This window comes from Pecten maximus, chromosome 17 (genome assembly GCF_902652985.1).
Source record: "Pecten maximus chromosome 17, xPecMax1.1, whole genome shotgun sequence".
Lineage (NCBI taxonomy): Eukaryota > Metazoa > Mollusca > Bivalvia > Pectinida > Pectinidae > Pecten > Pecten maximus.
Genome location: NC_047031.1, coordinates 920,348 through 992,436, shown reverse-complemented (window position 1 = coordinate 992,436; position 72,089 = coordinate 920,348). Strand labels below are relative to the sequence as shown.

Here is a 72,089-nt window from a genome sequence, read left to right as displayed (position 1 = left end):
ATACGCCACATTGTTATAATCGGTAACTTACCATTAAAACCTAAAGTGTGGGTCATTATAAGTAGGTTTTTGAGTTACAATCTACTGAATATAAACAGTATTCGAATATTCCGGAATCCGGCACCGGTATAGGTTAATAATTTAGTATGCTCAATTTTAATTGTGACATAAATCATGGTTTTACGTCATTAAACGCACACGTTTGACAGTGGGGTGGGTGATATGAATAACAGACACTACGATTTTCACTACCTATAAACTACATTGTACCCCAACAACAGTATGTCGTGTTTTAATCAGTTCGTAAATAGACAGATACAAATGGTTTCGGTTTGTGTTGGACTCAATACAGCAGATGTTTATCGGGTTTATAATGCCTATTTACAAAAACCTAAAAACATCACTTAAGATTACATAGGGTAGTACAGTAAGCCAGACTATCAATATCAGTTTTGGTCAGAATACTCACACTACAACTTCCAAACTAGGAGAAAATCATAGATTGTTTACAGCCGACGAGTTGTTCATTTACTTCCTTTCGTGAGTAATATACATATCGCTTGCGGAAGGCGCTATCAAAATTCCGGATATGGCAACATTGGATTGGTTTGATTTATTTTAACAGCCAGGGTCATTTAAGGACGTGCCTGGTTTTGGAAGTTGACGAATGCCGGAGTACCAGAAGAAAAATTGCCGACCTACGGTCAGCACCAGACAACTACCCCACGTGGGCTTCGAATCCGCAACCAAGAGGTGGAGGGCAAGTGATAACATATCGGGAGACCTTATCCACTATTGTTTTTCAAATAAAAGATACCTAACAGTGTATTCAGTTATACCAAATAAGTTTCCCCATAATCTTTTGTAAGCAGTGCTTTGTTACCACTGAGTTATTGTCGTCGTGCAAAATTCAAGGAGACCACAAATATTGACCATTAGTGTGAATGTCTTTATTAGCGGAACAGAGATACAACATTGCATAAGATTAACGGCCAATTTGCATAAACATATTATTTAGACCGAACCCTATCAACATGCCTCTGACCTAAATATTAGATAGAAGTTACTGACATAAGTATGCAGTACAAACTATACTGTAACTCGTATAAACACAAACATCACGAAATAACAACATCAAAATAGTGTAAGATAGGATCAAGCCTATCATACACTGCAAATTTGCATAATTGTAATTCTTCGTTATTCCTTGTAAGTTTATGTAACTCTATGTTACTCTGTAATTCTATGCAATTATCTGTACTTTAAAGTGACAAAGTACAAATAAAAAAACCAACAATTCCACCGGTATCATTTATAGTTATATTAAGATTATGATAATAATAACTAAATGAGTAAATAATCTTAGGATTTTGATTCAGTCTATACATCTTCATATTTATAACTTCAGTAACATGGTTACTCAGAAACATTAGTTATGACCAGTTGAAATACAATTTGATAAAAAACGTGAAGAATCAAAGTCAAGCGTTCAAAGCAAGCCTTTAAGGGATATTCCTTATGTCGAACAGACACGCGTAAAGTTTATTCTGATAAAATCTATTCCCGCATTGGGATCATATGAGTTTGTATGCCTACCGGTAATAAAAGCAATGCTGAAATGTACAGAAAAATACGTTTTGTACACAAATACCGTCTGCCTTTTGGGTAATTAATGATACTTGGGGTCGAATTGAGATGTTTATATCATTTACTACTTTGGTTTACCTTGATAGTAGAACTGCTGTATTAATTGAAACATTATAGTTATTTCCTACTTGAGGAAAATACACATTTCCCATTAAGTTTTATTTGTGTGACATACACTTTATTTAAACGAAGGAATATCCCTTTAAATGAGACGAGTAAACTCAGTGATAATCATTGATACATAGTTCTTTTAAAGTAGAATAAAGAGTTATTTGAATAAATTATAAAATGCGATTAAAAAATAATAAAAAAAACAGTCTTGTCCTAATATTGCAGTTTCTGAAATAATTAATATTTCTGTGCAAAGTCATAAAATAACATCTTATAAAAATCGGCATTACTATCTAATGTACCACCTTCTTCTATAATACTATTTTCAGTATGATTAGATATAGAAATTATTCAGGTATCTTATTGAATTACTTCATCAAGATACACTTCCTGACTTGCCTGATTGATGTTAACATATTCCGAAAAATGCAAAACAACCGATTCATGACAAACGTTATCTAATGTTTGACCGAATTTCACTTTAGACTTCATGCATACACTTGCAACCAGTTCACCGCTAACAACCATTGGCGCATATTGGTTTGCCGAATCGTATGATTGGTAAACAGTTACTATTTATAGCATTATCTGTGAGTTTGTCATTAACTTATTAAAATATCCGCATATAGCAAAAATATGTTTCTTCTTATCGGAAAGTGTCAAACTTGAAACTCAACATCAACTCGGGCAGCGCGGGTAGGACACTGCCTGCTCCCAACTCGCTTGATTCCGATTTCCCTTAATATTTCGCCTTAACAAGTATTCTTACTTTGTAAGCTGATAACAAAATGATAACTCCTCATGAATATTGGTTACCCTGTTTTTCATTGTTACTTTATGCAATAAATAATTTCCGATATTTCACTGGTAAAATTGTATTAAATATATATATTTTGTTCGTTATATGTATATTGGAAAACAATTATTGATTTTGGAACAATCGTTTGTACAGGGAACCAGCAAACATTCGTGTGTCATTTATATAAATTTACATTCGTTCATAATTCTATCGGAAGATATTCGTACATATTTTTATCAGAAAACTTCGAAATATTAGTTGTTGGAAAAACATCGTACACATACTTAAATAGGACACATAAGTACATATTTTAAATCTCACTAGCTAAACACTATTGTTTATCGTATTTAATATCGGGAAATATTAATACATATTTCATATCGGAACATATTCGTACATATCTTATATCAGAAAACATTTGCACATATTTCATATCTGAAAATATTCGTATATATTTCATATAAGAAAACCTTCGCACATATTCTAATCGAAAAACATTCGAAAACGGATTTCGAACGAAAAAAAAAATCTGCAGCCAGCGTTACTTTTGTCGTTAAGTTGATAAGCAAGTCAGTAGGTATTTTTTTTTTTTTTTATTTCTTAATACTTTTAAAGGACGATGTCAGGTTATATGACACACGCTTTTTGTGGAGTCGGAACACGTTTACACATGAACCTACCCAGAGCCAAAACGTCAGGTACAACTATCACTCCGATAACCGTGACCAGGATCGCACCAGCTACACCACCCAGGGCTACACTGCTGGGCCGGGAGTCATACACGCTGATGAGTTTACGCATGTGGGCAGATAACACAGTTCTGTTAACAGCCAGTTGGACCCTTAACATGACAAGGTTTTCATCAAGTTCGTATTGGTTAAGTTTTCGTAAATTTACTTCCCGAGACGAGCAACATTTTCTGTATGTGTCGTTTTCTAATTCAGAAGTGATCAGAGCTGCTGTAGTTGATATCGCTGACGTTGAGGATGAATCCATAGATCTTGTAACATTTGCTTCAGGAGTGGATGCTGTAGTTGAAATGGTAGCGGATAGAGCGTTGTGTTCTGGTTTGCTGGAAGTGATTGATGACGTCACGGATTTGACTTCTACTAATTCTGTTGATGATGCAGCTGTCTTATTAGTATCTAAAAATAAACATCCGATAGTTTAGTGTCACAGTTTGTATACCCACGTCCATTGATAAGATTTGTGAAACAAATAGTATCTAGTGTTGATTTCAAAATTTTATTATAGAAACTGTCAAAGGCAATAGCATATCAACATTGTAAAGAACAATTGTATCAATTATTAACTACCCTGTTATACTTTTCCCGTATAGTTACCATTTTGACTATTAAATTTTAATACCGACATATCCCAATAACGTTCAATACCAAACTACAACAATAACGTTCCACACGTTGTTTCAACAAGTGATGATGTTAACAAGTTACCTCTTTCACATAGAGCTTTAAACTGTCGTGTACACCAAGTCGTACGCATCGTAATCAATCTCAATTGGACACACTGTTGACTAGGACACCAATTAGGCTCATTGTTTGTATTCGTCCATCTACCCCAGCCGGTATACAGCCATGGATTATAGTCCTTAGTCTGATCACACTTAATGGAGTCATTGAATCTCATACCAATCCAGTACGTTTCTTCATCCCTTAAAACATTGAAAATATAAACAGCAAAGTAATAATCTCAGTAGACAAGCTCAATGCCGAACATATTATATTGGCGGAAGTCTGTAATATCAAAGAACATGTAATCAGTTTCAGGATTTCAACTACAAAACAATAAAACCACGAGGAAATACAAACAACGTAAATATCTACATCCAGATCCTTAGAAAACACTTTTGCAAGATAATAATTGAATATGTAACGTAGCGTAACGTGTGGCAAGTACGTATTCCAACTTGGGTGGCCAGCAATCCGCAAACATCGTGCTGAAATGCTTCTCCCCCTCCTGTTGATATTTCATTATAGCGACTTTATCATATTAACTAGTTGTTGTTTCCTTGTCAGTCCTCTGTGATCTAAGCTTTTAAGATTCTCATGACACACGTTCTCATAAGAACTCATGGCCAGTTGATGTTTCCCTGAAAACAGTTATTATATGATCCTAGCTCAAGGTATAGCCTTGATATCCATTATGATAGGATCCCAACTCTTTGTGTTCCAATGGCACCCATTATAATATGAAATATTGTGCATATATTAATATTAAGTTTCTGGATGAATGATACTTACAGATGCTTTTCCTGATATTGATCGTGAGATGTAAAGTAGTCCAATTTTTCCTGACTATCTAGAACTATCAGACGGCCATTGTTTTCTATACAGTATTCCTCTGCCAGTGTCCAATTCATTCGTAATTGACTTATCAGCAGCTCCGTGAAGAGAGGCATTCCCTCTACAATTTATAAGGACAACAAAGCAAATAATTTAACATAAACATAATAATACTCCAAGTCGATGATATCTCTTTGAAAAATCGCTTTGCGACATAACATTGCCTGTCAATATCCAATAGTTTTGTCCACCTCTTTCTCTCTTAAACCCCTATCCAGAAGAAAAATCTATGTCATATTTTATTTAAATGTCATATGAACGATAACTTATAATATCCATTTGTCGTTGCTTCTTATACCCCCGTTTGTAAGTACATGTAGTTTGTGTACTTTCGTTATATGTCTGTCGCAATTTCTTGATATCTATATATTTAATACCCAAATAGTACGACCAGGTATTGTTCCCATTTCAGCTTGTTAAGTATAGTGTAGATCGTTCACCATTTTAAAATATATATCGATTTGCTTGAAATCAATCGCCTTACCTCGCAAGAGAAACGTCCATAAAGTCATTAACACCACAACAGCCATGATGGTTGACTATGACTATGGTTCTGAAGCTACAGTTTATGTCACAAACACAATACAAGTCACATGTACATGTAGTAACACCCCGGGTATGGCTGTTCAGAGCTGCGTTTTGTACACTTACGTAAATTGTTATGAATAGTCGATGTGCACATGTCTTATTCGTAAGCTTTTAAGTGCTTTAACGCAAATACATATATTTAATCTTTCTGTCCTTATAGTTTACAAAACAACTTAACATTCTGCACTTTGCATTTGGTTCCAGTGATGTCCTTATCGATTTCTAAATGTTTGGTCTCATAACTACTTAAAAGTCCGATAAACGACGCAGTGTTTATTCAATTCAATTATCTACATACTGTAAATTAACAAAAACAAAAAAACAAAAAAACAAAAAATGTATTCAGTCAATGTGGACATTTCATTCAATCTTCAACGTTTTGAAATAGAAAATTTTACCAGCTGTCCTATGTCATTATCAGTTAGAGAAGAAGATATTTGATCTTGTCGCGTCCCAACTATCGAAGATACTGTTCCTGCGTGATCTAGCAAGTTACGTTATGTTCCGTTGGATAAATAATCTCATAAAGTACACACAATTAATTGTTGATACAGTATATATTTAACAAAATCATTTCAAAACTCAGATACATGCAATGAGGTTTACAAACGAGAGGTTAATATTTTATTGTCGTTAGTTCGTTTTCCATGGCTAATAGCTATCTGGAATGAAAGACATGCCAGTTAAAAAATCCCTGTTGTAAGTGTAAGGATACTACCTTCAATAGAATGCTGATAATTCATATGGAAATTAGGCAATTTTGGTAATATGTAGAAATATTGGAATATATCAGAAAGCTTAGCAAATAATTAGATAGTTTATATATTTAACTATATTTAAATATCCTACAATAATCTTAATCATCAGTCACTTCAACCGATGAATGCATTACTGTTGTAAAGATGTCAAAAATCTGTGAAAACTGGTAACCATTAAATAAAGACCAACACGTGTTTGCTTGTCTATTGTATTACTTATCATTACCGATTTCGATTTCTCGCTATCAACATAGCTACATCTATGACGCAATAAAAACGCGCTCTGAATGTACTTCACATCACTTAAAGTGAATTGTCACGACAATTAAGATGTTATAGAGTAAAAACTTGAGGCGCCTCAAATGTACATATATGCTTTATAAACAATCAGAACTAATTGTCACCATTTAAATACTTCATTTTAAGTGTTGATCAGTTCAGCTTAAATGCAGTGTAGATAGTTTTAAAATCATATTTTAAAAGATATTGATTTGCTTGAAATCAATCGCCTTACCTCGCAAGAGAAACGTCCATAAAGTCATCAACACAACAACATCCATGATGGTTGACTATGACTTCGGTTCTGAAGCTGCAGTTTATGCCACAAACACAATAAAAGTCACATGTACATGTAGTAACACCCCGGGTATGACTGCTCAGAGCTGCGTTTTGTGCACTAATGTAAATTGTTATAAATATTCGATGTGCACATATCTTATTCGTAAAGAATGAAATGTAGTAAGGGGCGATAACTCGTTATCGTTCCTTACGGAACGTAATGATAGTATGAGCTAATTCGCGATTTTTGCCGGCTATTGTAGCGATTTGGGGGTGGAAAAATTGGCATATACAATTTTGAAGGGGTTTTGAACCATTGTAAAACTCGGCTCGATCTAGGTCTGGATGTATCTGGTATCCCTGTGGAAATTCGTATTTATGAGATATTTTGGGTCAAACATGCCAAAATCGTCATTTTGACTAAGAGGTTCTGTTTAAATCGCCCTCAAAATTCCGAAAAAAAATCCAGAAACATATATGATGCACATGTAAATAGATAAATGTTTCCTGAAGAAAACTATCTGTTTAGTTTTTCGATATCTTTAACAGAACGGTCACAAGATTGTTTTGAAAATGGCCTATTTTTTCGACCTTCTCAGTATTTTTCCACTCGACAGGGGTATTTTCCTATAAATAGGCTGCATGTTTTGATGACGTAAGACTGGGCGTTTCCATTCCGTTTAGCGGTTGAACAGATAGACCGGGTAGGCATATAAAGTTGTTAACATTAAAATAATTATGGATCAGCCGGTTTTATATTTGTTTAGGACGAATCATCTTGATGATGTCTTTCAAAGCCTGCAGAAACATAAACAGGTCCGTTAAGATTGATGTATGAAATTTATACGTAATATACTATTGACACAACTAGTTTGGTCGGCTTGTCCGCATATATAAAGGACAACTATAATAATGCCATCCTGAACTCATCGGGTATTGTCCCTGAAATGATTCCCCGAGGAGTTCCGGATGGAATAACACCGGGGACTTCACGCCGCTTACTCGTTCGACTCAAAGGCGTTTAGCTGCAGTCTAAGTAAGCTGTATTACATTTTCCCGTCAGGACCAGGATTTTTTAATATTATATCATATTAAAAGTGACATTTGAGGTTATAGCTGTTCTACTATGACCAAATGTGTTGCTTGACAGGGTCACCCAGTATTCATCGTCAACCAAGACCAGCGTTCCATTGTTTTCGATAACAAATCTGTTATCTGGTAAGATTCCAGTAGATTTTAGATCTACTGTCAATGTCATACGTGTTCATTAACGTTTTAGACACAGGCGACGTTTAAATATGTTACATGCATATTTATTTTCTAAATTGTTTGTTTGTTTAATGAAATTAAGCCTACTATTTCGTTACATTTAGTTGATGCATGTTTATGTTTTGAACTTTTGAAATCTTGACCAGCTGAAATTTTGTTTATGTCGAGGAGCAACGTTTCGAGAATCGTATCACATACATATTAGCTTACGAAGACACGAAATTTCAAGGAACTACTGACTGTACACGTACTTCAGTTCACACTAGCAGTATATTGAACAATTTGTTTTCTATAATAGTTTTTTTTTCTCAAATTTTGAATGAAATATTTATATTCAAATGCTTTAAATTTTGAAACAAAAGTCTCTGACCTGCCCTTTATTGAGATGGTTCTTAGGACAGGGTCAAATTATATCATCTTTTGCATTAATAGATAAATGAAGTAAATTTTCAAATATATTTGCCTCAAATACCATACAACATATTTAAACCTTTCACTTTTATACACCGCAGAAACTAATATGCATGAAAGCTGTTATGACAAATTTAAGCTAAAATACTGTCAATTATTATGTCGCATTAAGTAAAATTCAGTTACTTTGGGTGTAGAAAGATGTCATGTTTTATTTTTGTTTCTTCATCTGTTGAAATTAAATTAATTTCGACTTATATTAATACAAAAGGTATGAGATGGAAAATTATTTAACAAAATCGAAGAGTTTCCAAGTTTAAGCTATCTCAATTTAACAAAATAGTCTATGTAGACATTTCATAAATTAGTAAACTTTCAGATATCTATAAGTTGCGTTATTATAAATTCCATATCAACATATTTCAACCTTTTGTTAACATGTGCCAAAGAAAACATTGTGCGGGAAACCTGTTCTGACAAAATTTTACTAAAATTATGTCAATTGTTTCATTGCATTAAGTTAATTAACTAATTTAGGGTGTGGAACCATGTTGTATTTTTGTTTTATTTATCTTTTGAGGTTAAATAAGTTTCAGCTTATTACAAAAGGTATTATAGAAAACTACTTGACAAAATTATGGAATTACCAATATTTTATTATGCCTATTTTACAAAATAGTTTTTCTTCAAAATGTCATCTGCATACAAGTAGCAATAAGTAAATTTTGAAATATCTTCGCTTTAAATACCATACCAACATATTTCAACCTTTCGCTTACATATACCAAAAAAACAATATGCAAGAAACCAATTCTGACAGATTTATACTAAAAGTTTTTGAACTATTATGTATATGTGTCGCACGAAGTTAAATTCAATTATTTTGGGGTGGGGAATCATGTAGTTGAATTTTTTTTTATCTTTTGAATTTAAATTTATTTCAACTTATTGCTAAAGGTATTATAGAAAATTATGTGACAAATTCAAACAATAACCAGGATTTAATGATAGCAATTTTACAAAATAGTCTTCTTCGAAATGTTATCTGCACACAGGTAAAATACAGTAACACAGGGACTAGTGTAAATAGTTTATATGTTTCTATTTTTAGGCCAATGCCGCCATAGGCAAATATTTACATTAGGAAGCATGTTCTAAATTGCTGGCCAAAGACCATAGTTAATTTCCCTCTTTGTTCTATTGAAGAAACATATTCAGAATTCTGAAACTTTACAGAAAATCTGGCTTTATTTTCATATTGTAGAAAAATTCTCTCAATTTCAAAGTATTTTGATATTGGGATAACACAATTATCTTCAATATTCACATCTTTTTCAATTGCAACTGTGACAAATAAGAAGAATTAGAAAGTTTAGACAGTTATTGTAATTGCAGACCTCAGACTGCATGAAATTACCCTCCATGATCTACTATTCTCTCAATTTCGAGCCATTTAGATATAATTTATAAAGAAACACATTTTCCCATAATTTTCACTTCTTTGGTACTATTGCCACTATGAGATAGTTTAATAATTATTAATTATTGTGGGGCCGCAGTGGCCGAGTGGTTAAGGTGTCCCGATACTTTAGCACTAGCCCTCCACCTCTGGGTTGCTAGTTCGAAACCTATGGTGGGCAGTTGCCTGGTACTGAACGTAGACCGATGGATTTTCTCTGGGTACTTGACTTTCCTCTACCTCCAAAACCAGGCACATCCTTAAATGACCCGTCTGTTAATGGGACTTTAAACCAAATACACTGAACAGTTTGAACAGTTATCCTGCAAAAGAAAAGGAAAGCTGACAATCAGGCCAGTATGTGCTGTCATGGTTGTGTCTTTGGGCAAGATCACTTTACCCTTATTGCCCTGGATGGCATGCAATGGGCCTCTTGTATGTTGTTCAGTCAGGTAGTCACCAACTACTACAAGGAGACCCAGCCACAGACTAAGAGATGCTACTGATTTTTCAGAAACCAGGAAAACTGGCCTACATTGCTACCTTATAAGAAGTTTTAAACATTTATTTGAAAAGATAACATGATTTTTTTTTGCTTGGTAAACTTCATTTTCATAAATTATTGTTCCATTTCCTGGATGGCATGTGGACAGACAGGCTTCTGCATGTTGTTCAGAGGTAGTCACTAACTACAACAAGGAGACCCAGCCTCAAAGTGACTCTGGCTATTCACAGGGTGATAACCCAAGCTAACAAAGCAAATATATGTAAGAGTAAGAGATATATAATTGCCACTTAATTTTCAGAAACTGGGCAAACTGGTGTACACTGCCACCTGATAAAAGGAATTGATAAATAAAAACATGATTTATTATGCATGGTTAAGCTTACATAAATTATTGTTCAAATTCACATAAAACAATTTAAAACTTGCTAATGACCTTATTTTCATCTGTGATAGAAAAAGGGAGACAACTCGCTCACCTTTTCTTGATATTTGATTACCTAATTATAATGTACCATTCATATTAATTAAATGCTTTTCCAGATATTTCCCTTAAGTTCTATTCATGATTGATCAATTATCGATATGATAATGATCGATCATGAACTCAAAAGTGATTCCCAACACTACTGAAGAAGTTGCAAAATTTTCAAATAAAAAAAATATGTTATAAACAATTTCCGAATCTGCTCAACATGGACCACTGACATTGTCTGACAAAGACACTGATACTGACTTTGAACTATAGGGAAAGTCTCGAAATGCCATTTTAATGAAATGGCTATTTCAAACAAAGAAACAATTTTCCTTCTCTCATTTGAATACAAAAATGGGATTTTCCTCATGCAAGTGTGATTTATTAACAATTTTCTCCAAGATTAATATTTGGGCGAGCAAATTCCCCTCAAATCCTGGATATTCCTATCTGAATGAGTTAATCCCAATTTTTCGAGGATATTTGTGCAAATTTAGAAATTGTTCGATTGCAATAAATTTTGGTATGTAGGTACATCATTGGTCACCGGTTACTCCTGCAACGGGAGAGGAGAAAATGTAGCAGCCAGACTGGGCTTCGAACCCGGGACCCTCCGAACTCTAGACAGACACTCTACCACTGAGCTACCTGGTTGCCGATGATAGACCCAGTCCAGCTCCGCTACACTCTTATAACCTCACTTTAACTTTTGTAACAAAATGGTTGTCATTTCCTGGTCTTAAATTGGTCCAAATTAAGATATATTGTCTGTCTGATTTTAATGACATTTGATATGTATATATATAGATACATCATGGGGCACAAGTCTTTCTCTTAAACTCATATTCACATTTAAAGAAAATGGCCGCCAATTTGATAATGATACAGGTACATAATGGGACACTATTTACTCTCATCACCTCACCTCACTTAAACGTTTTAACAAAATGGCTGCCATTTATACTGACCACTGATTGGTCAACATTTAGATATTGTCTGATTTCAATGAGATTTGGTATGCAGGTACATCATGGGACAGCAGTTACTCTTGTAACCTCACTTTCACATTTAAACAATATGGCCGCCAATTGCTGGCGTCTAATTGGTCAAAATTAAGATATTGTTCGATTACGATTAAATTTGGTATGTAGGTGTATTAGGGGACTGCAAATTCGACTTTATGGGTTTCGTTGCCATGTGAACAACACAGTCTTTTATTGGTCGAAATGTATATATTAAGCGGTTTTGATGAAAACCGTGCTAAAAAGGAGTTATCGCCCCTCACTACACTTCATTCTTTCTGTGACACTCCTTTAGGTGTCACCCCACTAGTAAGCTTTTAAGTGCTTTAACAGAAATACATATACCTTGTTTTACTGTCAGAATAGTTTACAAACATACCCAACACTCTGCACTTTGCATTTGGCTCCAGTGATTTCATTATATATTTCTAAACTTTTCGTCCCATAACTACTTGAAAGTCCGAGAAGTGATGCAGTGTTTATCCAATACTAGATACTGTACATTTATATGTATATACATATTTATTCTGTTAATACGGACATTTAATTCAATCTTCATCTTTTTGAAATAGATCAGTGTACCTGCTGTCCTATGGCATTATAATTTAGAGGAGGGAGAAGGTATTTGATGCTGTCGCGTCCCTACATTCAAAAATGCTGTTCCTGCGTAAACAAACAATGTATTATCATAAAGCACACACAATTTATTGTTGATACAATGGTTTTTTAACAATATCATTTTGAACTCAGATCCATACAGCGTGTTTTTTTGTAAACGAGTGGTTTATATTCCACTCTCGTTCAAAAAAAAACAGTTGTAAGACATAGTGTTGGACATGTTTCTACTGTAATATAAAATTTCCTTGTATGAATTGACCTATTTTCTGCCAACGGTTTTTTTTTCTATTTTTAACAATAACCTGAGTGTAAGGATACTACCTTCAATAGAATGCTGATAACGTGTATGAACAAAAAACAAATTTGGTAACGTGAAGAAATATTATAACATATTAGAAATCCTAACACATAGTTATATAATTAGATGGTTTCTTTTTGTGTGTCATCATTTCTGCAAATGAAAATTCATACACGTATAACACGTTAGACAATGGTCAAATACAGATGTAACCCTGGCAGCCAATCAAAACGTGCTTAGAGTGTACTTTACTTGTGGTATCTACTGAATGAGAGGGGACCTGATTTACTATATAAAGTATACACTTTTCTGAATGGACCAACTTGTTTACTAGACAAAGTATACGCGTTACCGAGTGGGACCCCTGGGGTTTACTAGACAAAGTATACACGTTACTGAGTGGGACCCCTGGGGTTTACTAGACAAAGTATACACGTTACTGAGTTTGACCCCTTGTTAACTAGACAAGGTATACACGTTACGGAGTGGGACCCCCGGGGTTTACTAGACAAAGTATACACGTTACTGAGTTTGACCCCTTGTTTACTAGACAAGGTATACACGTTACTGAGTTTGACCCCTTGTTTACTAGACAAAGTATACACGTTACTGAGTTTGACCCCTTGTTTACTAGACAAAGTATACACGTTACTGAGTTTGACCCCTTGTTTACTAGACAAGGTATACACGTTACGGAGTGGGACCCCTCGGGTTTACTAGACAAAGTATGCACGTTACTGAGTTTGACCCCTTGTTTACTAGTCTTTAAATGACGTATGGAGATTAATGGTGTTTTATTTTAATCCACAAAAATCAGTTTTAATATACGGAAAAAGGTTGCTCTGTGTGTGTGTTTTTTTCTTCTTTTTCTTTTCAAGTGTGCATGCTGCTCATATATTAAGTCACTTGATCCCTCTAAGGTACCAATGAATGTACTGTGCACTGTAGACTAGTGTACAACCATCGAGTACCTGGACAAGATGTATATTAAGTCTGTATTTGGTGACTTGTATGAGAAAATTATTGTCTCATTGTCTCAAATGTATTTCAGTTGCACACCAATGATTTGGGAAATGAGCTAAAGAGAAATTCCTCACTTGTCGCTAAGAACCTGCTATATTTGAATTCCGGAGGTCCCATAAATGCTTCACTTCAGATGGTTTTACTTCAGATAGTTTTACTTCAGATAGTTTCACTTCAGATAGTTTCACTTCAGATGGTTTCACTTCAGATGGTTTTACTTCAGATGGTTTCACTTCAGATGGTTTCACTTCAGATGGTTTTACTTCAGATAGTTTTACTTCAGATGGTTTTACTTCAGATGGTTTCACTTCAGATGGTTTTACTTCAGATGGTTTCACTTCAGATGGTTTTACTTCAGATGGTTTCACTTCAGATGGTTTCACTTCAGATGGTTTTACTTCAGATGGTTTCACTTCAGATGGTTTAACTTCAGATGGTTTCACTTCAGATGGTTTTACTTCAGATAGTTTTACTTCATATGGTTTTACTGCAGATGGTTTCACTTCAGATGGTTTTACTTCAGATGGTTTCACTTCAGATGGTTTTACTTCAGATGGTTTCACTTCAGATGGTTTAACTTCAGATGGTTTCACTTCAGATAGTTTTACTTGTGATGGTTTTACTTCAGATGGTTTTACTTCAGATAGTTTTACTTCAGATGGTTTTACTTCAGATGGTTTCACTTCAGATGGTTTCAATTCAGATGGTTTCAATTCAGATGATTTCACTTCAGATGGTTTTACTTCAGATGGTTTCACTTCAGATGGTTTTACTTCAAATGGTTTTACTTCAGATGGTTTTACTTCAGATGGTTTCACTTCAGATGGTTTTACTTCAGATGGTTTCACTTCAGATGGTTTAACTTCAGATGGTTTCACTTCAGATAGTTTTACTTGTGATGGTTTTAATTCAGATGGTTTTACTTCAGATGGTTTTACTTCAGATGGTTTTACTTCAGATAGTTTTACTTCAGATGGTTTTACTTCAGATGGTTTCACTTCAGATGGTTTCAATTCAGATGGTTTCAATTCAGATGATTTTACTTCAGATGGTTTTACTTCAGATGGTTTCAATTCAGATGGTTTTATTTCAAATGGTTTTACTTCAGATGGTTTCACTTCAGATGGTTTCACTTCAGATGGTTTTACTTCAGACCTTTATTCTGGTTATTAGATATGCACCAATGCCGTCTCCTACCAAAACAAATGAAATAACGATAAGAGTTAAACACACGAGAAGCATGAAGTGCTTTAACAAATTACGACGTACCTTAAAGTTATCAGTCAGATGTCATTGCAGAATTAAAAATAGTACTACAGAGCTGTTTTAACTATTAATGCATCTCGGGGCACTTTGTTGAGCATTTATATTTGAAAGTAGAAAATGTATTTCAGGAAAAATCTGTAAAATTTTAATGCGACGTGTTAAACGTCATGCTACGATGATTCGTCAATGTTTCTAATAGTGTTTACCATCTTGCTGCTTGTTCAGCTTGATATGCATACACACTCATATCCTAGGATTTTATGACACAATATCAGAGTTCTAATCTATAACTCTAAATATAAAATGAAATTTGAAAACATGGAATGTATATTGTTTTGGATTAAATATTGTATAATAATCATCAGAATGATCTACAAAGTGTTTTGGTTGTTATATGAAACAGCTCTTGAACAAATAAAATGTAATTGTTTTCCCTTATACTAAGAAATAATGGATACAAATTGAGATTTGTTTTCCGTTTTTTTCCCTTCTTTTTTCGTCTTTTTTTTTCTATCTGTTTTTTGGTTTTTGTTTCTATTTGTCTTTGTTTTTATTTTTAATAATTTCGGCAGTAACAATGTTTGCTCAGTTACGCCGCTATCTTGTTCTGTTGACATTGTTATTTATTATTATTTCTGTTTAACCTTGTTTTCAAGCCGAACTGTCTGATGACGTCAGCTCACAAATTATGTTGAGCCAAAAGGGAACTCCATTAGACATGCATCAATGTTTAGTTGTGACACAGATGGTTAGAGTAGACTATTAACTCACTATGACCCGGATGTACTTGTCCTTTTCTTCACTAAAGATTAGAATATAGCCTTTAGTGACCACATAAATTTCTACCAATTTACACATATTGTCAAACAATTATTCATTCCGTCTGGTGTTTATACATTAACTAATTATCAGAATGGTAAACGTATAGCGAAACACATATTGTAATATTTATATTTCATTCGTGAGTTGGAAGGAACTGACACACATTGGAAGTTATTATTTAGATGTCGTAAATCAATGATCACTTCGTATTTTTAATTTAAAAGATTAGGGTTTTGAACACTTAACTTTTGTTTATAATACCACATTTACATCCTGTAAACCAGAGTGCGTGTTGTTGTGATCATCGGTCCATATTGTTTATACGCGGTATTCCCGTTGGGGAATCCCTTCCGGTTGTATTTGTCGACGTTTCTGATTTGCTAATGCTCGGGATATGTGTTTATTTATAATCACCTTACCTGTACATTACTCTACGCTCAGGTATCGGTCTATCTGTAGTCGTAGGACAAACTGCACGTGTATTTCGAGGCATACAATCAAATTTAGCTATATAGCTGGGAATTTTAGTATTATGCGACAGTCTGGCAGAGGCTTACATGTAGCTGGCCAGCTTGTCTTTCTCTTTCATAGAGTCAGGTATGTAGTATATTTCGGACGTAGACCTCTAAATTATCCAGGGATGGGTGGTATTTTTCTCTTAATTATAGGCATGATATAGTAAGTAATTCCGTTGTTATTTCGGGTGGTCTTTTCCCGTGGTAGGCATGTTATAGTCGTGGTATTTTTGGGTACATTTATCCCCAGGGAGGGAAATGGGTGGATATTTTTCATACGAGATATGGACCGGACGCACGGTTAGGTAATTACGTGAACATTGTGTATATATTCACTCATCATGTTTCATCACTTATACATTCTTCATATAATACAATGTTGAACTTTATAAACTGTGTTATCATTCAATTGATCTGTAGCCAGCCATAAAAGTCGAGACAGAACCACAGAGTTGACGAACTTGAAAATCACCATACGAGGATACACTGGTCTCAGGAGCCAGAACTTTTACATTGGTGCGTGGCTCCTGTGAACTTTTACACTTTTATCGGAATACTACTTGTTTTATTTCGTCAACCATTCGTAAAATTATTTATCAGGAAGCAATTGTATATGTTGTTTAACGGAAAACATCCGCATATGTTTTTTCTCGAACTCTTCGCACATAAGTATGTCGGCAATGTTTATGCATATTTCATATTGGAAAATATTTGCAGATGTTGTTATCCGAAAGCATGTGTATATATTTTATATAGAGAAACATTCGTACAAGTTATATATCGGTAAACAGTTGTTTTGTACATATCTCATAAAGGTAAAATTTCGTATGCATTTTATGTCGGAAAACATGTAAACATGTCATATACATGTACTGTAATTATCTAATGAATTGATTGTCTTCCTTTTTGATACTGTAGTATTCTAAAACGTTGTACATTTCGGTGATACTATCAAGTTGTCAGGCCGAGAAATGTTAAAATATGCAAAACAATAATACAGCATAGACGGAGTGCGTTCCTGTCGGTATGAACGTTAATATCTGGTACACACACAACAAAATAACAATTAAACAACCTCGCCCGACAAAATCGAAATACACAAAGAGGTCTTTAGTAGCGCATATTTTAAGACAACATTCACTACCTTTACAGATTTTCTCTCTCTTTAAATGACACAGATGTAATATATAAATAATAAGACACATGTACATCTTCCAGGACCATAGTTTGAATGAAATACATTTATATATGTGCCCGATATTAATAGTAAGCCTGGATGTAGTCACAATCACTTTCTTTTCCTGACTGTCTTGAACTATAAGACTACAATCGAATACCTCACAATATTCGTTTGCAACTTGTTTTTCAATATGTGCAATTTATATTTATTTCAATACCGAACCCATTTGTGCATGTTTTTTTCTGAATGCTTATTCGACCAATGCAACTCCGTCGAGTTCCTTTCCTCGAATGGGTGAATTATTTGATCAAAATATAATAACATGGTTATAACACCTTTGGTAACATCCGAGCATTCCCTTTATTTCAATTGAAGCTAAATGTATCCCCACGAAGGGAAAAAGGTCATAACTTCACCAACCCCGCAATATTCATTGTAGTATAGTTGCTATACTGCATTTGAAGACATATATTGGTAGTCCCGTCCATCTGTCTATGACTACGGTACGGAAGCTGTGTTCCATGTCATCAACACCACGACGTCAATGACTACGGTGTAGGATTTATGTTGTTTTCATCAACACCACCTAATGCGATGGTAGTCCTGATGCCATTTTTATAAGTTACAGTGTAGATTATATATAACATGGAACAGATTGTTGCTCTTTATGTAGATGTCTATATTGTTCATCACTAATTTCAAGTTTACCTTGATCAGTTTTAAGCTTTAATTTTCTTTGTAGAATTAAACAAGTCATATTCCTTACATAACTGGCGAGTCCCTCAAATTTCTTGTTGATCGATAATAATAGATTCAGTGTCCATTTATTTCAATCATGTCATGAGGCAAATCAATAAACAGAAAAGGGAGAGGTTCAATTTCGTTTAAGCTGAAAAAAAGTTGGTATGTCGCAACATTTATGTTGAATAAACAATTTTCCGCTATCATGATAGAGTAGACTGATTCTCCAGTTTATTATTTTGTTTTCGCAGCTCCCGAATTGCTGTTAATTTTGGAAGAATATTAAAGAATTCAATACAGTATGTCCCATATGTGATAGTAAAATATCGTCTGCTATACAGGATTTAATTTCGAGTGTAAGCTCACGATAATATTGCCTCATGCGTCTTGAACTGCGCTTACATGGTACATACATTATAAACGCATATTAGGACTAAATGGTTGTAAATTTCAATTAAAAGACTTTGCTAATTTCACAGATTCGTCAGGTTTGTATGCTTTGTTTATGATCCACTTTCTAACTACGTTCGTTCTTATTAATCAATATATATACACTGATAGACACATTTTTTTCTCGTTGCTAGTTAGGCTGACCACAGGTCTATTTATAAACCACCCATACGGACCTAACCAAGCCTATGATAATATATATACACACCAGCATCTGAGAGTGACCACCAAGGTACAATATATCATCCCCAGAAGGAACTGACAACTATTCATAACTAACATACTTAAAACTTAATAATTACACTACAGGCTTAGACAACCTCCACTGGTGTTAACTCTATCAATTACTACTTTAAACCCTATCTCTGATCTTCACAGTCGCCAAGGCTAATTAGAGGCCACTTCCCTACTACCACTAAACTGACCATCTACAATTAACCTCTTACTCACCTTAAAATAAGAAATCAAGAAAAATCCAAATAAATGAAAAAAGAGAACCTCACATTATCATTGAATACTGACCTCAATGAGTCGTGACGTTATCCTGATCGCATTGATATCGAACGGAACTTTTGTTTATCATAACACAGATCATAAAAGTTTGAAATGACAAAGGATTTTTTGTTTTGTTTTTGTTAATAGTTTCAAAATCAATACGTGAAATTGTCGATGTCCAGTTATATAGTCGACGTCTTGTGTGGAATCTGAAAACATCTGCACGTGAACATCAATAACTACAATTAAATCACCTAAATTTCATGTGTGAACTGACAAAGTAAGTTTGCTTATTTGTTTGTTTGTCAGATTATACGGTCAACGTCTTGTTCTGAGTATGTAAACGTTTCCACAGAGTCAAACCGTCCGGTACAACTATCACTCCGATAGACCAAAATCGCACACGCCACACCGCCAGTTACCACACTACTGAGTCGAGAGTCATATACGCTGATTAGTTTGCGCCTTTGGGAAGATAACTCGGTTTTGTTTACTGCCAACTGGGCCCTTAATATGAAAATGCTCTCTTTTAGTTCGAATTTGTCAAGTTTTCGTGAATGTACTTCCCGAGACGAGCAGCATTTACGGCATGCGTCGTTGTTTACTTCAGAAGTAATCAGAGCCGCTGTCGTTGATATTACTGACATCGAGGATGGAACCGTAGATCTGGTAACATCTACTTCAGGAGTGGACGACGTAGTTAAATGAGTAGGCGAGGCAGCATGTTGTTGTGGTTTGCTAAAAGTGTTAGATGACGTCATAAAATTGACTTCTACTAATTCTGTCGAGGGGGACGATGGCCGATTGTGCGTTACAGTAGTGTGGATCCTTTCTGTAATACATATACGTACGTATAAATATATAAGTAAATATCAAGTATTACATGTATTTTAGTATGTTTCCACTTTCATTTCAATTACATGTATGATTGTTGTCAATATTATAGCTTTTAATGTCAAAGGCGATAATTTTGACTATCGATTGGCAATCACGAGCGAAACGAAACGTTTAATACTATCATATACCAAGAATGGAAATACGATAAGAGTCAATTTCCTCAGAGGGCTTGCTATATAAGCGATATATGGCACTGTATGAGTATGTTCAGATGGATTTCAGCTTTCGATAATAACGAAACAATTACCTCTTTCACATACAGCTTGGAACTTGTGTTTACAAACAGCCGTGGACATCAAATTAAATTGCAATTTGACACAGCGTTGATCACGGCACCAGTTAGGTTCATTTCTATAATTTCTCCAACTACCCCAGCCGTTGTACAACCATGGGAAATAGTCCTTAGTCTGGTCACATGTAATGGAGTCATTGAATCGCATACCAGTCCAATACTTGTTTCCGTCTCTTAAATACAAAAAAATGGCAACACCAGCGAGACTATAACGTCCAATGTTACTGTAATGTCCAATGTTACTGTAACGTCCAATGTTACTGTAACGTCCAATGTTACTGTAATGTCCAATGTTACTGTAATGTCCAATGTTACTGTAATGTCCAATGTTACTGTAATGTCCATTGTTACTATAATGTTCAATGTTACTGTAATGTCCAATGTTACTGTAACGCCCAATGTTACTGTAATGTCCAATGTTACTGTAATGTCCAATGTTACTGTAATATCCAATGTTACTGTAACGTCAAATGTTACTGTAATGTCCAATGTTACTGAAATGTCCAATGTTACTGTAATGTCCAATGTTACTGTAATGTCCAATGTTACTATAACGTCCAATGCTACTGTAATGTCCAATGTTACTGTAATGTCCAATGTTACTGTAACGTCAAATGTTACTGTAATGCCAAATGTTACTGGAACGTCCAATGTTACTGTAATGTCCAATGTTACTGTAATGTCCAATGTTACTGTAACGTCCAATGTTACTGTAATGTCCAATACTACTGTAATGTCCAATGTTACCGTAACGTCCAATGTTTCTGTAACGTCAAATGTTACTGTAACGTCTAATGTTACTGTAATGTCCAATGTTACTGTAACGTCCAATGTTACTGTAATGTCCAATGTTACTGTAATGTCCAATGCTACTATAACGTCCAATGTTACTGTAACGTCCAATGTTACTATAACGTCCAATGTTACTGTAACGTCCAATGTTACTGTAATGTCCAAGTTACTGTAACGTCCAATGTTACTGTAATGTCCAAGTTACTGTAACGTCCAATGTTACTATAACGTCCAATGTTACTGTAGTGCCAAATGTTACTGTAATTTCCAATGTTACTGTGGTGGTCTAACTATGGTATGATATACACGTCATGACGCATCGAATAAATGACGAAATATTGGATTTATTTTTGTACAAAGAACAAAGCTCAATTTAATTAAAACACGCTTAAAACATAACGTTTCATCATTTTTCTTTACATCTGTTTTCATAAGATATTAATTATTTATTTAAACCCGTGCTCACATGATTGCAGATGTCGGTGTTACTTCGCCACGTTTTCCCTCCTATATAATCCTATTTGTAAGTATTTCCGTTAAACCCTTTCTGATATGACACTAGTTGTCTGTTTCCTTGAAACACCCTTTTAATATCTGATCCCTTTTGGTGTTTCCTTGACAACCTTACGTGAACGTTAATACTTACACATGATTTTCCTGATATTGATCGTGAGATTGAAAGTAATTCCATTTTCCCTGGCTTTCTAGAACGATCAGACGACCGTTCCATTCCTTACAGTATTCTTCAGCAGATGTCCAATTCATGTTTTCTTGACTGATCAGCAACTCCATCGTGAGAGGCATTCCCTCTGCAATTAATAAAGACACTCAAACGAATGAATTCAACTTTATCATACACTATATAAACCTTCAATTTCTATTTATATCGCAATTTGCAGTATAACATTCCATTTCAATGTGCAATACATTTTGTACATTCCGTCCGGTCTTTAATTCACGTCTCCAGATGTAAAATCGTGAGCATTTTATTTATGTATATTTGATATCAGCAATAACTTCAAATACCCAATTGCCACTATTTTCCCCTCGCTCGACACTGCATGTTTTCAGTGGTATATTTTTTTAAAGCGTGCATTCGACAAACATAGTGATGCACGACTATATATCTTAACAGATATTGATAAAGTGTCTTACCTCGTAAGAAAAATGTCCATAACGTCACCAATACAACAACATCCATTGGTCGCGTCCAGTTGTCTTTGATTGCGGTGTGGAATCTCTAGTTTATTTCAAAAACACGGCGAAACTCATAGGTACGCGTAGCAACGTCCAGATGTGTATGATGACTGAAATTCTGTCTATATGCATTATATTCACTGAAATAGATAGTTGATGCTGAGCGTATATTTTATTCAAATGCCTTTAAGTGCTTTTAACGCAGAAACCGATATAATCTCCCAATAGAATAGGTTAATAAATAAACCAATCATTCTGCACAACCGGAATAATCAACGAATAAACCCAACATTTTTTAAAGCCAGAACAAAGTTAACGAAAGAATACTTAGCGAATAAAACCGATATTCTGTACAGGTATAATAGTTAACGAATAAACCCAACATTCTCTTCAGCCAGAAAAGTTCACGAATAAACACAATATTCTTTACCGCAAGAAAAGTTAACGAATAACAAAACATCTGCACATCTAGACAAATTTGACCGATCAGAAATCATCTTATTGGCGGCTACATAACGACCTAATTAAATAATGTCCAAAATCTGTAGAGCAGACAAAGTTAACGAATCATAGTCAAAGTAGATACTGAAATATACATAGCAAAGAAATAATGCATCTTGTTCATCATCCCAGGATCCGTCACTGACGATATGGTCTGTCTTCCGAGGACACGTCACTGACAATGTCGGCAGTCCTCCGGGGACTCGTCATTGACGATGTGGGTTGACATCCCGGACTCGTCAGTGACGATGTGGGTTGACATCCCGGACTCGTTATTGGCGATGTGGTTTGACATCCCGGACTCGTCATTGACGATGTGGGTTGACATGCCGGACTCGTTATTGGCGATGTGGTTTGACATCCCGTACTCGTCAGTGACGATGTGGGTTGACATCCCGGACTCGTCATTGACGATGTGGGTTGACATCCCGACTCGTCATTTACGATGTGGTTTGACATCCCGGACTCGTCAGTGACGATGTGGTCTGACATCCCGGACTCGTCAGTGACGATGTGCTAAGTCATCCAATGACTCGTCATTCACGATGTGGGTTGACATCCCGGACTCGTCAGTGACGATGTGGTTTGACATCCCGGACTCGTCAGTGACGATGTGGTAAGTCATCCAATGACTCGTCATTGACGATGTGGTTTGACATCCCGGACTCGTCATTGACGATGTAGGTTGACATCCCGGACTCGTCATTGACGATGTGGTTTGACATCCCGGACTCGTCAGTGACGATGTGGTAAGTCATCCAATGACTCGTCAGTGACGATGTTGTTTGACATTCCAGACTCGTCAGTGACGATGTGGGTTGACATCCCGACTCGTCAGTGACGATGTTGTTTGACATCCCGGACTCGTCAGTGACGATGTGGGTTGACATCCCGGACTCGTCATTGACGATGTGGGGCGACATCCCGGACTCGTCAGTGAGGATGTGGGTTGACGCCCCGGACTCGTCATTAACGATGTGGTTTGACATCCCGGACTCGTCAGTGACGATGTGGTTTGACATCCCGGACTCGTCAGTGACGATGTGGTTTGACATCCAGGACTCGTCAGTGACGATGTTGTTTGACATCCAGGACTCGTCAGTGACGATGTGGTAAGTCATCCTATGACTCGTCAGTGACGATGTTGTTTGACATCCAGGACTCGTCCGTGACGATGTTGGTTGACATCCAGGACTCGTCAGTGACCATGTGGTTTGACATCCCGGACTCGTCAGTGATGATGTGGTAAGTCATCCAATGACTCGTCAGTGACGATGTGGTAAGTCATCCAATAGTTCTTCACGGTACATTATCATTATATGTTAACCTGTTTACATGGATGAATAGCAGGATAATAGAAACAGAATGTGTGTTTAATATGCATTTTCTTATATATGTATGTATACAATAATATATACAACATGTGTAGTGTGTGTGCACTTGTATGGGTGTATTTGAGTTGTAGTAGGTGCGGTATGTGGATATGTTTTCATGTAAGTGCTGTGTGTACATGCCAGTGGATGGATATCAAAATAGTACATGTATGTGTAGTAAAGCATGTGTGCTCATTGTCATATGCAATAGTTAGTATATGACTATATGTAGTATGTATGAACATGTATATGTGTATAGTATTGTGTACATGTATGTATATGTACTAGAACATTCATGTGTGTGGGAAGGTGTTTGCGTGGGGTGTGGTGGGAAGGTGTTTGCGTGGGGTGTGTCATTCTCATTCATCAGAGTTACTTCCCTTCGTTTCCTATGTCACTCGGTCAGTACGGTGGTATAGCGTAGCTTAGCAGACTCTGGGGGGGGGGGGGGGGGGCGAGAATGTGTGTGTGTGGGTGTGTATGTGTGTGTGTAAGCTTGTGCGTAGTAAATTATAATAGAAATACACATCAGTGCTGAAAGGTGTGAATGACCATAAAATGTAGATGTCTTGTGTTTGTTGATAATATATGTTTAACTGAATAAAATATAAATTACAAAAAAAAAAAAATGTTAACCTGTATAACGAACCTCACTTGTTACAAACATCGAATGATATCGTCATAATAAGTTATAGTTCCGAAACAAAATTAATTGAATTAAGGCAAAATATACATGTAGGAATAATTAGATAGACGTTTATATAGAACATTAACAGTATGTATCTAGGTATCTAGCTACGACTTTATGATCAATTCAGTCGCAGTTAAACTTAAGTGAAAACGATAAATTATTATTATAACCTGTAATACAAATTTATAACAAAATCAGATGATAATTGTCTGGGTCCAGTTTTTCAAAAGCTGATTAGTTTATTTACTTGATTAGTGAAAATGTCATTTCTCATTTCTTGTAAAACCTGTGAGCATATAATCTTTATATTATGCCGGTTGGAAGAGAATTAAAAATTTCAGAATTTTGTAAAGTTTTGTCTAGCTAACTTTACCAGAAATTATTATATCAGGATTTAAAAACTGTTGTTCTAATGTGATTAGCCTAATCACCTTTTGAACAACTGGGCCCTGGACGGTATCTCCTTAATTCTGTAAACATCAATTCCAACTAAACTCAGTGTCCTCACTCCGTCGAATCTCATGCATTCGGCCATTAAAATCACCAAACCTCTATTAGTTATTTTCTTGAGAAGTGTTTTCTTTTTCTTGTTTTTTATTTTAACCGGGGAATTTACAGGTTCGCTAAGCATGCATGAGCGGAATGATGATTCACGTGTAAACATTATCTTTGTCTTTACAGCTAGTGATCTAAAGATGAGCGGAATGATGATTCACGTGTAAACATTATCTTAACACCTTAACTTACCTTCAGTTAAGGTGTCTTTGTCTTTACAGCTAGTGATCTAAAGATCATATCGTGTCAGAGAAATGTGTGCGAAATTAGTGATAATGAGATTTACAGATATTAAGTGATTTTACAAATTGAGATTCATGTAAAAAGCAGGTGATATTCGGTCCAAATTCATTATTAGAATTAACGATCACACTACTGACGACTATACACACATTAATGCACTCAGGGACACTTTGTTGTATACCTGAACGTATATAGTGTATCTCGAGAGAAAGCTTTGAAATGTTAATGGAAGCTATAGAACGTCAGGCCATAAGGTCCCGTCACTGTCTACAATAGTGTTTACCATTGTGCGTGGCGTTTTAGGTAAACGTGCTTGCACCTTTATACCCGTCCAGTGGAACGTAACGACCCATGTGGTGTTAACTGATTCATCAAAAAGCTGACACCACGGAGCATCACATGGACCTAACACGAGCGACGCCATCAGGTACAATCAACAACCGTGACCAGGATGTCACAAGCCACGCCTCCAGTGGCTTAACTCCTAGGAGTCTAACACGCTGACAGGTTATCGTCTGTAGGTTAAGGTTTGTCATTTGTATGTTTTTTTCCAGGAGACAGTATGTCTACATCAGTAAATGATGTGGATCAGATGACTTCACAGTTCTGTTTCCATCAATTTGGACGCGATTAACATGCTAGTTCCTAGTATCAGAGTCCAAGAGGAGACGGTATACGACACCCCAATTTCTGGTGCTGATGTCGTAGAGGAGACAGTATACGACACCCCAATTTCTGGTGCTGATGTCGGAGAGGGGGCGGTAGACGACACCTCAATGAAGGTGTGGATGTCGTAAAGAAGTCAGTAGACGACACCTCAGATAAGGTGTAGATGTCGTAGAGGAGACAGTATACGACAGCTCAGTTATGGTGCGGACGTCGTAGAGGAGACAGTATACGACAGCTCAGTTATGGTGCGGACGTCGTAGAGGAGACAGTATATGACAGCTCTGGTGAAAATGCGGATGTGGCAGATGAGATAGTATACGACACCTCAGTTAAGGTGTGGCTGTCGTAGAGGAGACAGTAGACGACAAATCAGATCCTGTTGTAGATGTCGTAGAGGAAACAATAGTAATAACATAAGAGTTTGCTTTTTTATGTAATCGGCTTGTGATTCCTGTCAATCTTGTTGACTTATTGAACTACTGTTATGCCATTTACTTAGCAATCATGTGTATAACAAATAGTTTAGTATCGGCAGTTCACTTGTTTCCATCATTCTTCTAAGTATGTATCACATTGCGTTCATACTACCATAAACGCAATAAATACACCGCTGGATGCATATATTTACATCAAATAAATCGTTGAAATACCGCACGAAGAAAAAAATGTAGTAATGTGTTTGAAACTGTATGTCTATCTGCTGTTTCTAAAATATTGATTTTAAAATATTTATAAAGCAAGACCAAAAAATTATATTGTATTTTTATTTCTAAACCTTTACATTGGGATTTTTTTTCAACATAAAACAATAGCGATACAAATGTGTAACAATAACAAGGCAATAATTATAGCATGATGTCAACAATACGCTTTGTAAAACAGATAACGTTACATAGATTCATCGCCTGTTAAGACAACTATTAGAATTGCTTAAATATTTCAAGAACTTTGTAAAATGAGTTCCTCACAAACAATATCATAATTTTCTCTGTATCCGTTTAAGTCATTAAAGGTTAATTAAACTCTAAAACACATTAGTGCTCCCTGCTGATCTACTCAATATCAAGGATGTGTATGATAAACACCGGGAGAACGCTGACAATAGTCGCTGAGGTGGAATCTAGGATCTAGGATCACTCAGGCGATAAATCTGTAACTAAATAAAGCCGACAGAATACTGACAATAGCGAACCGAAACTTAGCAACAGGTTGTGTCTTTTAGTTGAAAACATGTAAGTACTTGAGGCCAACAAAATCCTGACAATAATCATCGACACGAAAATTAGCAATAGGCGCTGTCATGTACGCGATAAACCACTAACTAACTAGGGCCGACAGAACACTGACAATAGTCAACGAGACGAAACCTAGCAATGGGCGGGGTCATGCAGGCGATTTACAAGTAACTAAGGCCGACAGAGCACTGACAATAGCGAAACGAAACTTAGCAACAGGTTGTGTCTTGTAGTTGAACACTTGTAAGTATTTGAAGCCAACAAAATGTTAACGATAATCATCGACACGAAAATTAGCAATGGGCGCTGTCATGTAAGCGATAAACCACTAACTAACTAGGGCCGACACAACACTGACAATAGTCATCGAGACGTAACCTAGCAATGGGCGGTGTCAAGCAGGCGATTTACAAGTAACTAACTAAAGCCGACAGAACACTGACAATAGTTAACGAGACGAAACCTAGCAATGGGCGGTGTCATACAGGCGATTTACAAGTAACTAAAGCCGACAGAACACTGACAGTAGTTAACGAGACGAAACCTAGCAATGGGCGGTGTCATGCAGGCGATTTACAAGTAAATAACTAAGGCCGACAGAACACTAACAATAGTCAACGAGACGAAACCTAGCAATGGGCGGGGTCGTGTTTGCGAAAAATCAACAACTAACTAGGGCCGACAGAACACTGACAATAGTCAACGAGACGAATCCTAGCAATGGGCGGGGTCATGTAGGTAATATACCAGTAACTAAGGCCGACAGAGCACTGACAATAGCGAAACGAAACTTAGCAACAGGTTGTGTCTTGTAGTTGAACACTTGTAAGTATTTGAAGCCAACAAAATGTTAACGATAATCATCGACACGAAAATTAGCAATGGGCGCTGTCATGTAAGCGATAAACCACTAACTAACTAGGGCCGACACAACACTGACAATAGTCATCGAGACGTAACCTAGCAATGGGCGGTGTCAAGCAGGCGATTTACAAGTAACTAACTAAAGCCGACAGGACACTGACAATAGTCAACGAGACGAAACCTAGCAATGGGCTGGGTCATGTAGGCGACATACCAGTAGCGAAGGCCGAGAGACTACTGAACTAGTCGACTAGACGAAACAAAGCAATAGGTGGGGTCCTGTAAACGATATACCGGTAACTAAGGCCGAGAAAACATTGACTATAGTCGGCGAGATGAAACCTAGCAGTGGACAGGATCATCTATACACTGATTAAATACTGACATTGACTAAACTTAGCAAAAGGTAGCCAGTTACTAACCAATTTATGATGTATTATCTGGTGTATTCGTCCGTCTATCAGTAAGCTTATTATCCGACAACTATGAAACACGTGATGTCCATCCGTCCGTCCACCAGTATGTTTACTTTGCAACAAATATGAATAGCTGTATATTCACTCATCTGTCCAACAATTTGTTTACTCAACGACAATTCTGAAACCCAAAATGGTAAAATGTACCCTAAGAGTTGTTCTAGATTATCGATTTTTAAATTAACGTTTCAGGATGTGTTATTCAAGCAGACATTTTTGTTGATATTAGAAATGCAGACTTATCGTCATCCTCAATAACCTAAAATGTATTTGTAATAAGCTGGCTTGTAATAAAGTAAAAAAATCGACCATCTTGAAACACGTGCTCTGAGATATATTGGTGTTTCTGTTAATATTCGATCAATGTACATGTCAGTCTTCTTGTTATTGATTCAAAGTCACAGAGATACGAGTGAAAGCAAAATCACTGTAACATATATAATTAGTTTTACATTCTTCAGATTCATGTTCGCAATACACCTTACAATATCTCAATAATTCATATAAAACATACAAAACAACGTATAAGATAGAACTCATTACCATGAATAATCAATATGACCTAATGACCTCTTGGCTGTCAGGGAGAAAGTGAGAGGACAACAAGGTACAGTGTTTACATGCTATAATATATTGAACACTAGTTATAGTAATAATGATGCTAGCCTAAATTCCATGTGTGAACTGACAAACTAGGTTTGCTTATTTGTTTGTCAGATCATACGATCGACGTCTTGTGCTGAGTATATAAACGTTTCCACACGAACCTAAACAGAGCCAGACCGTCCGGTACAACTATCACTCCGAAAACCGTGACCAGAATGGCACCAGCTACACCTCCCAGGGCTACACTACTGGGTCGGGAGTCATACACGCTGATGAGTTTTCGCCTTTGGGAAGATAACTCGGTTTTGTTTACTGCTAATTGGGTCCTTAATATGAGAATGCTTTGTTCAAGTTCGTATTTCTCAAATTTTCGTGAATTTGATTCCCGAAAGGAGGAGCAGCATTTACCGCATGTGTCGTTTACTACATTAGAAGGGACCACGTCTGCTGTCGTTGATATTGTTGATGGAACCGTTGATCTGGTAATATCTACTTCAGGAGTGGACGACGTAGTTACAAGAGTAGGAGAGGCAGCGCGGTTCTCTGGTTTGGTGAAAGTGATAGATGACGTCACAAATTTAAATTCCGTTGATGAGGCCGTAATCTGATCGTGTACTAATGTTTTGTGAACCATTTCTGAAAAGAAACATCCTTAAATTTTAACCATGTTTGAAGCCAAATATATGCTGTCTTAGATATGAAATCGATAGTTTATCTTCAAGACTTATACTCTAAATGTTCAATACAACCATATTCGATCAGAGGAAACATAAAAAAAATATGTAATTATATAAATTAGTTAACATGGGTTCAAGCAGGTGATGATGACAAAATAATTACCTCTTTCACATATAACTTGAAATGGTTTCTTACACAAAGCCGTATACATCAAATTTAGGTCCACTTTAACACACTGCTGACGAGGGCACACCTTGGGTTCGTTGTTTTCAGTTGCCCATCTTCCCCAGCCAGAATACACCCATGGATCATAACGTTTAGTCTTGTCACATTTAAAGGAGTCATTGAATCTCATGCCAATCCAGTACGTCCCCTTGTCCCTTTAAGACAATAAAACAATCTAGTAACCGTAGTAAACTTGTACAGTACCGAACATATAAATCCACATTCTTTTTAATGTTTCATTTCGATAAGAAAATAGAATTAAAAAATCCATATTCAAGCAGAAAAACAAATGAACGAGGAGGATAAAAGAAAGCATGTTCGCAACAGGTTACTTGAATGCATAACACACTGTAAGAGTACCGGGTACTTATCGTCTCGACAGCTATTTGTACGTTTTTCTTATTGGTGTATACGGTCATCTTTGTTTTTACTTTGATAAACAGACGTTTAACAGTTAAATCCCGCTTAGCTGCTTTAAAGCTAAAAATTCTGACGGGATTATATTTAGTTTATCTGTGGAGTTACTTTTATAAGATATGTGTATATGTAGGTTAGGGATATACTAACCGAGAGGTCACAACATGTGCTAAAACGAAACACAATAAGAACCGCCCTTCTCCACACACGCGTATTATTATTATTTTCATTTGATGGGTCATACTCACAAATGATTTTCCTGGTATTTATCGTGAGACGTAAAGTAGTCCCACTTTTCTTGACTATCTAGAACGATCAGACGACCATTCCATTCCTCACAGTATTCTTCTGCTAATGTCCAATTCATGTTTTCTCGACTGATCAGCAGCTCCATGAAGACAGACATTCCGTCTGCAATTTGTAATGACGATTAGACAAATTAATTCAGCAGGAGTAAGTACTTCCATTTCCACATGTAATACATTTTGTCCACCTCAGTCGGTCTTTAATTCATGTCCCGTTAGGGTACATTATAAAACCATATGATGTAAAGGAGATACATAATTATGATAGTTATATAAAAAGGTATTCTAGATCACCGTTGTTTCAGCTTAAACATTATATAGATAATTTATCATATTTTAACATATATTTATGAACTTGAGATCAATTGCCTACCTCTCAATAGAAATGTCCATATCGTCACCAACACCACAACATCCATTACAGTAACGTCCGGGTATCTATGATAACGGTGCGGAAGTTTTGGTCTATCTCACTAACACGAGGGAACTCTTGTTTACATGTAGTGAAATCCAGGTCTCTATGATGACAGTGCAGAGCTCCATTCAGTATACATTATTTACACCGTTATAAATTGTTGGTGTATGTATAGATTGTATCCACATGCTGTTAAGTACATTTGCCATATATAACTTAGGTACAGAGATTTAATATTCCAGCCTGAATAGTTAATTACTTAACACGACATGTTGTACTTTGCATTTAGTCAGATCTAGTTCCTTTTCATTCCACGTTTTCGGTCCCTGTGGCTTTAAGAGTCTGGGAATTGTCGCAGTTTTTATTTGATATTATCCATGTACTGTAAATTTATTTGACAAATCTAGTTTGATTGTCTATGTTTTGTATACTATAGGAACCAGATATGGAATGATGTAATTCGGCATAATAGATAGACACAAAGAGCAATTCCTCTTTAACTGAAATATGCGTCATAATTTGAACAGTTTTAGTTTTACTCTTTACGCTCCCGTTACTTACTCATCGTACTTTTGAGAATAGCAGATCACTTGACAACATGCAGCATTGGTTTGATAGTTTGTTTTACACAAAAAAAAGTGACCACTTTTGTTTCTTGCCATAACCCCGTTATTCCTCTAACATATCCTTTAGATAAAAAACGTTATTCAACTGGGATTCTTTGCTACAGCATATACGTATACATTTGTATTTCATTCAATATTCAGCTCCATTAACTCAAAATTCATTATGGGAGTCAGAATTATCGTTTATTTCTTAGGAGAGAATGAATACATCTTGATCTTCTATTCTTTATTCAACTATCGATATTTCTAGCTTAACAAAATAAATAGATGTAATGACAATTTTATCTTTTATCATTAAAAAAGTCAGAAATACGTTGCGTGATCACCATTCTAATTAATGGCAAGTTAATCTATGCTTATTAGTCATTTCCATAGACCGCTCTCAGGCAGCTAATTTATTTCAAGTTAATATATGCATATCAGTCATTTTCCATAGACCGCACTCAGACTGCTTAGTTCACGTTTTTCTATGGCAGAAAAGAATCAATTCCCGCTTTTAGAAAAAAAAATCCACAATAAATCCTTACATCCTTTAGTACATTATGACTTAAGCAATTGGAATTGATATCAAACTAATTCACAATAAATTTAATTTAAGTGAAATTTCGATATTATTGTTTTCAATATTAACGAGACGTCTACCGAAAGACTATTACCAATTAACCTAATACACACCAGTATCTCACTAGTGACGTAGGGCATATATTCAACTATGATATTATTGTACCCCATCTTTTTGGCCATCTTGGTCTATCTTCCATTAAATCTGTCAAGTACCTGCTTAACCATCTGTTCACGATTATTGTGGCATTTTAAGTAAAGTATTATGTTATGTGTTCCAAACCCCGTACACGTAACACTGTACCCGACACCATATCTCCCGTACCCTGTACCCATAACACTGTACCAGACATCATGTCTCCCGTACCCTGTACCCATAACACTGTACCGGACACCATGTCTCCGTACCCTGTACCCATAACATTGTACCCGACACCATGTATCCCGTACCCTGTTCCCGTAACACTGTTCCCGACATCATGTCTCCCGTATCCTGTACCCGTAACACTGTACCCGACACCATGTCTCCCGTACCCTATACCTGTAGTACTGCACCGAACACCATGTCTCCCGTACCCCGTACCCGTAACACTGTACCCGACACCATGTCTCCTGTACCCAGTACCCGTAAAACTGTACCCGACACCATGTCTCCTGTACCCAGTACCCGTAACACTGTACCCGACACCATGTCTCCCGTACCCTGTACCCGTAAAACTCTACCCGACACCATGTCTCCCGTACCCTGTACCCGTAACACTATACCCGACACCATGTCTCCCGTACCAAGTATCCGTAAAACTCTACCCAACACCATGTCTCCCGTACCCTGTACCCATAACACTGTACCCGACACCATGTATCATGTACACCTTACCCGTAACACTGTACCCGACACCATGTCTCCCGTACCCTGTACCCGTAACACTGTACCCGACACCATGTCTCCCGTACCCTTCACCTGTAATACTGAACCAAACACCATGTCTCCCGTACCCTGTACCCGTAATACTGTACCCGACACCATATTTATCTCTCCCCTGTCACGCCCAGTAACATGGTACTCCTATAATGTAATTTATGTTTAGGTCACCGACTTGTACTATGTAACATGTAACGCTTAACTGTACCCAGCACCAAGTTCATGTGTAAACCTTGTCATGTACCTCTTTACTGTACCCAGATACTTTGTCTCTTACCGCTTTCCCGTATGTACCCCTAGCCATGTACCATGTACTATTCGACACACATATTTACACCGCTAAACCCGGTGCAAACAAATGCAGCGCTATAACGGAAGGCTGCTCCACTGATGTAATCTATATTATGCATGGGTTGAACGATCGCTAGTTCGTAGTCAAAGGCTGATATACTTTGTCGAAATCTCTTCGATGAGAAATCAAGAATTTACTATCAAATGATACGGGTAATACATTATGTTTCTTGTCTAAAAAAATACCCAAAAGGACGTCAGATATCATTCTTTCTAAACTCGAATCACCTTCCATCACTGGTTATCCATCAGAGGGACAATTTGATGACGTCAATTTTATTGTTACGTCACTGTACCAAATACCCCGTAAAGTTTTTTTAGACAAATCGGACGAGGCAGACAAATCGTCATAAATCGTCACAAAAAGGCTACTTTTGCTTCACTTTCATTTCTCGTCTGGTGATACATTCTTAGTACCATAATTTTTTGCTGGTTATAAATCAGCATGTATATGTTCAAAACACGAATATATAACATCGTCGAAACAAAGAAATGATACGACCGATTCACGTATATTTATAATATTGTATGAAAAATTTGTTATATCCCTATGTCTTAAATGATACAGTATTATTGTAATATGTTTGTAACTCGGATTTCATGATAAATTAGGACCAAAATCCATGTTTTGACCAGGAAATGTATATATATGCAATCCGTCAATTCGACAACTAATAGGAAATCTAAACATGCCTGCTTTATTTCTTGATGTTTGTGGCTCTGAATATTAGAATCAAGTTGGAAAGTGTACTTCCCCATTATTATAAAATTAACGACAAGCAAGTCAGTTTGATAAGGATTAAAATATAGCAACTTTATAATCAGAAGCAGGGCGTTTTGAAGTGAATGGACCTCTCTATATGAATGAAGATATTGTTTACGCTATAAAATAAATAGTAAATAAAGCTGGACCATACAGTGCTGTCGTCTTTGTCTCAGTAGTCAGCGATGGGAATGTCCAATATTTAAAAACAATTTAATCAATGCAGCCATCTTTAATTTATTTTCATGTAAAACATGCAAATATTTTGTCAGTGCCTTCCATATAACCTTTTTTCAATATCTGTTGAAAAAAAAGGTTTACAGACGACACCGAATGCTTAACGCGTTTGCATGCTTCCAATTTAACAAAATGTCAAAAAAAATACAATATTGGGAAAACAAGTTGCATTTTAACTGTGTGTTTAGTAGAGTGTCACGTATTGATACATAAATATACATAAAATACAAGCATCATTTCATTAAAACGTTAAAATGCATCAACACCCAGCCATATTTGGCTTATGAGACAATACTACAGTAAAATCTTGAGAGTCAATTAATATTAAGACTTATTGATAAAAAGTTTTGTCTTTTTTGGTACATATCAAACAATAACCTGGCGACATCTTTTTGCAAATTATCTTCTTTCATAAGAAATATTAATTTATCTTTGCTGTTTAAAGCATTAACATTCTGTAAATTAGCTTCTGCTTTATTAAAAACTAAAAGTCGCAATCAATAAAAAAGTGAGTTTCATCCTCAACATGATTTGATGTACAATATATACATTTCCTTTCTTGTAAAGGAATTATTGGCCTGGCGTATCTACCCGTTTCTATAGCTAATGGCGGAGAACCACTTCTAAAATTAGATAAATTCTTCTGTGTCATCTATTTCTAATATTTTTAACATAAAAACTTGTACTCATTTCATTTTTATATAGGCGGTAGGTACGCAACTTATTACCATGTACACGGTAACTCTATCTGGTCTCGATTAATCAATATCCGCTTAATATCACGAAGTTTACATTTAGTCGAGCGTTGACTGTTCATTACATCAGATAATCCAAAACTGTGTATAATAGTGTCACATTTTCTTCTCCAAGATTTAGCAATATGTTCTGTAGCATTATATATAGTTTTAGTTAAACGGGGTTCTTCCGCACCGTGTAGTCGTAGACGTAGACGTAGTACTTCAATAATTTGCTTGTGATGTGTCGACATGGATCCCATATCGCCTCGACTCGCTGTATTTGAAGAGTTTTTCGAAGATCCTAGAAATAATCTACACGCCTTATTCTGTATATTTTTCACATGTGTCCATTTCGATATTCCCCATATTCCAGCACCGTAGTAGAGTACGGGTTCCACGAGGTTACGATATCTTTTTTTTCAAATACATCAAAGGAAAAACCTCCACTTGAAAGGAACTTAGTATATAAAGCAGATAGTGCCCTGCTCGCTGATTCAGTAATATTTTGTACTGTATATTTCAAGTCCATAAATTCATTAAACGTTAATCCTAGATAACGGTACAAGGTTTCGTAATCAATACGTTGATCTCCACACTTAAATATGTAGTTTGATCTGGGTGAATTGTTTCCCCTGAAGTGTAAAACTTTGGTCTTTTTTAAAGATCTGGACATCTTTAGACCATCACTAACCATATCTTAATATAGAAAAATCCACACAAAAAAAAAATCGATAGAACTAACCAGGGAGAAACATCCAAACAAATGAAATACGAAATGCATTTTGTTGAAATTCACGGTGCTTTGCTTTTTGTTGAAAATCGGAGTTCTTTACCTTTTGTTGAAAAACAGAGATTTCTGCATTTTATTAGAATTCACAGTTCTTTTCCTTTTGCTGGAAAGTTGAGTTATCTGCCTTTTGTTGAAATTCACAGTTCTTTAATAAATAAAATCAAATCATGCATAGCAGTGATGTTTAATAACCCAGTAAATCAGTGACTGACGTCATAACACTGGTTATCACTGACTTCCTAAATAAGGCGTATATTTACTAAAGAAAAACGGCCCAAGCAGTACCCTGATGTCCACATTAAATTGTTTGTTTGATTTCGAAGTCAATATTCATTGCAAGTGTACAGTTACCTAAGGCTGCCGCGTCCTCTTTTTCCGTCGTCTTTATACGGCATACAACATTACCTATAGTTTACACTACAAAACATTTGTTTCTTTTGTGTAGTTTATCGAAACGTGTGTACACGAATCTGATAGAAACAATAGCGTCAGATAAAACGATCACCCCGACAACAACAGCTAGAATGGGACAAGCCACACCCCACATGGCTACACTGCTGGACCGAGAGTCATAAACGCTGATGAGTTTACGTCTCTGGACAGACAGTTTTGTTTTATTCACTGTCAACTGAGACCCCAACTCACGCAGACTCTCCTCAAGTTCAAATTGGTCAAGTTTTGTGAAATTTTCAACAGTACAGCATTTAGCGCATGCGTCGTTTCCACCCCAGATGTGACCAGAGCCATACTCGTTGATATGAGACCAGATGACGTCACACTCTCTGCTTCCGTCGTTGGTATCATAGTGTCAACTGAAGCCTCGGTTTCCGATATGGTGGAATGTGTAGATGAATTCACAGACTCCTCATTAACTCCTTCTATCGTATATGCCCTAGTTTGACTGAACGTTGTTGTTAGAATCGACGTCGTCTGGGAAACCTCTGAAAAATAGGTCGAATATGCATTTTGATAGAAAATAAAATAAACAATTTTGTGACGAAAGAGTGGAAAAGAGTTAGAAGGAGGCTTGTAATCTACTAATTAGTTATACATTAGCGTTGATCATCTTTTGTCACTCTTATATCGGTCGACAATTTCAAAATGAATCACCTAATTTGGCAAACTGATGTGATTGATTTATATGACTTTCACACCCACTTTGATATTTTGTTTACGAGGTCAAAGACTTTCAGGTATATCGTATTATAGATACTGTGCAAGGGATACAAAGATTTAATCGTCTGAACGTAAAAAAAAAAAAAAAAAAAAAACCAACAAAGGTAACAAATTCTGTTATATTGTACTTAGAATTAATCTGATACAATCGTTATTCATATTAATGATCAATGAGAAAATATTTACCAGTCTCACACAGAGCTTGAAAAAGGCTACTACACGAACTTGTGAACATCTCATTGTAACGAAGTCGAACACATCTTCTTTCGGGACAACCATTAGGCTCTACACTCAGGTCCCTCCACCTTCCCCATCTACCCCATCCATCGAATTTCCATTGCTTTGCCATATCTTTCTTGCATGAAAACGAGTCGTTGAATCTCATTCCAATCCACCTCGCACTTTCGTTCCTGGAAAGCAACAATCGAACTATTATTGTAATAATACATCTATAAACAAAAGGAACGAAAACTATCATATGCCTTATACCATTTCGGCTAAAATTGATTTAAGTAAAATTATTTCAACATTTTGCTTACATTTGGAAATCATGCTTTAGATACGTGCTTCAAGATATAACGCACAACATAGCCGCGAAGTAATGCTTACAGATGTTTATATCATGCAGTAGGGACACCCGTTTGATCAAACATAAAAAGCCAATATTCAAGTTCTCTTAAAACTAATAGGAATTGAGAATAATATCACAGAAATTTGGTATATATGAGGAAATAAAACACACTATCATTAGACACTCCTAAAATGTCAAGGTACCAAACTCAACAGTTAAACTGTTTGACTCGAAATCCGTCCTCCTGCTTTGCTCAGATTTGCTAGATTTTGTTATACTTACAATCTAGCTTTCTGATATTGGTCGTGAGCCGTGAAGTAATTCCACTTTTTCGGACTATCTAGAACAATGAGGCGGCCATTTATGTCCTTACAATATTCTTCTGCAGCTATCCAAGTTAATTGTTCTGGATTAACAATCAGGTCCGGGAAGAGACATATTCCCTCTAATAGTAAAATGACACAAATCGAATATTAATACAGACTCGTGATTCTTTATTTCTATATTTCTAAGATTTTACAATATACATATTACTAAACTCATTTTTGAATGTTTTGTTTTATTCCTGGTGGAATTCCAAGGGAGTTTTTTTGTTTCTCTTATTTAAAAAAAAATAATTTGATACAAAATCATAAAGTTACATTGATTTGGATGCATCACCTTCTGTAACGTCGGAGTGCGTTTTTCTATGTCAACAAACATCAGTTTACGTTAAATGTCTTACCTCGCAAAAGGAACGTCCATAACGCCATCAACACCACGACATCCATTGGTAGTCCCGTACAGGTGTCAATAATTACGGTACAGAGGCTGTGTACTATGTCACCAACACCACAACATGTAGTGGTAGTTCCATCCAACAGTCTATAGTTATCGGACGGACGTTGTGGCCTTTGTCATCAACCACCAAGTCATCTACCGGTAGTTCCGTCCAGGTGTCTATAATTTAGGCACAGAAGCTGTGTTCTATGTCACCAACACAAAGGCACCTATTGGTAGTTCCGCCCAGGTGTTTATAATTACCGTAGGGAGGCTGTGTCCTATCACATCCGGTATGTGTTCAATCAAACTATTAAGGATATACTGCGTTTTATTCATATTGTATATACTAGTTAATATTTGATCTTGGCTACAGTGTTTTATTACGGAGATATTTATGAAATTTCAAGTGAATATTTTATAGGATAGATTTAATCTAGCATCGTGAAAAGATAACCAACACACCCTACCGTAAACCGTTTTCATCAGACCACGTTTGTTATGTATTTATGCACTGCTGAAGCTTCCGTTCAATAGAGTGCATATGTTTCGATCTGTAGCAAATCAGGAAATCGTCGACTGCTAATACCGCTTTGGTCGAAGGTCAAATGTATTTAACTATATTGATTGTTTTGACTAAACAATGAGACAGGCAGAGAAAACCTGCTTACATGGTATCCATATCATATTGTGATAACTCGGAATATGTTCCTGCTTTGAAAAAAAATAAAATTAAAAAAAAAATTAAAAAAAAAAGTCCTTTCCAAGCAGCCCCTTAACATCAGAGTCATACAAGGAGTTCATTGGTTTCTCTTCTGAAGGCGGCTTAATTCTATTTGATCCAAGGATCCAAAATAATTATACCATTAGTTATGCGTTCCAAAGTTAATTCATGCAGTTTGCTAGTGAAATGTGACGACGTCTCTTTTGGTCGGTTGCGTCCTTGCGAGGATTCTAGCAGCCTTCTTCGACGAATATGGTAGGTTGATTCTTTTATCAATAGCATTACGACTAAAAAAAATTTGTTAATCGGAAAAATACTATCAAAGTTTGTTATAAACAAGAAGTATCTCTCGAACGCATATGATATACAATATGTTTTTATTCCGTAATGTGTGGCTCTGCAGATGAGAATCAACTCGGATAATGTACTTAACTTTCAAAAAGACAGGAATTGTCAGTTTTATTGATATTTCATTTATATAGTATAAATATTTGTCAGAAACAAAACATAACAGAATGCTATTAATGATGATGAGTCTTCAGTGTCTCATGATTTCTATAGATATACCCGATCGATAGGTGTATAGGATATATCGGGGTGAAACGAAATTATCGAACGAGAATCTCACTGAACTTGTTTTCCAGTTAAAAAATACACACTGAACGAACAAAAAAGTTTGATACTTAATGAACAATAAATGATAAAGGCGGTACAGAGAACTATTCTACATACTATAATAATATCATGTTCCAGTTAAAATCATATATTTGAGATTCTCAATTTTACAATGAGTTGTTATTTACTTGAGATGAGACAAGTAACATCCAAGACGTATTTCCAGGATTGTTAGTGTATATTCGATTTATTTATCTACCGGGTTACATTTGCCTATATGTCGTTAGTAATTCACAATGCAGTTATGAGACAGTTTGCCCTGACAGTCGGCATTTTATCTAAAAGTACAATGCTTCAAATACATGAATTACGTACAAACTTCGGGGGGAAATTACGATATCTTAATTGTTAACTTATAAATAACGCTCAGTTGGTCGTTATGTTATCGTTGTTTTACCAACATTTGTCACATTTTGTCATCTTTTGTCATTGTTTTTTTCGGAGTTGAATTACTGTAAATATCATTGAACTTTTACCAAATGATAGTATACTGTCACATTTTGTCATCTTTTGTCTTTGTGTTTTTTGTTTGTTTTTGAGATGGTCCTGTTCTGCTATTTCTTGCCAGGATCTGTCCTCTTCTTGTCGTCGTTTTATCAACATTTTGTCACGATTCGTCCCCTTGTCTTCTCAGGTTACTCAGGTGACAGTTATTGTTAACAAACGTAACCGACAATACAACACCTTTACCACATTGGTAAATGTAATTGTAATGGGTTAATATTATATTGTGTTCTATCTCTCATAAAACGCAATTACCACACTGATAGCCAACGTCAACTGTGTAAAATGCAAACATCCCAACAATAATATCTATGAGACATTAGCTATATAAAGTACTGATAGTATGAAGTATAAGTGATACCAGGAAGGGGAGATATAACTTGAGTTGGAATTTGGAATTTGTGATACCTGCGAGAAAGGGGTTTTAATTATATTGTGGAAGAGGGGGGGGGGGGGGGGGGGGGGGGGGGGGGGGGGGGGGGGGGGGGGGGCTATGAGTGATACCTGAGACCCCAACCTTCACGTATTAAAAAAGGGTAACATAGCGTGTCAAAAAAATATGAATGATTATAAATTAATCTGTACAACTCGTTAATATATTATAATATAACAAATAGTTAGATTGATTATCAACATTGATGAGGCGATATATTAGGATATGCTGAGTATTATTAGATAGAAAACCTTGGATGCCAATTACAAAATGTAGCAATTTATATAATAGCCCAAAATGGGCTGACAGCCGACATATAGTGATCACAAATACTTAACACTGATAGTTGGCCAGACACACGGACAAACGGATGCATAGACGCATAGCAATGTTTTCATTTTTGTTTTTTGATTGACAATTCAATATGCAGCTATTTTGAGAAAAGGCAGTTCGAACGGTCATTTTCGAAAGAAAGAACCTTATTTCAAGGACAGTAAAGTATTTGTCAGAATAAGGATCGAGATAAGATGTGCTGGTAGGAAATTCCTATCCCATGAATAACGTACGCTATGAATTATTTCTGTATCGATGTCAACAATAGTCGACAAAACCAGTTGCTCCCGCTTTGCTGTTATCGACAGAATCTTATGTTACTTGTTGAATAAAAAACTGTTGCTATACTATGAAAAATATATTGTGATGCAAGTTAAAAAATCAGGTTTAGTCTAAATACTATCTCTGTATTGGATATACAAACTTCCGGGCTTGGTAAAGATACCAACCCAGTATCGGATATAAATACTCCCCTAGTTTCCCCAAAAAAAAATGCCAACCCTGTATCGGATATAAATACACTTTTGGGGGTTTAGTAAAAATACCCACCAAGTATTGGATAAAAAAACATCCTAGTTTGGTTAAACTACCAACTGTATTTTGGATAAAAAACGCCACACTTTATGAGTAAAAATACCAGCACTGTATTGCATATAAATACTTCCTTTATTTGGTAAAAAGATGGAATCTGTAATCGATATAAAGACCGCCCTATTACAGTAAAATAGCCCTATACAAGATATAAAAAGCCCTATTTCAGTAAAAACACTATTAACACAATAAATAATGAACAGCTAGGGAGTTTTCCATCTACTTACAATATATATATATGTATGTAATTCCCTCTATGAGAAATATCGATAACAATATGCTTAAATTTAACTAATAGGCGTTACTTTGACTAAACGTACAATTGATGCAAAGATTGAATGCTATAAATTAGCATCTAACACCAAGCAAAATAAGCATTAATACACAAAACTTGATCATCCTCCAGAGAAAACATAAAACAGGCCATCCAGTATATACATTAGCTTTTGCTTTTTTTTTTTTTTTTTTTTTTATTAAAATCCGTTCTTTTTCAACCTACTCTCCTACTATGTAAATTAGTCTACCTTCTGCATCAGGGATGACAACTCTTAAAGAACAGTATAACGTTTCTGTCTAAGACTACATTCCCGAACGAACCGTTGACTTCCTCTAAAACCGATAAGATATCTCCCCCTAAATGTTTAATTATCCCCCTTGGTGTTCCCTTGAGACACTGACGTACTACATGTAACATGACAACACACTTTAAGTATTCAACCATTATTCCTTCCTTCCGACCTGTTTTCACTACAAACTCTTTTAAATTCCTCTTAGGGTTCTACGAACTACCATCGACTACCTTATCTGATAAATGTTAACACCAAAATAGTTACAAACACAATTCTGATTGGATTACACATTTGTTAGATACCTGCAAACTTTTCAACTTGTGCATGATACAATAACTTCATGTACAACTTCTCCTAAAGGCCAAATTTATATTATGCCAATTATCAAAGAAAATCCTCCTTTAAATTAAGCAAACATTTAACAAGTTCCCTCTCCCACACATATTTCTTTTTTGATATGTAATGCAAAAAAAAAAAAAAAATATAAAAAATAAAATTAATAAAATAAATTGAAAATCATAATGAATAAATTTTACATTTGTTTACACAGTTTAGCAGTTGTCTGTCACGTGTCACATATGGCAGACTCTCCTGAATGCATGAACATCACATATCTAAACAAAGCACATCGACAAATAAACCACAGTACAAAACGATGGCTATCTATGTATGTGTTACCAATACTTCAATTATAGTACGACTGTTGCATTTTAAACTGCCGGCTATATCTTTCTCGGATCGCACAAGTTCGCTAGATATTGAGCGTGACATAAATGTCCAATCTTCTGATGTAACCAAAATTTAACCCTGCCATCGTTGTTATTATCTCATAAGTGTGGACATATGTGTACAACAAAGCAGACAATCCTCATCACCCAGCCCCTTTGATCACACGATAATGGAACACAGTCCTATTAAGCGGTGGTCTGATCCGCCTTACGGCCACTGCTCAGGATTCCTAAAATAGACCAAGTGTAGATAATAACAGAGCACGTGTGTTTATGTAATATCATTACGAGTCGAACAAAGCATAGATAGACATTTTGTTTTATGCTGAAAATGAAGGCAATGCTGATGAAATGAGTTTGATGTTCTAAAAAGAAAACAATGATTTGTATATATTGGGGAAAACACAGGGCATAACTGCATTAAGCCATCAACAATAAAGAGTAACGGCGGTGTATGAGGGTTCATTAGAATATAAACAATGTACGTACAGCTAACTATTTTGTACGTACAACATACTAACTTGTTTCTACAACTAAGTATATTGTACATCTATGTACAACTAACACTTTGGTACGTACAATTTAGTATATTGTACGCACAAGTTATTATCTTGTACGAACAACTTTGTAACTTGTACGTTCAACTTAGGATATTATTGTTACATTTTAGTATCTTGTATATACATCTTAGTATCCTGAACGTTCAACTGTTTATACTGTATGCGCAACTAATGATCTTGAATATTCATCTTAATACCGTGTACGTACAAGATAACATTGCCAGCAACCATGACTTTCTGAGTCGAAGGGTGTAATATCATTGTTAGCAGTCATTACTTAAACACGGAACGACGGGACATACTAAAACACGGACCAACGGGGGCATACTTAAATACGGAATGACGTGACATACTTAAATATGGAATGGCATGCTTAGGAACGAAGATGATTAGAATCAAAACATAATAAAGTTAACCGGAAATCTGTTTCTGAAAAGTGCTCTCTCCCGTTTCTTTGTGTTTGCCTCACTTATGCACAGGGGATTGAAGTATTGTTATATTCCTTTTCTGTATTTTGAGATAGTAAGTTATAAGCATAAATAAGTACGTTCTACGCACAACATAGACAGTTATACGTACATGATATAATGTTCTATGTAAAAGATAATGATATTTTGTAGTTGCTTGAATACTCCGCCGTAAGTTCCCATTTTCTCAGCATGTCAGATATCTTACAAAATATACATATGTTGACATGTGGCGCCATGCCTTTCATCACAGCTGAGAGCTTTCATGGCTCCTACTTTGAGTATGCCAGATAATCCACCAGTGCGGTTATATAACATGCCCATACACAGATTAGGAACATCAGTTTCCGGAGGATTAAAGTCTATCCACGACGGCATAGGTGGTGCGTACTCCAACCCCGTCCAAAACATTCCTGATATATTTTGACCTCTAGCTGTACAATATAAAATACAAAACTACCATCGCCATTAGCATTATCTTCGTCTTCGTTGTCGTCGTCGTCGTCGTCGTCATTAGCGGCAGCAGCAGCAATATAAAACTATCAGGTAATATCGACAAATCGATGTAAAAACAGACCAGGTGTTGCAACCGAAACAGAGAAATTAATATTTAACTAAAAAGTCACTAATCAAATAATTCATATGGACGATTTTACAGGCAGGTCTTTGGAGGGAAATGGAGAGTAAATATCGTGTTTAAAAAAAAAAAAGGAGTTGTGTGTTGCAATTTCTCATTTCATATATACTTAGTAGAGATTACCAGGCCCTATTATTAGTCTAATTATGATACAAAGTAAAACAAGTTAATATAAGGGAACAAACCAACCAATTGAAAACAAACAGATTTTTGAAACAGCCCCTGTGCATAGAAAGTTGAGCCAAGGATAAAATGTCTAGCAGCCACTGATTGGCCAGTATGTTATGAAGCGAAAAAATAGATATGTAGCCTGATAGGTAACTATCCATAAGAAATGCTGATATAAATTTCGTAAGTCCGATTGATTTTTTCCCAAAAGTTCAGGTAATAATAATTAACAGGTGAACATTTAAGATTTTTGAGAAATTTTACTGCGAAATTCAACCATATTCAAAATGGCTACCCTGGAGAATATTTGAGCTGAAGGACCCAACTTTTATTTTTGATTAGGTGTTATATCAGACCCTAAACTTTTGTTATAAACCACCATTGTCATATTGAATTGAGGAATTTGAATGAAATACTTCAACACGTTAAGACTAAAGTCTATGGGGAAACAATTGGTTGGTTGGTTGGTCCCTATAACGCTTTACTATCTTGAATCACAAAAAAATGGACTTACTGAACTTTTCAGCTCGGAAGGCGATCCAGGTTATAGAGCTAGCGTATTTTTCTTCTGAATCGATTGTCATTGGTTCAGCTCCAGTACTGGTGCAGTAATCCTAGGGTATATATCGATATATCTTAATGATAAATAATATTAACAAAATATAATCAGGATATTATACATTTTAATACAAAGGGAGAGATTGATATACGAGGGCTGATTCATGTCTTGTGATCCTGATTTTGAATGGTTTGACTTTTGCCGGAATGCCGCTTTGATAAAACCGATAAAAAATTGGCTGTCAGAAAGTCATCAACTGCATGTTAAGGTTATGGTTAGATTTAGGGTACCTGAAATAATTGTTCTTGGAAAATAAGATGAAAGTCGGAGCGAGATTAGTTGAATAAGGCGGATGCTCTATCACTCTAAAGCCACAATCGTGAATGGCAGCCATGGCATTGACAGACTCTTTCATTATAAAGTTAACCCTAACAGATTGTGTCCATTTTGAAAAAGCTGCTAAAGCAACTCCTTCAATACGAGGCTCACAACATACCAATCAAACAACCCTCGTAATAGAAATAAATCTAAGACATGTTTACAACTGGCACCCACGATACTAGCAAACTGTGCTTCAACAGGATAGGTAATAAAGTAGAGCCCAACATAAATCGTATTTGTACGAGAGACAGTAGCACTGGAACACCAGATATAAACACGTTGTGTAAGGTAGAGTAGAGTCAGCCATGAATCCAAGAGCAATATAGAATAGCTAGTTATTAGAACATTGAAACACGATTTGATAATACGTTACATTAGAGCTTACATGATTCAAACTGCACTATTCAGTTGTCTGGTCCTTCTAGGATTAGTAAGTGATGGATGAATATTATCGAAGTCGAATTGTGATGCAATAGCCCGATAGAATGCATACTTTCAATTATCAATTCATAAAAGAGGCAGACATTGAAGTGAAAATAGTTTGCTTTCTATCTTTTGACATTAAATGATATATTACTAAGAAATGCAACTACTTTGATATATAAAAACCAATTAAAACTTAATGGAAATATTTGACGGGAATTAATGTGTCGTACACAATACCTTGGCTTCCTTCCACGTTTTCTTGTCCGAGGTAAGTGTGAAACACAAATCACCGTCGTGGCCCCATAACACGGGGCACCTCACGGTTGGGCATCCTGTAACATTATAACAGTATATCGCTGTATTACGGTACGGAACGATAAAGTGTAACATCAACAGTTAATGTTCCTACATCAAATAAAATGATAGTAAAAATAACGTATTTTGAAATAAATAGACAATTAGGTGACTTGAATGACACTCATAATCAGACATTATGTTTTGTCAACATATTACAGAATTAATTAATATTTCAACGTAGTGTGTTCACACGTTTATTTTCTACACAAATACAGCTAATTATATATTTATTAAATCAGAATAGAGTGGGTTGACAAAGGAAATTCGCCGCCTTGATTTTCATTTTGAAAGTTGCTGTATTGCCAAAGTCGAATAATGAAACTATTCACAGTGCAGTATAATGTGTCGTTTGTTTAAAATTGTGATACAAATATGACGTCCATTTAAAGAGTTATATAAACCAGGACCAGTTTTAACACTAGTGGCTATCATGATTGATCACCATATTATTGATATCCATTTGGGTATAACATACATGGGTGTTCTAGCATATCTAGTGGCGTGCGTTAGAACACACAATTATTATGTTTTGCAATATCATTGCTGATGGAACAGCCTTTGCTATCACGGAATCCAGCCATTGTCAAGCGTAGCAGACTGTGAGGGCAGGTAAAAAAGTATCACTGATAAACTGCTTATTAATTGTATGAATTTCAAATACGTTAGCTGGAATATTTATACAATTTTGGCCAAAATTAATAATATGAAATATAATATTTTTTCCAAAAAAAGACCAAACGACTCCTTTAACTCTGAACAATGTATAACTACGCAGTAGACTAAATACCAATGACAACACAGGGGTATATCTTAAATTGGGGCTAGTGTAGTATGAATGTAAATAATTTAAGATACAAAAGGTACTTAAGTTCACAAGATATTTTGGGTTTTATTACCGTGTTGTAGACACAAATATGTGTGGCCAGCCTGAATACACATTTCATCAATGGCGCAGGTGTGTCCTCTGCAAGCCCCTCCGATACCCTGTAATATAACCAGGTCAATACACAAATGCTGTCTACATGATACTACCTTGATTAAAAACTACATCTTCTTGATATACCCTGTACATAGCAGAAAGATAACACAGACAAAATCTATCTAAATAACATGAGTTGACAAAGTGTTTCATTTTCCTCCGATAACCTAGATTTAACCGTTTAACAAAACAACAAGAAAGCAGCTATCTTGTTGGTTTGACTTTTAATATAAATCATTCTTCGTTAGTCATCGCAATAATATTTAAAACAAACCAAAAATACCTAACAAAAATGTTATCAAATATATGTACATTATCTCCAATACCCAGCACATTATGTTTACATTATTTATTGATCCTACACTTTGTTGCAATATAATGGGATACCCTGCACACAACAGTTAAAAATAAAATATTATATAAAAGCGTTAAAACGACGAACTACATCTTAAAACAAATACAAGTCGTTAATAAATAGCATTGAATTATATTCCGATTACCTGCACGTTAATTTTAAACAAAACAAAAATAGATACCAAATTGTTGACGATGATGAGTTTCGCGTTTGAAAACATATTAGACATAGAAAAACACGCTGCCATGCTGTCTACATCTTTATCCAGAACGAGGCTGGTATATACAACTTAAGGAATGTATACTAGTAGTTTATTACGGATTGCAATAAGTGCGGAACAAATTACAAATTATCAACATCCCTGTTTCTTTTTTTAACTATCTAAGTAACACTGTCCGAATTGTAAGTTAACTGACCGAGATGACTAGAAGGCTTGACTAGACAATACAGATCTACAATTAAATAAATTGTGTTGTGTTTTCCTTTACCATGTCATTTGCTAGTATAGTAGCATTGATAGTATAAATTGTCCAATTGAAATGTCTCTTGAACTTTATAAAACACTTTGACTAATACAGTCAGAACTATAACACTTGAACTAACTATTGAAATGATAAAAGGTTCAGTAACGGTTCAAACACTTTATTCTGATGATCTGAACACTACTTGCTGATACGCGCAATTAACAATATGAGTTATTTTATAGGTCACAGAGTGTTTCAAGTGGGCTGGTTCCCTCCCTGACCTTCCACACCGACGGGTTGGAATGGTAGAGTCTGTTACCGGTGTTCATGTCCTCTCGACATGGATGGAGTGTTTTCCTCGCACAGTAGTGTATTTACTAGAATGACTGGTTCACTGACAACACACTTCGGTTGAGGTTGGGGTATCGTGATATCCGGCTTCGAAGGAATGTCACTGTTGCCATAGTTACGCTCACTTAGTGATCTATCGCAAATAACAGCCTCAACTTTAGTTGGTCGAATGTACATTCGATTCCGACGGTACACTGCACCATTCTGAGCTTTTACCATGTATGTAGTATCGCTACATTGTTCCACAACACGGCCTAGTATCCAACGTTCCCGTCCTGGTATTGGAAATACACGTTCTGTATTCCAGAGATGTACGGGAGATCATGAGCGGTCTTGTCATAGTAACGCTGGACACTGTCCTTTCGACTCTCGCGTTTCTTCTTTACATTGTCGTATTTTACGCATGGATAGTTGAAATCCGGAATTAGTGTTCGTGTTCGCCGCCAGAACATCATTTTATTTGGACTGAGCCCTGTATCTTGTCTCGGTATATTTCTTAGCTCCAACAACGACTCAAACTGATCCTCCCTTTTTCTGTTACATTTCAACATCAGGTGTTTGATCACTCTCACAGATGACTCGGCTTTTCCATTGGCTCGCTGATGTTGAGGAGATGACGTCACATGATTTATACCCCATGTTTTGGTGAAGAGTTGGAATTCCCTGGAAGTAAATTGTGGACCTCCATCAGACACGGTTGTTTCTGGAACTCAAAATGGGCAAGTTGCTGTAATAGTCAATGGTCACTAGGTTGAGTATTCCTTTGATATCAAATATATCCATGCCTATCTTACTCCATGGCCTATCTCCATCAGCATGTTGTTTCAGGGGTAGTTTTGTGATTCGAGGTGCCATTTCCTGACAAGCCTCACACTTTCCACCATTTGTTTTATCTCACTTTTCACGGCGGGCCAGCAGACTGTACATCTAGTTCTTCTGATAGTAGCACCAAGTCCAATATGTTATTTGTGTAGTCTAGTTTTGATATCAGCTCTGAGCGTTTTGGGATTTACGGCAACTTCTCCCTTCACCACTAATCCATCTTCTATTACTAGAGTGTCTCTCACATCACAGTAGGGTTTGCAAGGATTTGGAGTACTCTCCTTGGTATCTGGCCATCCGTTCTCTATAGTGTCATTTAACGACTGTAGCTCGGGGTCGGCCAATGTTGCCACTCGCATTTCACCCAGCCGTGTATCAGAAATGTCCTCGTATACTTTGATATCCATAATACGCGGTCTAGCATTATCAAGAAATGTTCTGCTCAGAGTGCAGAAATCACGAAATTTCACGTCATATCTGTATAGTTTCATAATAATGTCCTGAAGTCTCCTTGGAGCACAACTGAAGGTTTTTTTTCTTAGAACTGATTCAAGGTTTGTGGTAATTTTCAATCACCATCTTTCGCCAATAAGTGTACTGTTCAAACCGTTCTGCGCCATATAGGGTAGCAAGTGCTTCTTTCTCAATTTGCTTCCATTTCCTTTCAGACGAAGTTAAAGCTCGCGAGGCATACTCTACATGTTTTCCTTCTTGTTACATGACAGCAACAATGGCATCCTTGCTACTGTCTAGTTGTACTACTAAAGCCTTGTCTGGGTCATAGTTTGATAAGAATGGTGTTGTTGTCAGTGCTTGTTTTACTGTGTTGAAGCGCTTCTTGTGTTCTGGAAATCAACATCTTTCCGTATTAGCTCACGTAGTGGTTTCATTATTGTCGAGAGTTGTGGTAGGAATCGAGTCATATATTGTACCATACCACAACATCTACGAATTCCTGGAGCTTCCGTAGGCCTGGCCATGTTGAGAATGGCCTCACCTTTCAGGGGGTCTGCTTTTATACCATCCGTAGTGATAGTATGTCCATGGAAAATTTGTTCTGTCAGACCTGTAGCTTTCTTTTCCTCGTTCAGGACTATGTTTCTTTCTCTACGACGTCGATAGAGTACTTTTAGCTTTCTCTCGTTGTCCTGTAGGGGAGTCCCATCTGATGAACCCTTTCTAACTACAATGATATCATCGGCTATAGCGAATATGTCGTCAAGCTCTTCTATAGCTTCATTTAGTTTCCTCTGGACAATTTCACTGGATACCTTTAACCCATCTGTATCGCCCAAATGATGTGATCATTGTGGTATATTCACTAGACTTATCATCAAGGGATATGTGCCAGAAACCTTCCTTTACATCTAGTTTACTGAATACGCATTGTTCAGTTTAGGTAGAATGTCATCCAGAGTTGGTAGTTTAAAGTGTTCTCTGTGAAGTGCTGTGTTGTGGACTTGGGGGTCTAAACAGATCCTCAGCTTTCCGTTTTCCTTGTGGGCCACCACCATTTGACTTACCCACGGTGTTTGTTGAGTAATAGGTACTAAGATCTGTCTCTCTACCAGACTGTCTAACTCAGCCTTAACCTGATCCTGGACTGCAAGTGAAGGTTTTCTACATAGTCGAACTTTAGGTTTCACATTAGGGTCGAGTGTAAAAGTTGCCATCCCCTAGGTTACCTAACATAGTCACAAATGATTCCACTTTATCAATGAGACGTTCATTGTTGACAGTTACAATACCTAGATCTTGTATAAATCTCAAACCTAAAATGTTCTGTAATTTGTTATTGACGACATCAAATTTCACATAATGATCCTCTCCTGTTTTAGGATTCTTGACCATTAGCTTGACTTGGACAATGGTTTGAGTGTGTTTTCAGTGAACATGTGTAGAGTCAGATTTGTAGGTTGTACCTGTTATCGTCTTACATACCGTTGATTGATGGTGTTGACATCAGCTCCTCTATCTAATTGGAATTTTACAGTAATGTCATTTACAATCAATGACGCTGTAATTATTGTTTTACCTCATGTTTTTGAAACAGCATTCAACCACTGGTCACTGTCTTCGTCATCAGTGTCAGAGTTTCTCCCCTCTGCACTAACAGCACAAAGTTCCTACTTCTTACATTTTACTTTGAAGGGATTTCGGCCATTGCACTGAGAACGTGTCTTTCCCCAGGCTGGGCATGCTTCCGTTTTTATAACATATGTTTCCCACATAATCTACATTCTTTCGTGTTTTGACTATTTCGAGATGTGGACTTCTTCTGTCTATTTGTCGTGTACTGTTGCCTTCTACAGTAGATTTGCTATAATTAGTGACCGTGACCTTATTGACGTTGGAGTCTTTATTGTAGTCAGGTTTCTTCATTTGACTCACTTGCCTGATTGCTTGTTCGTACGACTGACAAATCTTGATTGCCCGCTGCAGTGTTAGGTCATGGTCGCGTAACAATAGTTGCTGCACTTTTCCTGTAGCATTCTAATTTATCTCGGATCATCCAATCCTCTTTCCGAAATTGCATGATGCAACTCGTGATCTTAATTCTATCAAAATCTGGTCAAAAGGCTCAACATATTGGACAGTCCAAAATGTATGCGATTCCGCGACTTCGTTCTGTCTAGAGTTACAGAGGTCTTTTATATTATTAAACATCGACGGGGTTATTTCTATCTGCTCCGTCTCGTGTGAAATGGTCATATGCCTTCAGCAGTGCCTCTCCACCGCAGTTAATTATCGTTGCGGTTTGTATTTCTCCGCCCATCTGCGAGATACCACTAGCGGTAAGATATATCTCAACGTGTTGTTTCCACGTTTTAAAGTTCTCAGAAACATTTGCCGAGTGAATATTAAATTCAGGGGGCAAGCGTAGATAATTGTTTATGTGGGCCGGTAATGCCGCCGGTAATGGCTGAACTACCGCCGGTTGATCCATAGCCTGAGCTTCTTCGTTCATGATTACTAATATAGGAGGAATTAGTAACTGGGTGTGTAAACACTTACATAGAAAAGTTCATGATTTAGCATTTGTCATAGCTGCCACCATGTTGACGATGATGGGTTTCGTGGTTGAAAACATATTAGACATAGAGATATACGCTGCCATGCCGTCTACATGTTTATTCAGAACGAGGCTGGTATATACAATTTAAAAAATGTATACTTGATTATACATCATATTGCATTCTCCTCAGGTTCATGAAAGTAACCGTTAAAACAAATATAACAGCTACTTAGAGTATACAGAGTAAAACTGAACAGGCTATTGTCCTTTGGTACCAATTAGATCATCAAAATAAATAAAATAGTTACATAGATTAAGTGATGTTGAAATTGTCTGATATTCTCATCCTGTGACCTGAACATTAGATCACATGCCCATCACACATTACTTAATTGACAAATCTTCAAAGTATGCTCATCATTTTGAGTTTACATGATGTGGCATTCTCCTAAGATACTTACTTATAACCATTAAATTGGGGCATTAATTATGTTTAGCTTTATTATTTTGATATTAAGTTTTGAGACAAAGGGCATAACTAAACACATAGAATATAAATACATAAATTGTATAACTTTTTTTGAACCCGCGTCTAACTAAAAAAACAAAAGCAAAAAAACAAACAAACAAACAAACAAAAAGAAACAAACAAAAAAAGAACAAAAAAAAAACAAAAAAAAACAGTCACTTCCAATACTCAGAATACAAACGTTAAAATAAATAAAACTACCAATATTGTTTTGGGCTTAGATAATATACCCCTTCTATACCCTGCACATAGCTGCTTACACAAAAAAGCAATTATTTCGTCAAGGATATTGCTGATTTTAAATTCTCCTCCGATACCCTGAAACTAACGAGAAAAAAAAAGAAGAAGAAGAAATAACTGCCTTAAACTGTTAAAGAGTTTAAATCTTTGCTGTCCTCCGACACCCTTAAACAAGCAAACAAACATAGTTGCCTTAGTATTGATAAGTTTAAAATAATGTCATCCGATCTGCCGAGCGAAAAAAAAGTGTTAATCTTATTGAATTCGAATGTTGTCCTCTGATATCCGGCACTTCTACTTCTACTTACAGTAAAACAAACAAAAGCACCCCAGGCTAGCTAAATCTGAACGAGTTTAAATGAATGCTGTCCTCTAATACCTGTACATAAATTAACATGGTTACCTAAATGTTTGAATTTATAGTGAACCCCGATACCCTGCGTATAAACAATAAATCAAATAAACATCGCTACCGGAATATTAATTATTGAGTTTAAATGCATATTGTTGTTGATGCATGCAAATAAACGGTTAAACAGAAGGTAACTTGCAATGAACATTTGACATGATTAAAGCTTGATTTATCTGTGTATTGATTTTGTACGATCAGTTTCGTCGAATAATGTTGTTTTTGTTGGTTTTTTTAGGTTCCAAAAGAACGTATATCTGATTAACTCCAGTCGTGAAAATAGTAATACGAAATAATAAATCACATTACTTACCTGTGGAATAGACGTCTTACTGATGGCCTCAATGTTGTAACCTGATACCCAAACATGCTGCCGGTCATAGTCATCAGAGTTCAACGTGCACCGACCATTGAATTTGTCGAAGAAGAGACTTCGACATAATTTGAATGCGACGCACGGCTCTAAACACTGGTGGAAGGTGGGCAGAGAGATGGAAATGTAGCATTGTGATAGCAATGCATAGCGGTGAAAATCAGTCACAGTTATCGCAAAAGAACATTCAGCAAATTGTACCATACACACTAATGGTAGTAGGTATAACATATCGACTGGAAACTCCATAGGCCTCATGGCTATCTGAGTTTAAATGTTGAATACGAACAATCCTGATCGTTTGAGCAAATTATCGTGAGCTGGACATTAGAAATGGCAAAACTATCAATGAGCATATATAACCTGTATTGCCACATCAATATAGCTAAAACCGTTTGATGTCACGGAAATTTACATCAAAGAACAATCCATGATTCGAATCGTCACCATACAAAGTCTGTAATCCCAATACATAAACATTGGATTATTGTCCGTACTGTCCAAACTCTATACTGTTGTGATTAGTTTTGACAGAAATGTATCGCCATGGCAGCTGAAGACAGTCATGCTCAAAAAACGACTGTATACGTCACCCGCGTCTATAACATTTCATACATATTCCATCGTCAAATCGTTTTATCTAAGCGTGGATGTCGTAGAGGAGACAGTACACGACACCTCAGTAAACGTGTGGATGTCGTAGAGGAGACAGTAGACGACACCTCAGTTAAGGTTTGGATGTCGAAGAGGAGACAGTATACGACACCTCAGATCCTAGTGTAGATGTCTTAGAGGAGACAGCACACGACATCTCAGTTAAGGTTTGAATGTCGTAGAGAGGACGGTATACGACACCTCAGTTAAGTTTAGATGTCGTAAAGAAGACAGTATACGACACCTCAGTTAAGGTTTGGATGTCGTAGAGGAGATAGTACACGGCACCTCAGTTAAGGTATGGATGTCGTAGAGGAGACAGTACACGACACCTCAGTTAAGGTGTGGATGTCGAAGAGGAGACAGTAGACGACACCTCAGATCCTAGTGTAGATTTCGTAGAGGAGACAGTACACGGCACCTCAGTTAAGGTTTGGATGTCGTAGAGAAGAGAGTATACGACACCTCAGTTAAGGTGTGGATGTCGTAGAGGAGAGAGTAGACGACACCTCAGTTAAGGTGTGGATGTCGTAGAGAAGACAGTAGACGACACCTCAGTTAAGTTGAGGATGTCGTAGAGGAGACAGTACACGACACCTCAGATCCTAGTGTAGATGTCGTAGAGGAAACAATACTAATAATATATTTTTTTGTTTTTTTTATGTAATCGGCTTGTTATTCCTCTCTATCTAGTTGACGTATTGAACAACTGTTATGCCATTTACTTAGCAATCATGTGTAAAACAATACTTTAGTATCGGCAGTTCACTTGTTTTCATCATTCTTCTAAGTCTGTATCACATTGCGTTCATACTACCATAAACGCAAAAAATACACCGCTAAAACATTGAACAATTCTATGAAATACATCACGAAGAAAAACGATGTAGTAATGTATTAATTATTAGTCAAGGGACTTCGTATTTGAAACTTTATGTCTATCTGCTGCTTCTAAAATATTGATTTTAAAACATTTATTAAACAAGACCAAAAAATAATATACTATATTTATTTATTAACCTTTACATCATGATTTTTTATAACATAAAACATTAGGATACAAATGTGTAACAATAACGAGGCATTACTTATGGAATGATGTCAACAAAATGTTCTGCATAACCGATAACGTTACATAGATTTATCACCTGTTCAGACAACTCCTAGAATTGGTTAAATATTTCAATGTAAAACTATGTAAAATGAGATATTTACTCCTACTCACAAACAATTTTCTCTATATCTGATTAAGTCGTTAAAGGTTTCCTAAACTGTAAAACACATCAGTGCTCCCTGTTGATAGACTCAGTTTTAATGAAGTATATGATAAACAAACAGTATGATAAACACCGGGAGAATGCTGACAATGGTCGGTGGATTAGAATCTAGGAATAGACGGGATCACGCAGGCGATAAATCTGTAACTAAATAAAGCCGACAGAGCACTGACAATAACGAAATGAAACTTAGCAACAGGTTGTGTATTGTAGGTGAAAAATCGACGAGACGAAAACCAGTAATGGGCGGGGTTATGTAGGTTATAAACCAGTAGCTAAGGCCGACAGAACACTGACAATAGTCAACGAGACGAAACCTAGTAATGGGCGAGGTCATGTAGGCGATCTAACAGTAACTAAGACCGACAGAACAGTGACACTAGTCAAGGATAGGAAACCTAGTAATGGGCGGGGTCATGTAGGCGATACGGCGGTAACTAAGGCCAACACTGACAATAGCAAACGAGACGAAACCTAGCAATGGGTGGGGTCATGTAGGCGATAAGGCAGTAACTAAGGCCAACTCTGACAATAGTCAACGAGACGAAACCTAGCAATGGGTGGGGTCATGTAGGCGATACGGCAGTAACTAAGGCCAACACTGACAATAGTCAACGAGACGAAACCTAGCGATGGGCGGGGTCATGTAGGCGATACGGCAGTAACTAAGGCCAACACTGACAATAGTCAACGAGACGAAACCTAGCGATGGGCGGGGTCATGTAGGCGATACGGCAGTAACTAAGGCCAACACTGACAATAGTCAACGAGACGAAACCTAGCGATGGGCGGGGTCATGTAGGCGATACGGCAGTAACTAAGGCCAACACTGACAATAGTCAACGAGACGAAACCTAGCGATTTGCGGGGTCATGTAGGCGATACGGCAGTAACTAAGGCCAACACTGACAATAGTCAACGAGACGAAACTTAGTACTAGACGGGATCATCTAGGCGATCAATCTGTAACTAAGGCTAACATTACACTTGTTAAACACTGATACTGACTAAACTTAACACAAGTTAACCTGTAACTAACCAACTATTGATTTATTAGCTTGTGTATTCGATCGTCTATCAGTAAGCTTATTACCCGGCAACTATGAAACCCGTGATGTCTATCCGTCCGTCCATTGGTATGTTTACTCTACAACAAATATAAATCCATGTTCAAAAATCTGTTTACTCGCCGACAATTCTGAAACCCTAAATGGCAAAACATGAGTTACTCGTGATTACGGTTGTCAGTTTGGTGTCCTTATTGGATAACGTTTCAGGACTTGATGTGTTATTCAAGCAGACATTTTTGTTGATATTAGAAATGCAGACTTGTCGTCCTTCTCAATCGGTTAACATTTATCTGTAATAAGCCCACTTGTAATAATATGAAAAGTAAAATATCGACCATTTTAGAACAACTGCTCTGAGATGTGTTGGCGTTTCTGTTAATATTCGATCAATATACATGTCGGTCTTCTTGTTATTGATTCAAAGTAACAGTGTTTGGAGTGAAAGCAAAATCTCGGTAACATATATAATTAGTTTTACATTCTTCAGATTCAGGTTCGTAATAAACCTTGCAATATCTCAATAATTCATATAAAACATACAAAACAACGTATAAGATATAACTCATTACCATGACTAATCAATATGACCTAATGACTTCTTGGCTGTCAGGGAGAAAGTGAGCAGACAACCAAGTATATTGAACACTAGTTATAGTAATAACGATGCTAGCCTTGACGAAAAACTGATTATTAATCCAACAAAAAAGTTCTAAAGAGTTACTATTTCTTTCAATTCCTATGATCGATAATTACAATTAAATCACCTAAATTTCATATGTGAACTGACAAAGTAAGTTTGCTTATTTGTTTGTTTGTCAGATCATACGATCAACGTCTTGTGCTGAGTATGTAAACGTTTGCACACGAAGCTACACAGAGCCAAACCGTCCGGTACAACTATCACTCCGATAACCGTGACCAGAATGGCACCAGCTACACCTCCCATGGCTACATGGCTGGGTCGGGAGTCATACACGCTGATGAGTTTTCGCCTCTGGGCAGATAACTTGGTTTTGTTTACTGACAAGTGGGCCCTTGATATGATAATGCTTTGTTCCAGTTCGTATTTCTCAAGTTTTCGTGAATTGACATCCCGGGAGAAGCAGCATTTACCGCATGTGTCGTTTACTACATTAGAAGGGACTACGTCTGCTGTCGTTGGTATTGTTGATGGAACCGTTGATCTGGTAATATCTACTGCAGGAGTGGACGACGTAGTTAAACTAGTAGGTGAGGCAGCGCGGTGTTCTGGTTTGCTGAAAGTGATAGCTGACGTTACAAATTTAACTTCCACTAATTCCGTTGATGAGGCCGTTATCTGATCGTGTACTGATGTGTTGTGAACCATTTCTGAAAAGAAACATCCTTAACTTTTCACAATGTTTGAAGCCAAATATATACTGCTTTCAATAAGAAATTGATGGTTTATGTTCTAGCTTTATCATTGCAAAAAAAAAAAAAAAAAAATAGAATAAAAAATAAAATAAAATAGCTTTTTATACTTTTTTTCCATATTGCTATGAATTTAGCTATAAATTGAAAACTTATACTCTAAATGTTCAATACAACCATATTCGATCAGAGTAAACATCAAAAAAAATATTATGTAATTATATAAATTAGTCAACATGGGTTCCAGCAGGTGATGATGACACAATAATTACCTCTTTCACATATAACATGAAATGGAGTATTACACAAAGCCGTACGCATCATATTAAGCTCCAATTTGACACATTGCTGACGAGGACACCAGTTAGGTTCGTTGTTGTTATTTGCCCATCTACCCCAGCCAGAATACATCCATGCCTTATAACGTTTAGTCTGGTCACACTTAAAGGAGACATTGAATCTCATGCCAATCCAGTACGTCCCCTCGTCCCTTTAAGACAATAAAAAAATCTAGTAACCGTAGTAAACTTGTATAGTACCGAACATATAAATCCATATTCTTTTTAATGTTTCATTTCGATAAGAAAATAGAATAAAAAAAATCCATATTCAAGCAGAAAAACAAATGAACGAGGAGGAGAAAAGAAAGCATGTTCACAACAGGTTACTGGAATACATACCACACTGTAATAGTACCTGTTACTTATTGTCTCCACAGTTATTTGTACTTGTTTCTTATTGGTGTATACGGTCACCTTTGTTTTTACTTTGATAAACAGACGTTCAACAGTTAAAGTCCCGCTTGGCTACTTTAAAGCTAAAAACTCTGACGGGATTATATTTAGTTTATCTGTGGAGTTATTTATATAAGATGTGTGTATATGTAGGTTAGGGATATACTAACCGAGAGGTCACAATATGTGCGGAAACGAAACACAATAAGAACCGCCCTTCTCCACACACGCGTATTATTATTATTTTCATTTGATGGGTGATACTCACAAATGATTTTCCTGGTATTTATCGTGAGACGTAAAGTAGTCCCACTTTTCCTGACTATCTAGACCGATCAGACGACCATTCCATTCCTCACAGTATTCTTCCGCTAATGTCCAATTCATGTTTTCTCGACTGATCAGCAGCTCCGTGAAGACAGACATTCCGTCTGCAATTTGTAATGACGATTAAACGAATTAATTCAACAGAGTAAGTTCTTCATATTGACATTTCCACATGTAATACATTTTGTCCGCCTCATTCATGTTAAACATGCCAGACGACCCCCTCCTCCCTGTTCAGTGGTTTGTATTCGTCCGGTTTCGTTCCGGAAGTTATACGCGATCCCTATCGGTAGTTGCCTGTGTGTTTAAAACGCTTGAAATATGTGTCAATATTTTTTGTTCTGTTAGATATTTTGTTTTTTAGAGATACGAAAATCCTTGGCAATGATTTGAGTGTTAATTTTCCTTGTTTCTATGGATAAGTAATGAAGGGATATGAAGTTGGTGTGTGGGTGAGGGTGGATGGGTGGCTGTGGCATTATGAATGTTTGTTGTATAGTGTCTGAGATATGACAAACGGTCAGAATTAGCCAGACTGACCTTGAATGCTAATTAAACACTGCGATCGGGTGTTCGAATCAGCCCACTAACAAAATTGTATTTTTTTTTTCTGACTGTACGTTTTGCCTTTTCATTAAGTAATAATATTTATTTGTTTTCACACTATAAAGAATAATCTTCATTATCATCGGGATATGAGTGTCTTCATATCAAATGACATCACAATATGTAATCCTTTAATAAACTTCTTTTTTTTTTGCAAATTGATTTATAACAAGAGGTATGTATTCGGAAGATTCCTATGAAATGCACATCCTTAGATACATGGTATTTAATTTCATGCCTGAAAAAATAGCGCTTTCCCCCCCTTGCTTTGTGTTTCTTTGTAATTTATTAGGTGCATCGTTCCCAAACTTGTAAGTTGATGCATAGGCTATTGACGGTTCATGACAGCGCTAATCATTTAAATTCAGTGACGACAATGACGGGTAAAATACCATAGCAAGAAAGATTAATTAAGATATTTATCTTCGCTGCCGATTCCTTCGTCTTATAAGATAAATGTTAGGTTAAAACTAGGACAAAGTTTTCATTACCGAAAACCTCCATTTGACTGCAGTTATTTGGACGAGGAACTGTTGACATCACTATAGCTAATATTGTTACGTATTAAAACAAAATGTTATTCCAAGTCCTTAAAATCGCGTCAATGTAACAAAAGTAATGAGATATATTGGAGTAAAAACGTCAAAGGTCAACAATATACAAATTTGTCATTTAAATATATAATTACCATCGATCAACTAATTGATAACAGACTCTGTCTTTCTAACATAGTGTAAATAATCTGTCATATATAAACAGATATTAAACAACTACTTTACCTCTTAAGAGAAACGTCCATAACAACACCAATATCAAAGCATCCATTATCAATAACGTCCAGTTGTATTTGATCACGATGCGGGAACTGTGGTTTATGTCACAATCACGTCGAAACTCATACATACAGTTAAAGAGTTTAAATTTTTGCTGTCCTCCGACACCCTTAAACAAGCAAACAAACATAGTGCCTTAGTATTGATAAGTTTAAAATAATGTCATCCGATCTGCCGAGCGAAAAAAAGTGTTAATCTTATTGAATTCGAATGTTGTCCTCTGATATCCGGCACTTCTACTTCTACTTACAGTAAAACAAACAAAAGCACCCCAGGCTAGCTAAATCTGAACGAGTTTAAATGAATGCTGTCCTCTAATACCTGTACATAAATTAACATGGTTACCTAAATGTTTGAATTATAGTGAACCCCGATACCCTGCGTATAAACAATAAATCAAATAAACATCGCTACCGGAATATTAATTATTGAGTTTAAATGCATATTGTTGTTGATGCATGCAAATAAACGGTTAAACAGAAGGTAACTTGCAATGAACATTTGACATGATTAAAGCTTGATTTATCTGTGTATTGATTTTGTACGATCAGTTTCGTCGAATAATGTTGTTTTTGTTGGTTTTTTTAGGTTCCAAAAGAACGTATATCTGATTAACTCCAGTCGTGAAAATAGTAATACGAAATAATAAATCACATTACTTACCTGTGGAATAGACGTCTTACTGATGGCCTCAATGTTGTAACCTGATACCCAAACATGCTGCCGGTCATAGTCATCAGAGTTCAACGTGCACCGACCATTGAATTTGTCGAAGAAGAGACTTCGACATAATTTGAATGCGACGCACGGCTCTAAACACTGGTGGAAGGTGGGCAGAGAGATGGAAATGTAGTATTGTGACAGCAATGCATAGCGGTGAAAATCAGTCACGGTTATCTCAAAAGAACATTCAACAAATTGTACCATACACATTAATGGTAGTAGGTATAACATATCCACTGGAAACTCCATAGGCCTCATGGCTATCTGAGTTTAAATGTTGAATACGAACAATCCTGATCGTTTGAGTAAATTATCGTAAGCTGGACATTAGAAATGGCAAAACTATCAATGAGCATGTATAACCCGTATTGCCACATCAATATAGCTAAAACCGTTTGATGTCACGGAAATTTACATCAAAGTACAATCCATGATTCGAATCGTCACCATACAAAGTCTGTAATCCCAATACATAAACATGGGATTAATGTCCGTACTGTCCAAACTCTACACTGTTGTGATTAGTTCTGACAGAAATGTATTGCCATGGCAGCTGAAGACAGTCATGCTAAAAAAAACGACTGTATACGTCCCCCGCGTCAATAACATTTCGTACATATTCCATCGTCAAATCGTTTTATCTAAGCGTGGATGTCGTAGAGGAGACAGTACACGACACCTCAGTAAACGTGTGGATGTCGTAGAGGAGACAGTAGACGACACCTCAGTTAAGGTTTGGATGTCGAAGAGGAGACAGTATACGACACCTCAGATCCTAGTGTAGATGTCTTAGAGGAGACAGCACACGACATCTCAGTTAAGGTTTGAATGTCGTAGAGAGGACGGTATACGACACCTCAGTTAAGTTTAGATGTCGTAAAGAAGACAGTATACGACACCTCAGTTAAGGTTTGGATGTCGTAGAGGAGATAGTACACGGCACCTCAGTTAAGGTATGGATGTCGTAGAGGAGACAGTACACGACACCTCAGTTAAGGTGTGGATGTCGAAGAGGAGACAGTAGACGACACCTCAGATCCTAGTGTAGATTTCGTAGAGGAGACAGTACACGGCACCTCAGTTAAGGTTTGGATGTCGTAGAGAAGAGAGTATACGACACCTCAGTTAAGGTGTGGATGTCGTAGAGGAGAGAGTAGACGACACCTCAGTTAAGGTGTGGATGTCGTAGAGAAGACAGTAGACGACAACCTCAGTTAAGTTGAGGATGTCGTAGAGGAGACAGTACACGACACCTCAGATCCTAGTGTAGATGTCGTAGAGGAAACAATACTAATAATATATTTTTTTGTTTTTTTTATGTAATCGGCTTGTTATTCCTCTCTATCTAGTTGACGTATTGAACAACTGTTATGCCATTTACTTAGCAATCATGTGTAAAACAATACTTTAGTATCGGCAGTTCACTTGTTTTCATCATTCTTCTAAGTCTGTATCACATTGCGTTCATACTACCATAAACGCAAAAAATACACCGCTAAAACATTGAACAATTCTATGAAATACATCACGAAGAAAAACGATGTAGTAATGTATTAATTATTAGTCAAGGGACTTCGTATTTGAAACTTTATGTCTATCTGCTGCTTCTAAAATATTGATTTTAAAACATTATTAAACAAGACCAAAAAATAATATACTATATTTATTTATTAACCTTTACATCATGATTTTTATAACATAAAACATTAGGATACAAATGTGTAACAATAACGAGGCATTACTTATGGAATGATGTCAACAAATGTTCTGCATAACCGATAACGTTACATAGATTTATCACCTGTTCAGACAACTCCTAGAATTGGTTAAATATTTCAATGTAAAACTATGTAAAATGAGATATTTACTCCTACTCACAAACAATTTTCTCTATATCTGATTAAGTCGTTAAAGGTTTCCTAAACTGTAAAACACATCAGTGCTCCCTGTTGATAGACTCAGTTTTAATGAAGTATATGATAAACAAACAGTATGATAAACACCGGGAGAATGCTGACAATGGTCGGTGGATTAGAATCTAGGAATAGACGGGATCACGCAGGCGATAAATCTGTAACTAAATAAAGCCGACAGAGCACTGACAATAACGAAATGAAACTTAGCAACAGGTTGTGTATTGTAGGTGAAAAATCGACGAGACGAAAACCAGTAATGGGCGGGGTTATGTAGGTTATAAACCAGTAGCTAAGGCCGACAGAACACTGACAATAGTCAACGAGACGAAACCTAGTAATGGGCGAGGTCATGTAGGCGATCTAACAGTAACTAAGACCGACAGAACAGTGACACTAGTCAAGGATAGGAAACCTAGTAATGGGCGGGGTCATGTAGGCGATACGGGCGGTAACTAAGGCCAACACTGACAATAGCAAACGAGACGAAACCTAGCAATGGGGTGGGGTCATGTAGGCGATAAGGCAGTAACTAAGGCCAACTCTGACAATAGTCAACGAGACGAAACCTAGCAATGGGTGGGGTCATGTAGGCGATACGGCAGTAACTAAGGCCAACACTGACAATAGTCAACGAGACGAAACCTAGCGATGGGCGGGGTCATGTAGGCGATACGGCAGTAACTAAGGCCAACACTGACAATAGTCAACGAGACGAAACCTAGCGATGGGCGGGGTCATGTAGGCGATACGGCAGTAACTAAGGCCAACACTGACAATAGTCAACGAGACGAAACCTAGCGATGGGCGGGGTCATGTAGGCGATACGGCAGTAACTAAGGCCAACACTGACAATAGTCAACGAGACGAAACCTAGCGATTTGCGGGGTCATGTAGGCGATACGGCAGTAACTAAGGCCAACACTGACAATAGTCAACGAGACGAAACTTAGTACTAGACGGGATCATCTAGGCGATCAATCTGTAACTAAGGCTAACATTACACTTGTTAAACACTGATACTGACTAAACTTAACACAAGTTAACCTGTAACTAACCAACTATTGATTTATTAGCTTGTGTATTCGATCGTCTATCAGTAAGCTTATTACCCGGCAACTATGAAACCCGTGATGTCTATCCGTCCGTCCATTGGTATGTTTACTCTACAACAAATATAAATCCATGTTCAAAAATCTGTTTACTCGCCGACAATTCTGAAACCCTAAATGGCAAAACATGAGTTACTCGTGATTACGGTTGTCAGTTTGGTGTCCTTATGGATAACGTTTCAGGACTTGATGTGTTATTCAAGCAGACATTTTGTTGATATTAGAAATGCAGACTTGTCGTCCTTCTCAATCGGTTAACATTTATCTGTAATAAGCCCACTTGTAATAATATGAAAAGTAAAATATCGACCATTTTAGAACAACTGCTCTGAGATGTGTTGGCGTTTCTGTTAATATTCGATCAATATACATGTCGGTCTTCTTGTTATTGATTCAAAGTAACAGTGTTTGGAGTGAAAGCAAAATCTCGGTAACATATATAATTAGTTTTACATTCTTCAGATTCGGTTCGTAATAAACCTTGCAATATCTCAATAATTCATATAAAACATACAAAACAAGGTATAAAGATATAAACTCATTACCTGACTAATCAATATGACCTAATGACTTCTTGGTGTCAGGGAGAAAGTGAGCAGAAACAAGTAATGCGCGATAAAAGAGCGCCTGTTGTGCTTAAAATCAATTGTCAGAAGTGTTGGTAGCCATAGGGCCGAAAGCTTTATCACTGCAAAATCCTTGGTCAGAATATAATGTAGCCCTTTTTGTGAAAGGCCAACTCTACTGGTTATGTATATATATTTCTTACTCGTTTGTCAGTCATAACAATATCTGGAACTTTATTGACCATTCCTGTGGTTGCAACATTAACAGTCCTTCAAGGAGAGGGTCATCCTCTAGGTGATTGAATTCCGCAACCCACCTTTCCACTGTAGTATATGAAGGGGCATGTTTCCCAAATGTTGCTACAATATCAATTTGGATATCCTTAGGTGTTAAACTTTTTTCAATATATATATATATTTTTTAATATTGGATAACTGATATTTCATCGACTTTGTCCAGTTTGCAAAAGCCGCTTGTCTTGCTTGCTTTAGACTACTACCTCGTCGATATAAACTAACTAAATGAGACCAGTCCTTGGGTACACGGACATATATAGTCTATGTATATATTATACATCAACTTAGATATATACAATATCAGAGACTTTGCCACAGTCTTCTTAACCCTCCTATCGTCTGATACGTACTCAGTTTAATAGTTTAATACACGATGGAATCGCGATCATGTCAGTAAAGATGTTTGGATGAGAAAACCTCTGGAGGAGACTGACATTAAAAAATAAGGAAATATATCATCATATTATATTATAAAAGATAACATGTATTCAACACATAGCTGTTACTTGGAGAATCAATAAATCAGTACAGCTTCGGAATGGGGAAAAAAGCAGACAGTGTCAGTAGTTGTAAGGATTTGTAATAGATTCACAATATTTTGGTTGACAGCTTACTCGTGTTAGTTTTCTTTTCTGCATATGTTAGGAGGCAAATAGCTAAATAAATGCATTTGCATACTTTTTCGCTGTGTACGCTGTATTTTTCAGAGATTGAATTTAGCACATTTCACATAACACAAGATAAAACCAATGATATGATAACTTTATTTCCAAGCATTTACACCAAGAATTATGACATGTTACAAATACATCAACCAATAGAAATGTAAAATGAAAACAATCCGCTCCCCTGTAATATAGATAAGAGTACGCGTTACAATTTAGTTTTCTCACAATTGCTATAATATGGTTACATATTTACATTTACATTTACATTTACATTAACCTTTCTCAAAAATGTTAAGCTATATCTAGTACTATCTGGAATGAGTTACTATCCCCTGCAAGAAACTAACAAGGCCGAAAAAACCCCGACACTAGTCACGAAATCATGCTGTAAGTGAAGTTATATATGCGATAAATCTGTAACAAATTAACGCAGACGGAATACTGACAATAGTCGATGGTATGAATCTAAAAGTAGTCGAAGTCAAGTAGGCGATAAAAAAACAATAATTGACTAACGCAGACAGAGTACTGACAATAACCGGTGATATGAATCTAACAGTAGGCAAAGTCATGTAGGCGATAAAACAATAATTGACTAACGCAGACAGAATACTGACAATAATCGGTGATATAAATCTAACATGTAGCCAATAAACCCGTGTCTTAATGATAGATGATTTAAAAGTCTTTCCATCCGCTCGTCCGTCCGTTCGTCAATTAGCACGTTTACTCCCTGACACCCGAAATGGTAAACTGTAACACATGAGAAAATCCTTATTTCAGATTGTTTGATCATTACGTTTCAGGAATTACATTTCTTTTTATTCATTGTCCAGGCAGACATTATTTGTACATATTAGAAATGCAGAGTTATCGTCCTCCTCAATTATGCAAAAAGTGTCTGCATTAAGCGCACGTGTATTAATCTGTTAAATGAATGCTTGATCATCTTAAAGCACACCTATCTGATTTATTTATATTAATGTTTCGGTCAATACTCGATCCATTTACTTATCGGTCTTCTTGTTATTGATTCGACATTACATGGATTGGAATGAAACCAGAATCACTGTAACACATATCATTAGTTATACATTCTTCAGATCCGTGTACGCAGCCCACCTTACAATGTCTCAATAATTCATATATAATAACGTAGAGAATGTTAACGATTACCAGCTAGAATCGGTAGGACGCAACGACATCTATGTGATCATGGAGAAGGTGATGATACAAGCACTTACAGTGTGTAGATCTCATGGAGAAGGTGATGATACAAGTACTCACAGTGTATAGATCTTCCATATATCAATACTTTGATGTCCAATTATAGTACATACTCATATAAATCAGAAAATAATCAATGACCCATGACCTAATACTGATCATGTTGATATAAATGATTGTAAAAAAAAACAATTTCTAAACGAAAATAATTACGATGCAAATGCTACGGAAATGCTACGGAAACGCTACGTAAACGCTGCGGTAACGTTTACTTTTTAATTGTTGATGTTAGGTTATATGACAAACGTTTTTGTGTGGAGTCGGAACACGTTTACACATGAACTTAACCAGAGCCAAAACGTCGGGTACAACTATCACTCCGATAACCGTGACCAGAATCGTACCAGCAACACCTCCCATGGCTACACTACTGGGTCGGGAGTCATACACGCTGATGAGTTTACGTCTGTAGGCGGATAACCCAGTTTTGTAAAAGTCCTATCGGGTAGCTCGCTATAGGGACCAACCAACCAATTATTTTCCCATAAACTTTAGTGTTATTCAATATGGATAGTTACCTATCAGGCTACATATCTATTTTGTAATATAATAGCATACTGGCTATTCAGTGACTGCCAGACATACTACCCCCCTCACAAACTTCCATACACAGTGCATGTTTCAAAAGTCTATTTCTTAAATTTGTTTGCTGTTCCCTACACCAATAACGTTCAATACCGACATACACCAATAACGTTCAATACTGACCTACACCAATAGCGTTCAATACTGACCTACACCAATAAAGTTTAATACAGACCTACACATATAACGTTCAATACTGACCTACACCAATAACGTCCAATACTGACATACACAAATAACGTCCAATACTGACCTTCACCAATAACTTTCAATACTGACCTTCACCACTAACGTCCAATACCAACCTACACCAATAACGTCCAATACTGACCTACACCAATAACGTCCAATACTGACCTTCACCAATAACGTCCAATACTGACCTACACCAATAACGTCCAATACTGACCTTCACCACTAACGTCCAATACTGACCTACACCAATAACGTCCAATACTGACCTACACCAATAACGTCCAATACTGACCTACACCAATAATGTTCAATACTGACCAAAACCAATAACGTTCAATACTGACCAACACCAATAACGTCCAATACTGACATACACCAATAACGTTCAATACCGACATATCCCAATAACGTTCAATACCGACCTACACCAATAACGTTTAATACTGACGACTTACACCATATCTCAGTATATAATGTGAGATTTGTGACGACCCCGATCCAAAATTCTAGACTTTAAAACATTATATAAGAGAGAGACGGTACTTTATTCATTATTACACATGGTAACGGCAAGCAAGATTGTTAAACAAATACCTCTTTCGCACACAGCTTTTACTTGTCGATCACACCAATGCGTACGCATCAAATTCAATCTCATCTCTACACACTGTTGATCTGGGCAATAATTTGGTTCGTGGTACAAATGTGTCCATCTTTCCCAGCCTGTATAAAACCATGGGTGGTTATACTGAGCCTTGTCACACTTACTAGAGTCATTGAACTTCATATCAATCCAGTAGATTTCTCCATCTCTTTAGGATAATGAAATGTTATTATCAGTATTGCAGTAATATAAGCAGACTTTCGAAATATCGCGTATATAAAATCATCAGGAAGTATATCAGATAAAAGAAACCGACGTTAAGTAATTCGAGTTTTTAAATGGAAAATAAAGTGTTTCCTTTACACCTGTTCCGACATGATTATATTCGTCTGTATTTCCTTTACACCTGTTTTTACACGATTCTAATTCCGCAACTCCCCCCTCCCCCTCCCCCTCCCCTCACAACACCCCCATCCTCTACCCCCGCACACACCTTTAATGGTGCGAATTTTTGTTATTTGATGGATGATACTTATTGAAGTTTTTCCTTATATTGATTGTGAGATGTAAAGTAGTCCTACTTTTCCTGACTATCTAGAACGATCAGATGACCATTCATGTCCTCACAGTAGTCTTTAGCAGATGTCCAGGTCATTTGTTCTCCACTGATCAGCAGCTCCGTGAGGAGAGGCATTCCCTCTGCAATTGATGAAGACGATCAAACGAATTAATCTAATATAAATATACACTTATGAAAAAAGTCAAATCAGATGCAATGGGTACATTATAAAACCATATGATGTAAAGTAGATATATAATTATGATAGTTATGTAAAAAGTTATTCTAGATCACCGTTGTTTCAGCTTATTTAAACGTTATATAGATAATTTATAATATTTGAACATACATTTATGAACTTGAGATCAATTGCCTACCTCTCAATAGAAATGTCCATATCGTCACCAACACCACAACATCCATTTCAGTAACGTTCGGGTATCTATGATAACGGTGCGGTGAAATCCAAGTCTCTATGATGACAGTGCAGAGCTCCATTCAGTGTACATTATTAACACTGTTAAAAAATGTTGGTGTATGTATAGATTGTATTCACATGCTGTTAAGTACATTTACCATATATAACTTGGAAGCAGATATTTAATCTTCCATCCAGAAAAGTTAATTAGTTAACACGACATGTTGTACTTTGCATTTAGTCAGATCTAGTTCCTTTTCATTCCAAGTTTTCTGTCCCTGTGACTTTAAGAGTCTGGGAATTGTCGCAGTTTTCATTTGATATTATCCATATACTGTAAATTGATTTGACAAATCTAGTTTGATTGTCTATTCTTTGTATACTATTGGAACCAGATATGGAATGATGTAACTCGGCATAATAAATAGACACAAAGAGCAATTCCTCTTTTACTTAAATAAGTGTCATAATTTGAACAGTTTTAGTTTTACTCTTTACGCTCCCGTTACTTACTCATCGTACTTTTGAGAATATCAGATCACTTGACAACATGCAGCATTAGTTTGATAGTTTGTTTTACAAAAAAGTGACCACTTTTGTTTCTGGCCATAACGCCGTTATTCCTCAAACATATCTTTTATACAAAAAGCGTTATTCAACTGGGATTCATTGCGTATACATTTGTATTTCATTCAACATTCAGCTCCATTAACTCGAAATCCATTATGGGAGTCGGAATTATCGTTTATTTTTTAGGAGAGAATGAATACAACTTGGTCTTCTATTCTTTATTCAACTATCGATATTTCTAGCTTTTATCATTCAAAAAGTCAGAAATACGTTAGGTGATCAGCATTCTTATTAATGTCAAGTTGATGTAAGCTTATTAGTCATTTTCATAGACCGCTCTCAGACAGCTTAGTTCACTTTTTTCTATGACAGTAAAGAATCAATTCCCGTATTTAGAAAAAAAAATCCACTATAAATCCTTACATCCTTTAGTACAATATGACTTAAGCAATTGGAATTGATATCAAACTAATTCAAAATAGATTTAATTAACGAGTTGTGTACAGAAAGATTATTACAAATTAACCTAATACACACCAGTATATCACTAGTGACGTGGGGCATATATTCAACTATGATATCATTGTACCCCACCTTGGGGTATCTTCCATTAAATCTGTCAAGTACCTGCTAAACCATCTGTTTACGATTAAAGTGGCAGTTTCAGTAAAGTATTATGCTATGTGTTCCAAACCCCGTACACGTAATACTGTACCGGACACCATGTCTCCCGTACCCTGTACCCATAACAC

General features: G+C 36.4%; 1 protein-coding gene across 1 annotated transcript; it reads right to left on the bottom strand.

Moving 5' to 3' along the window:
* Positions 1 to 13,984: 13,984 nt before the first annotated feature.
* On the bottom strand, positions 13,985 to 23,479 carry LOC117315818 (adhesive plaque matrix protein-like). Its single transcript, XM_033870218.1, has 2 exons — positions 23,233 to 23,479; positions 13,985 to 15,036 (listed from the first exon to the last, which is right to left on the bottom strand). The coding sequence occupies exons 1-2, from the start codon at positions 23,477 to 23,479 to the stop codon at positions 13,985 to 13,987; spliced, it is 1,299 nt and encodes a 432-aa protein (XP_033726109.1).
* Positions 23,480 to 72,089: the final 48,610 nt, after the last annotated feature.

What these genes read in the sequence shown, in the direction of transcription:
- LOC117315818 (XM_033870218.1), bottom strand. Translation starts at nt 23,479, where the DNA reads ATGTCAACCCACATCGTCAATGACGAGTCCGGGATGTCAACCCACATC. An exon ending in CCCGGAGGACTGCCGACATT is followed by an intron (nt 15,037 to 23,232) that starts GTCAGTGACGTG and finishes AACCATCTGAAG; the next exon opens with TGAAACCATCTGAAGTGAAA.